The following is a 61,594-nucleotide window of genomic DNA, read 5'->3' on the forward strand; positions in this document are numbered from 1 at the left end:
ATTTTAATTGCTATTCATTGTGTCATCTTGAGAATTTCCTTCATCTGCCTGTATTCCATTTCACAAAAATGTGTATAGTTGTTCAGTGTATCTGTGCCTATGCCTTGAGCTGGTGTTCAGAAAACATATTAGGTAAAATATAGACTGGTTAAATGACATTATTTTCAAAGTAAAAATAATTGCCCATTATTGATTGATAGTTTAAAATGTAATGTATGCAGTGTTGGTATATTAAGTTGTTGCTTGCATTAATTTCTGTTGTAATATTTTCATAGATTCTATCGAATGCATCAAGTGCCCCATTGAATTCTGGTCAAATCCTGCAAGAAATGAATGTGTTCAGAAAGAAATTGATTTTTTATCCTTTGAAGACACCATGGGAATTACATTAACAACAGTGGCTTTGCTAGGAGTTTTTATTTCTCTTGGTGTATTGTTGGTTTTCTTTCACTACAGACACACCCCAGTAGTCAAAGCCAATAACTCAGAGCTCAGTTTCCTTTTGCTGGTGTCACTAACCCTGTGCTTCCTTTGTGCCTTGTGTTTCATTGGACAGCCAACAGATATAACCTGCATTCTTCGCCACATTGTGTTTGGAATCAGCTTTGTTCTATCAATATCTTGTATTCTAGTAAAAACTGTTGTTGTTATAATGGCATTTAAAGCCACTCTCCCAGGAAATAATGTAATGAAGTTTTTCGGTGTGACCCAACAGAGAAGTACAGTTTTCCTCTTTACTTTCATTCAATCTCTAGTGTGTATAATTTGGCTCAGCATTGCTCCACCTAATCCTGTTAAAAACACGATGTACCAAAATGCAAAGATTATATTTGAGTGTGATGTTGGCTCACTAATGGGATTTAGCTGCCTATTGGGGTACATTGGAATACTGACATGTATATCATTTCTGTTGGCTTTCCTTGCCAGAAACCTTCCAGATACCTTTAACGAGGCCAAATTCATCACTTTTAGCATGCTTATATTTTGTGCAGTTTGGATAACATTCATACCAGCATATATTAGTTCTCCAGGTAAATATACAGTAGCTGTAGAAATATTTGCTATTTTGGCATCAAGTTTTGGGCTTCTGTTTTCAATATTTGCTCCAAAATGTTATATTATTCTAATAAGACCAGAGTTAAATACAAAAAAAGCATTGATGGGTAGAGATTCTGAAAAGTAAATTGCTCCCCAATTCAAATACAATTTAATAAATTTAGTACTTGATCTTACTGTTGTCTTTTTCTTTCCTAAAATATTATTTTCCCTATTATTCTCCACATGTAATATTATTATGTTTTTCATAAGTAGTTGCTGTCATTTAACATTTCTTTTAAAAACTAACTTTGTAGTACTAGGGTGTTGTACCGTGTTAGCCATAATGAATGTAGTGAAAAGTCAAGCAAAATGACACCTTTTATTGGCTAACTAAAAAGATTACAATATGCAAGCTTTCGAGGCAACTCAGGACCCTTCTTCAGGCAAGATGTACTTAATTACATCTTTCCTGAAGAAGGGGCCTGAGTTGCCTCGAAAGCTTGCATATTGTAATCTTTTTAGTTAGCTAATAAAAGGTGTCATTTTGCTTGACTTTTCACTAAAAACTAACTTTACAATTTTCACAAGGTTATGTGTCTTGTAGCCCACTTGGTCCAAGTTAGAATTGCATGAATCTGTTAAATTTGTGAAAAGGATACAAGACGTAATCTTATCCTCTTAATTTAAATACATTCTTGTACCTACATTCAAAAGAATATTTGTCCAAATGTGAAGGTGCTATTTCTAAACATATAGATCATCACTATGTATTTCAGATTCTCAACAAAAACATTAAAACTTCAGTTTTGCACAGTTTACTTGTAAGCGTCATTTCTGAAATTCATAATCCTTCAGAGAACTCAGTGACAATATATCTATTGATTTTAATTTGAATTTCATTGTTTACTCATATATAATCTAGAGGATTATTTTGTTAGGTTTGCTATGACAGCTCTTACCTATGAGACCTGATTCTGAGTGGTGATGCCTTCTGTGTGGAATGTGCATATGGATTGTGTGAGTGAGTTTTTCTGTAGAGATTTAAAATTCCAGAGGGATGCTGTTAGTAATGTGCATTTTACAATGTTTAGTGTTTACTTCGTGATAGTCTGGAGCACTGCCTAAGATTTGATGTAAACTCATATTCATACACCAGGGCAATCTTGTGTCACCTACAGTATCTGCCTGATCACCTGTCCCTCAGATGAAACCTATCTGAACAGCATGCAATGCTACACAGAACTGAGTGAAAATTCCCAATCATCAAAACTGGTCTGCCGTAATCCTGGCTAAGAACAACATTAAAACTTCTAATTTAATCAAAAATTTTAATATGGTAGGTTATCTGGTGATTAAAACATCTGTCAACATATTTGCCAGAAAATATTACACTTGTAGGTCATTAAGTTGCTTGGAAAAAATAATGGTGTGGCAGTAACATAATGAAAGAACTAGAAAAGAATAGACTCATCTTTATTCTGTCAGTAAGGAAAAGGGCAAAGAGAAAAATGAAACAAAACAAAAACCTCTTTAGAATTACCAGAATGAAATGCTAGCAGTTTAGCTGGTCATAGCATAGGCAAAGCCCACCTATTTTTTAAACCCAAAGTTCTCTGCTACAAAAATAAACTGTCAAAAGGGGATCATGAGATGGACCAATACCTTAAACATAACAAAGTCAAACCAGGAGATGAAGAAAACCGAAACCAAAATGCTAGGCAAACTTGTAGTCAAAATGCTCACAGTAATTCTTGAACCGCAAATCACTATGAAGGGTCAAAAGTCACTGAAATAACCAACACAAATCTCATATCAATGAGCATGCTGCTTCTGTTTCTAAAGCATGATGTGAATTCTGGGGGGATGTGGTTTTGCAACCAAGACCCACATCCTAGCAACAGCCACTCAAAATGGTAGCACCCATTCATAACAAAACTGTCCATCCATCCATTATTCAACCCGCTATATCCCAACCACAGGGTCATGGGGGTCTGCACAAGGCAGGAAACAAACGCCGGGCAGGGCGCCAGCCCACCTCAGATAACAAAACTGTGTCACAGTAAAAATAAAATACATAATGATAATAATTCACATTGTGAGAAACGGCCGGTAGTTCAACCCAGCCGGGATGCCACTAAAATGGAAGGATGGGGTAAGGCAGACACTTGTCGACATTGCCTCCCCCAAAACGCTAGGTGGCAGCTCCCCTGGCATGTAGCGGTGCCCCGGATTCCCGCAGGGCATCCTGGGACTTGGAGTTTGGTTTCTCAGCCCTGTTGGGTGCCATGGGTCCCACCAGGAGTAGCTGTCAAAGGACCTGAGGTCTCATGCTTTCCCTATAGTATTTCGGGGCTTCCGTGCACATGACTACCTTGTATTTCCGGGCTGATAGGAGGACTTTAGTTCTCCAGCTGACTCAGAAGTGCTGGCGAGTCACGTGGGAGGAAGAGCAGAAGCACTTCCAGGTCAGGGACTATTTAAAGTATTGCTGGGAACCCAGCAAGTGAGCCGTAGTTGGGAGGAATAGGACAGAGCTTGCTGGGTGGTGTGGAGGAAAGAGAAGTGTGTGCTGTATTATGTTTACTTGTGTTTATGGTGGCTGTGGTGTTTGGAGTTACTATCATTGAGAAGAAAATAATGAAAACACTTCTTAGTACTTTATCTTTGTGTCCTGAGCATCTGTCTGTTGAGGCTAAAGGGGCAAAAGTGCCACCTAGTGTCTTACAACATATATTCCATTATGTCAGAAACCTTCCAAAGAAATAAAAATTAATGAAGCAATATCAATACAAAACAGAAAAAAAAAAATAGTTTTGCCTGAATTCTAACATTTTTAGCTCTAGCAGAGTGCTTTCTTGTCTATGTAAATGCCATTTAATAATTGTCATTAACTGGTTCAATATTAAAAGATGATATGAGATGTGTATTTTTATGTGAGACAAAGAACAAGTTAGTCAAACATGAAATATTGTTAGGACTGACCAGTGTTCAATTCTTCATAACCCTCCCCATAAGGTGTGAACACTAGACGACCAGCTGGTTTGCTGGGATAATGCAGATAGAAATTAACCAAGAAGCACAAGTCATGAACATCTTTTTCACACACCCATGAGTGACTCACAGGACTGCAACCTTGCCAATGAATCAGACTCTTAAACCCTTTTTTTATTAGAACCCAATATTCTGTGCATCTCAAACTCATGATGCCCCCGATTTCAATCAGCAATGGTGGTGCTGAAGCTACAGGCTTACATAAGGTTTAAGACAGGTTACATGAAAGGATGAGTAATATTTGAAATGAGCTGGCAATGACATACAGTATGATACAAACTAACTTAACAATAGGCATGCATTTAACAATAGAATATGAGCCAATATACAACAAACCAACTTCACGGGATGGTACGTTTTGAGACTCCTCTTGTGAGCCACACCTTCTGCCCAACTTTGAATTTAGGATTATATCTTTTCCTATCTGCATAATCTTATATATAATTTGCCAGTCTCCTCACTCACTCACTCACTCACGTCCATCCGAAGCCGAATGCGCAGTCGCCTTCTGCGCACGTTGCCTTCTGCGCATGTCCGAAGCCGAATGCGCAATCGCCTTCTGCGCAGCTGCCCGAAAAACCTTACGAGACCGACATCGCGGCAGGCGGCGGATTTACAGCCGCGAAAATTCAAAGAGAAAGGCGACTTCGACCAACATCGCAGCAGGCGGCGGATTTACAGCCGCGAAAATTCAAAGAGAAAGGCGACTTCGACCAACATCGCGGCAGGGTCCGTCCAAAGCCGAATGCGCAGTCGCCTTCTGTGCATGTCTGAAGCCGAACGCGCAGTCGCCTTCTGCGCATGTCCAAAGCCGAACGCGCAGTCACCTTCTGCGCATGTCTGAAGCCGAATGCGCAGTCGCCTTCTGTGCAGCTGCCCGAAAAACCTTACGAGACCGACATTGCGGCAGGCGGTGGATTTACGGCCGTGAAAATTCAAAAAGAAAGGTGACTTCGACCAACATCGCGGCAGGCAGTGGATTTACGGCCGCAAAAATTCAAAGAGAAAGGTGACTTTGACCAACATTGCGGCAGGCGGCGGATTTACTGTCGCAAAAATTCAAAGAGAAAGGTGACTTCGATTAAAGCTCTAGAGACCTGAAAGGCGATTTTGACTACAGCTCTCAGGCCTAATTACGCATTCATTCAATACACCTATATCAGGTTTGTGGTGCTTATACTTATTACTTACTGTTCCACTCGTGCCCGTTTCATCTTACGTTGTCTAGTATTAATAATTTTTTGCAGACCTCACAGGATTTCTAAAAATTCTTGACATCCCTGGCGATATTTGGCCACCAAAAGTATCTCCAAAAAATCATGTGTTTTACTGATCAAAGGATGTCCAAAAAAAAAGAACAATGGCCCCACTTTCCAACCACCTGGTCAGGAACAACCAAACTTCCATCAGGCATGTCAGTAGGAGGAGGGTAAGCTGACCGTGCAAATTTATGGTGAGTGACTCCCGGAGGAAGTCTAGATGTCTTCCAGGAATCTTCTTATTGGGATGCTATTTTCTGTACCTCAGGCACAATATCATTCAGCTTGAATAGTCCCAAGAGGGCATCGGTCTTCAAACTGAAAAGAAAAACATAAAAAAAATTCAAAACAAACTACACTGAAGCTGAAAAATTTATTAACATTGGATAATAAAGGCCCTGAAACTCTTAATCCTATACTTCCAAGTATGATATCTGAGGCTCCTTATAACTGCTACTTCTGCTGGTACCTAATTTGACAAGAAATTGTTGGACAGCTGTCCACTAGTTCAGGATAATTGTTCCACAGAGTGACTTCATACTCTGAATTCCTCATCTTTCTGGTATTGCCTGATTTAACAGTGCTCAAATCAAAACTTTCCTTTTTGCAAATCCATTTAATGAATGTGATGATCTTTTATAACATACCTAAAACTACCACAAAGGTCAGATGACATATACACAATGTGTCTAGCAACTGTAACAGGGTTAAATCATGTTTAATGTTACACTTGTATTTTTATATATGCATTTTTTTTTATTTATATTTCCCCAAAATGTTTGTGTCCCTTTTGTTCATTATGTGTTTAACATGGACATGAACCATTATTGGAAGAGCAAGTGTTTTGGGCTACTACCCAGGGAGCAACTGTATGGACTCATTTCCTGTCTTCAATAAGCACAAATTTGGCTTGCTAGAGGTAGGGTGAGCTCCGTTAAATTTTTTTTGTAATGTTTCTCCCCTGTTTTAGAGGAAAATTGGAAATGGGATCCCCCTCCCCATAAAGAGTGCAGGGGCCTCAGTTAATTTGTATTTCTTTTTACCCTCCCAGGTATTAAATTTGTGTACAGTAGAACATCTGGTCACGAACGTTTCCAAACACATACAAATCGGGTTACGATCAAAAAGTTTGCCAAAACTTTGCATCTGCTCACGACCACAAGCTCTGGTGGAGAACAAACACACTGGCGGCCAGTTTCCCTATGCGTATTCGTATGCGCCAATGATTTCCCATTCTTCGTTTCCCATTTTCTTTTATTTGCGTATACAGGGCTTAACAAATAATAATAATAATTCATTACATTTATATAGCGCTTTTCTCAGTACTCAAAGCGCTATCCACACAGGGAGGAACCGGGAAGTGAACCCACAATCTTCCACAGTCTCCTTACTGCAAAGCAGCAGCACTACCAAAGCAGCTGATGTTGCAAAAGGAGTTACAATGTTAACCAAGCAGAGGCCTCAAGTGCTGGAAGAGGTGGAAAAACTGTTGCTAGTGTGGTTGAACGACAAGCAACTTGCAAGGGATAGCGTAAGTGAGCTGATCATATGCGAGAAAGCCAGAAAGATTCATGGCGATTTGCTGAAAAAAAATCCTTCTTCAACTGGCGAAGGTGAGGAATTTAAAGCCAGTAGAGGATGGTTTGAAACGTTTTGCAAGAGAAGTGGCATTTAATTTTTTTTCCCTGTGCTTAAAACTCATAAAAAAAGTGTTTACATCGAGCAGTTCGTAAGAGTCTAGCACGAACTCTTACAATGTTAGTTTTCTCTGTTGTTCAAGGTTTCTCAGTGTTATTCAATGTTTTTACATTTAGTTTACTATTACACTGTGTATTCTATGGTATAATTAACTATTTTTGTGCTTAAAAAATATATATTTACATACATTACGTACGGTCTGGAACGGATTAATTGTATTTACATACAATCTTATGGGGAAATTACGTCTTGGTCGCGACCAAATTCGGTTGCGTCCAGGGTTTTGGAATGAATTACGATTGTGACCAGAGGTACCACTGTATATATGTACGACTATTTATATTGTTTGTAGAATTTGGCTTGCTGGAGAGAAAAGTTGGAAATAGGAGCACACCCCAGAAAGCATGCAGGAGCCTCAGTTACTTTGTATTTCTTTTTACTCTCCCAGACACCAACTTCTGAGATTCAAGACAACTAATGTATTGTATTTTCTTCCTTGATTTAAAGGGAAGAAAAGAGCAGTGTAAAGGAATGTTACACAACCACATAATATTTAAGCGAAAATAATTTCAAAAATGGTGGCACCTGTAAAGAAATAAACACAAAAAATTATGACAAAAATGATGTCAACAAAACAATGCATACAAATAATAAATAATTGAACATTATTTGTGTAGTCCTAGCTGCTTGTCCCTAAGAAGCCTGATTTCATGACAGGGTTGTACAAATTAACAGACATCTATGTTTGACATTACAGATTACACTGCACAACAATTTTTTTTAAAAGTCTTGCTTCCTGAAAAGTTTTTGCCGATTGTGACAGGTACCTACTGTGTATGCACAAATGTAGTTTTGGTTATACTATATCACGTAGGAACTCTGAGAAATAGACATTTATATGTTTACTGACAATAACATATTTAGTCAAGATATTAAATTCAACAGAATTAAAAGTGTTTTGCTCCTGATTTTCTTTTGTATTCAATGTCTGGTGCATCACATTGCAGTGTCCAACACTAGTCAGCAAGCATTAACAGATTCCAGTTGCCCTGGTATCGTTTCTCCATCGTAGCAATGTCCTGGTGAAACCTTTCACTGTGTTCGTCACTGACAGCACCGAGATTTGCGGGGAAGAAGTCCTAGTGTGAGTGGAGGAAATGAATCTTGAGTGACATGTTGCACTTCATTGTCTTGTATGCTTTGAGAAGTTTGTCTACCAGTTGAATGTAGTTTGGGGCTCTGTAATTGCCCAGAAAATTGTCAACAATGTCTTTAAAGGCTTTCCAGGCAATTTTTTTCTAGCCCAACTAACAGATCTTCAAACCTCTTGTCACTCATAACATGTCTGATCTGGGAGCCAACAAAAATGCCCTCTTTGATCTTGGCGTCAGTTATTCTTGGGAATATCTGTCTTAAAGATCGGTGTATGCAAGCCACCTTTATAGCATACTGAGACAGCATCAAGCTCGTTCAGAACTGCCCAGGATGTCAACTTCCACAGAACAGCTTCCAACCTGGCCTGATTCCATGCCTGGACATGCCCAGGCTGCACAAACCATTGTTGATAATTCACTTACAGGAGCAAAAATGTTTGGATACAAATATAAGAAAAAATCATGACAAAACTGAAATTGTACGTGATGGGTAAATTTTGATGTGATATTCGTGATCAGCACCCAAAAATCTAAGAAACACCCAACAGTGTTCAAGAAGCAAAAACTTTGTTTTGCAGTGTTACCAATTCAATACTTCACGAACATCGTGTGTTTAAATATTACTGAAAATCTTGCTTTTGCTTCTCATGTGATAAGAGTAGAAAACTAAATTATTGCTGTGTTCAGGATGTATATGGTAAAAATGAAATATCTGATTGCACTTTTGAAAAATATTTATTCTGCTTGGTGACTATAGCGTAAACGCTACATATTTTTCTTATTATTATTTACATTTACATGTAGCACTGCTACAAGTACTTTGTGGTCCACATCAATGACAGCCTGAACTTGTCTCATAACATAGAAGAACTATATAAGAAAGGGCAGACCAGACCCTTTTTTTACTAGGAGACTGCATTCTTTTAACGTGGAAAGTGACATCCTTCACATGTGCTACAACCCTGTCATGACCAGTGTAGTTTTTGATGCTGTGATGTGCTCACCTAGTAACGTCACTTCAAGAGTGGCCCACTAAATCAACAAACTAATTAAAAGGGCAGTGAAAAATGTTGTTTTGAAAAAAAATGTTGATTTCTGAAAATTCAGTTTGCTTTATGGCAATTTTATTATGCTCAGAATATTATTTGAAGTATATTTTGAGCTGAAAAATGCCAGGCTTCCTCATTCTTAATGTTAGTTGAGGTGGAAACAACCCAAAATCAGGTATTTTCTATACATTTTTGCTCTATGTCTGCATTTTTTTCTTTCCTCTTAATCCTTCAAAATAACCTGTCATTTATGTTTAGAAGGTTAAGATGCTTTTCTATTGTCCAGAAGGAAGAATGTTGTTGTTTAAATATTTTTCTTTAGAAATGTGCAAGGCTGGATTGGTCTATCCATTGCCTTCGCACCAGTTAACAAGTAAACAAAGATAAAAGAATACACACCTTCAATATTTTTGACAGGAGTCCAAGTTTGTGGATACTCTCAAAAAATCTTTCACTGGTGCTTGTGTTTGATTTGCCTGCTATCAATTTCTATATCTGAAGTTTAGTATTTCACCTTTCAGCCTTGTTTTAACTTAGATGCACATTTGATTGTATTTTCTGTGTTGACCTCACTTTAAAATTACACCTTCTGGTCCATTTTGTCCAATTTCTCCTTGCAGCAGAATACTACCTGTCTATGACTCGTGTCTTAGCAGCAGTAACGTTTTTTACTTGAATTGCTGACAGTAGCTACGGAATTTAAAGAAGTAGTTTTTTTTTTTTTTGTTTTGTTTTTTTGTCAGCACGTTTTTGTTTAAAGATTCTAGTTTACCATTTAGTTTGGATGCCTGGCCTGACTTCTAATTTAATCCCTCCATACACCTGATTTTATTAGTATTCGTTTTCACTTTCAAATAAGAGTTGAGTATAAACATTTCAAGGTTACAACACCTAGAAACATGACTGCACTGGCTATCAATCCAAGCAGACAAGGGTATGAATCAAAAATAAAAAAAGCTCTGTCTCAAAAGAACTGATGCACAGATGCACGTGACATCAGAGAAACTGAAGTGGCACTACTCATCAAGATGAGGTGCTATAGAGGACCACAAATATTGGCTGCAGAGCAAGAGACGTCCAACTCAACAAAATCAAAAAAGATACACAGCAACAACTTAGAAAGTACCGTATTTTGCGCACCATAAGGCGCACTGGATTGAAAGGCGCACTCTCAATTGCGGGGCTTATTTCTGTACTTAAGCCATACATAAGGCGCACCGTATTATTCGGTGCATGCAAAAACAAGGTAACAGAAGCAAAACAATGAGTTTAGTTAAACCTTATTCTACTACGTATTTAAAAATTCACTCACATTGTTTTTTGATCAGTCTGTTGTCACAAATCCATCGAAGTCCTCACCTTCTGTATCTGAATTGAACAGATGGGCAAGTTCGCCATCAAACATGCCGTGTTCCCTCTCGTCATTGTCGGAGTCAGTCTCGTTGCCGGGTGGTTGTTCAGCAATGATTCCAGCTTTCGCGTAAGTTCGGACAACAGTCGAAGCAGACACCTTAGCCCAGGCATCCACAATCCATTCACATATGGTGACATAACTCACCCGGCGCTGCCTCCCAGTCTTAGTAAAGGTGTGTTCGCCGTCTCTCATCCATCGCTCCCATGACGCTCGCAACTTCACTTTGAACGCCCTGTTTGCACCGATGTCCAGCAGTTGGAGTTCTTTTGTTAATCCTCCCGGAATGATGGCAAGCTCCGTATTCATTTGCTTCACTTGTTTTTTCACAGTATCGGTGATATGGGCACGAATGGAGTCGCAGATCAACAAAGACGGTGATGCATGGAAAAACCCGCCCGGTCTCTTCACATACACCACTCTCAGCCACTCTCTCATTTTCTCCTCGTCCATCCAGCCCTTTGGATTGGCCTTAACGATGACTCCGGCTGGAAACTTTTCTTTTGGCAGCGTCTTCCTCTTAAAAATGACCACAGGTGGTAGTTTCTGTCCATTACCGTGGCAACCAAGAACAACAGTGAAAGCCGACTTCTCATGCCCCGTGGTGCATATGGATACCGTGCTGGTCCCCTTTTTCTCCACAGTATGGTTCATGGGTATGTCAAAAGTGAGAGGGACCTCGTCCATGTTGGTGATGTGGTTGGGCTGAATTTTTTTGTCGGTAATCTTGTTGCTGCAGTAGGTGCGGAAGATGGTCAGCTTTTCTTTGTAATCCGCTGGCAGTTGCTGCGCCACGGTAGTTCATGCGCGGATGGCGAGATGGCGCCTTTTCATAAAACGAAAGCACCAAGACGGACCTCCTTGAAAGTGTTCGAGCTTCATGTCTTGTGCTATCGTTATTGCCTTCAGTCGAATGGTGACTGTAGAGACGCTTCTCCCGGCTGCTCTTTGTTCAAGAATCCATTGTTCAAGTTGGTCTTCCAACTCTGGCCACCTCGCCTTGTTCCCGCGGAAACTCTGTTTTGTCTTTTTAACTTGGCGCAATTCATTCTCCTGCTTCCTCCACTTCCGAACCATAGATTCATTGATTTTGAATTCTCTCGCTGCTGCTCTATTCCCATTTACAACCGCGTAACTGATAGCCTGTAGTTTGAATTGTGCATCGTAAGCATGTCTCTTCTCTGATGCCATTTTTAGGGTCCTTAGCCAAACAAATGTTGTTTCGCAGCGCACCAGTAGTACAATATACCTACCTGCCGTAGGCGTGGCGGAGGTAAGCGTACGTCTGTACGTGGCTTTACGTAATGTTCTGCAATTTGTTTATCGCTGCCAGCGTACATAGTGTACGTATTACTACGTCCCTATGTCGGCAGGAAATGGTCCGACAGTCAATCAAGCGGAGCGCTTACTAAAATGCACAACAACATTTTTACAGATTTTGGAACTCCGTGCACACATAAGGCGCACCGAATTTAAAGGCACACAGTGGATTTTGGAGAAAAGGCTTTTAAGTGCGCCTTATAGTGCGCAAAACACGGTAGGTGGAAATTATTAGAATGTGTTAAACTATACTTGTCTTTCTTCAAAAAGCAAAAACACAAATCTTACTTAATAAATAAATCTCCAGCAAATGTCCTGTGTATGTGGTCCTGCTTTTATAAGATTGCTTTGTAACATACGTACTCATGGGTGAAAATGCAAGTGTGTGTGTGTGGCAATGACACTTTTAGGGTGGCACCTCATACCTGCACTGTGAACTGATTAAGTCACTCATGATCAGCACCACAAGTGCCCAGACACAACCAAGGAAGAAAAGTCAAAAAATCTAAAGAAAAGCACAAAGGACAGAAAAAAAACACAAAAAAGGTGGAGATGGAACTTTAAACATGTGCCTGGTTCAAATTCTGTTTTTCCACTGATGTCTTTTGAAAGTGGGCAATTGAGCAAAATGATTAATGCTTACTCTTCATGCTGAGCAGTGCTACATGTGACCAATTAACTGACATTTTAAGCATTTAGATCGTGCATTTTTGATGGACCTGTACATAAAAGTCAGGGTTAGTCACAAATAAAACCACTGGCTTTCCATCAGATATAAAATTTTGTAGCCATAAAGCTGTTCTCACATAAATGGCACAAATAGTGCTAGATTCAATATCAGAATAAGTACAGTATATTGGTGATGGTGGTGGTGGGGAGGTGGGTGCCCATATTTCCCGCAATAATGGCAGCACACTTCAAAATGCATTTTCTTGTGTGCAGCATTTAACACATAAATATTCTTTTGCATCACATTTATCAATATTGTAGCCACGCTGATATTCACTGGAAAAATGCAATATTCCTTATCTCTTCTTTATAAAAGAAAATACATATGTGATCAATTCATGCAGAATAATGATGAAATGATACACAAATTATAATAAAAAAACAATAATTTACAAGAACAATTGCCCTGTCTTGTTTATTTTGCATAAATTCCTCTAGGGGTTTCACTAGATACTCTATAAAGTGGAGCACAAATTAGTTCTGTTCTAGCAATGGCATTCATCCTGCACATTTCTATGTCCTTATTGTTGACTGCTAGCACTGTTGCGCTGGAGCAGTTCACATGCAGAGCCATGGAAACATTTCAACTCAGCAGTTTGCATAAAAGTGGAGACATAATGATTGGAGGGATCTTTGAAGTTTCCTTCAGAACAGTAATTCAGGAATTATCATTTACTTCTAAACCAGGTCAATGGGTATGTGAAGAGTAAGTAAACAGATAAAAATAAATTGAAATCCATGTTGTGTGACAACATTTAAAATAAAATAAAATATGCAAACAGTTAAGATAAAAGCTATATTAATATGTGTAAATTAAAATGTCAAAAACAAATGATTAATTTATTAGGGCATTAAATGTTATAATACTGATGCAACATGTATAAGTAATGCAACTCTTACAACTAAAGCTTGAACACACGTGACACTTTTCTCTTCTTACAGTTTTGATATAACATTATTTCAGACGGCACAAGCTCTGGTTTTTGCAGTTGAAGAAATAAACAATGACACTCAACTCCTTCCGAATGTAACATTGGGCTACACTCTATATGACAACTGTATGAGGCTGCCAGTGGCTCTCAGAGGAGCATCAGCTCTTACTCTTGGAATGAAGGAAGATATAACAGAAAACTGCAAAGGGCCTCCCCCAGTTCTGGCCATTGTCGGTGATCCCACCTCAACACATTCAATTGCCATATCTAGGATTCTAAGCCTTTTCCGCATACCAATGGTAGGCAGCATTTTGTTCATTCACTATCTGAAAACTAGCAATGTTTTTGAAATAATGTTTAGGCAGCAGTTTTTGATAAAGCATAATTCATATGGCTGGCATTGTGGGGCAGTGGGTAGTGCAGATACATCATAAACGTAGCATACATGTTTCAAATCTCATGCCCAGCTGTTGCGCATTTGCACATTCTTCCCATATCTATATTGTATTCCCCCGGTACTATATCTTTCTTCCCACATGCCTAAATATGCTTAGGTCAGGTTAATTCAGAATTCTAAATATGCCCCGACTGTGAGTTTGGGTGTGGAGGTTGGCATCAATAGGTCCTGTCATGGACATCAGTAGGTCCCTGCTATGTGATTTTTTTCTGGCTCCAGCCCTCAGCAGTCTTAAACTGGATTAAGTGGGTTTGAATGAAATGAGATGAGATCATCATTTAACCTCTATCACTCCATACAACATATAGGATTAGAATTTTATTTTTCAAATTAATTACTTAACAGGTATACAGAGTTTTATTAATAACAATTAGGAATATGATTGATCCAGGCTAATTGTAAAGATAAATAACATATGAAAAAATGTGTAATTTAGGTTTATGAGGAGTTTGTATTTTTGTATTTTATTTTCTACTTAATATCTTTTGATTGAAAAAATGCATATTTTGTTTGTTTTTCTGGTTTCATTTATTTATTTTATTTTTTCTCATTCTGCTTCCTGTAGGTGAGCTATTTTGCTACTTGTCCATGCCTGAGTGACAAATGGGAATACCCGTCTTTCTTTCGAACAATACCCAGTGACACATTTCAAATCAAAGTAATCAGTGCTATCTTCAAACATTATGGCTGGACCTGGGTTGGCATCATAGCAGCAGATGATGACTATGGACAGTCTGCAATAAAAGCTCTTAGTGAAGAGATAAAAGATTTTGCTTGTATTGCTTTCTCTATAACAATTCCTAAAATCAATGATATTGATAAAGTCCGTCATGTAACCAAAATTATAAAAGAATCAAGTGCAAAAGTTATAGTGGTGTTTTCACCTGCACCAGACTTCAGCACATTGGCAGATGAAATAAATCAGCAGAACATTATTGGTCGGCAGTGGATTGCTTCTGAATCTTGGAGCAATTCATATGATTTGTTTGACAAATACAACTTTAGTACATTTGGTGGGACATTAGGTATTACAATTCACAATGGGGAAATGCCAGGATTTCAAAGCTTTTTGTATGAGGTTCAGCCTACTTCAGATCCTAAAAATAATTTAATTCTACAATTTTGGGAAACAATGTTTGATTGTAAATTTAAAGAAAATACGAATGAGCAGAATTTTACTAGTTTGTTGGAGGGAAAAGAATGCACGGGAAAAGAAGACATAAAAGGAACAAAAACGGCTTACACAGACGTGTCTAAATTAAGAGCCTGTTACAATATTTATAAAGCAGTGTATGCCATTGCACATGCTCTTCATAATTTGTTAACTTGTGAAAATGGAAATGGACCATTTGTGAACAAATCATGTGCAGACATCACAAATATGCAACCATGGCAGGTAATTACAATAACAGTATAAACATGTTTTATGAATTGTAAAATAAATGTTACAGCAGAAAATGACAGTAGGAATGTGTGATTAAGTCCAAGGGTAAATAAAAAAATTTCTACAAAGTGCCCATGTAGATTTTTTTGAGAAAGGTCCAGCTGTAAAATATTTGCAGACATGTATAATCAGAAGCCCCACAGTATTTTAGTGGCATTCGTGTATCTTTAAGCAGTAATGTTTGCATAGCTACACTGCCACACTGCTCATCACACATAAGAAAGAAGGCCAATCAGTTCTGACAGTTTTTTGAATTGGCACATATTCCTTCTTGACCATTATAGATCTATGTAAAATTGCATATTACAGTGAAATGCTATGTGCCACACTTTAGTGAAGAAATCACACTGTATACAAATGGCATAAGAATGTCTGTTATTGAATGACAATACCTGTCCATAGGCAGTTTCCCAGTGTTCAAAAACTGCTGCTGCTGTGAACATATTATGACCTTAATACAACCATGAGTGGAAAGCCACAGTGTGTATCTGCCTTGCCAGCCAAGCCTAAATTTTATTTTTCTGAAGTTGTTCTTTGAAGGTGCAGAAAAGTTTGTGTAACACAAAAAGTGTTAAACAGAACAGATATAGTATGCTTATCCTTCCTTTGGGGAAAGTTTTTGCCATGCCATTTTTTGACCGATACTTACTAGAAATTGGAACTAAGACTGGATTAAACTAATCAAACCTGAAAATGTACAGTTAGTCTAGTGTTTAGCGCAAAAGTGGAAAGAGAGGTATGGTGTACTCAATCATATTTGACATTGAAAGATACATAGAAATAACAAAAAAAACTTAACCTATGACTTATTATAATAATATAAAAAATACAAACTGTGAAAAGTAAGCACTATAATGATAGCAACAATATGATAATATAAAGTATTCAAATAAACTGAAATGAATAAACATTAATAGTTTATTCAACAGAATTTGCTATTTGATAGTCACATTCATTAAAGACAAAGTGCAACTTTACACTGGGAATTAAAAATCTGTTCTTAAACATGTTATTATTATTTCTTTAAAAAAGCTTCTTCATTATTTGAAGAAAGTCAATTTCACTACTCGTATAGGAGAACGAGTGGCTTTTGATGAAAATGGAGATGCCCTTGCAATTTATGACATTGTTAACTGGCAACAAAGTGACCATGGGACTCTAAAGACAGTAACGGTGGGTTTCTATGATGAATCTGCTCCAGCTGGTCATGAACTGTCTCTTAAAGATGATGATATTATTTGGAATATTAATACAGGAAAGGTTAGAAAATTATTTTATAATGTTATAATTTGAATACAAAATGGTTTGGGCAGATCTCCAGCGTGGATATTGTGGAGTCTGCACATTCACCCAGTGTTCACAAGGTTTTTTGGAAGTCTCTGGCTTTCTTCCAAGTTCCAGATGTGCATGTTATATTAAAATGGTCTGGTATGAATGGGTACGGGTGTTTAAGTGTTGATTCATGCTTTATTGTTGACACTTCCTGAATAAGTGTAAGCTCTTTGTTATCACTGATGAAAAAGGCCAACTCTGAAATCTAAATTATAAAATACATTAGTGATATATGGGTAGCCACGGTGGCGCAGTGGGTAGCGCTGCTGCCTCACAATTAGGAGACCCGGGTTCACTTCCCAGGTCCTCCATGCATTGAGTTTGCTTGTTCTCACCATGTCTGCGTGGGTTTCCTCCCACAGTCCAAAGACATGCAGGTTAGGTGTATTTGCATTCCTAAATTGTCTCTGGTGTGTGTGTGCGTGGGCTGGTGCCTTGCTCAGGGTTTGTTTCCTGCCTTGCGCCCTGGGATTGGCTCCAGCAGACCCCTGTCACCCTGTAGTTAGGATATAGCGAGTTGGATAATGGATGGATGGATTATTGATATATATTCTTTGCATATTTTTTAATGGCACAGAAATTCTGTAGAATTACATAAATACATATTTTTTTCATCCTTAGATTCCTGAGTCTGTCTGCAGTAAAAGCTGTCAGCCTGGCACAAGAAAAGCCACTAGGGAAAGAGAACCAGTCTGTTGCTTTGACTGTGTACAATGTGCAGCTGGAGAAATCAGCACTCAAGTTGGTAAGTTTCTTTATATACTGTAATGGACATGTTTGTTTAACAAAAATGAATATAATCCTTTTAGCATGGCATTTAAAGTACAATGAAAGTACCGTATATTCTCGAGTATAAGCCAACCCGAATATAAGACGAGGTACCTAATTTTACCTACAAAAACTGGAAAAACTTATTGACTCGAGTATAAGCCTAGGGTGGGAAATGCAGCAGCTACTGGTAAGTTTCAATAATCAAAATAAATAGAAGTACCAATAAAATTACCGTACATTAATTAAGGCATCAGTAGGTTAAATGTTTTTGAGTATTTATTTCAAAGAAAAACAGTAAACTAGCTCTGTAAGTGGAGAAGAGGGTCAACAAAAACAATATGGTATCACTCTCTCTTGCTCTCTCTCTCGTGCGTGAATGTGTGTGTGTCTCTCTCTCACACTCTCTCTCTCGCTCACTGCACAGGGAATGCACAAGGAGAGACTGAACACGTGCAGAAATCATCGGCGCGCACAAACCAAAAGGGAAACTGGCTTGTTCGTATACCTGGGGCAGCGGGACCTGACTCGAATATAAGCCGAGGGTGACGTTTTTGAGCACATTTTGGGTGCTGAAAAACTCGGCTTATATTCGAGTATATACAGTATACAGACTACAAAAAGGAAAAAGTAAATGGTCACTTTTTTGAAGACGTCTTGAAATACGGTATACACATTCCACAAAGCTATTGATAGGGCTGGTAATCTAACCCAGTGTCCCAGAACCAAGAGGCAGTTATCCAATGTATGATTGTGCTATCCTCTTAATCAGCAAAATGTACAGTATATGCAGTAAAAAAAAGTTTAGTTTTTTAAAGACATACTTCTTTGGTTGTATAAAATTACTAATAACCCCATTGTAAAGAAATCTTTTTGTACACCTGAGAAAAGATAAAGCCACACTTATTACAATCATCAGTTAGGCAGTATTCCAAAGTAGAAGAAAGCAATCTGCTGCTTTAAAAATACACACAATCAAACACTGGCAGCCAGTTGTTATTTATGAGTAGTGATGTGCAAACCCAGCTGAATTCTCCTCACCTCAGGTTTAGCGAAATTGTGGAAATGTCCAGAAGCTTTGCCAAACACAGCAAAGTCAATTAAGAGAAATACATTTCAGAACAGTAAAATTTCTTATAGACAGGAAGAAAGAATTCCCAAAGGCTTGACCACAAATTTGATAGCAGGTACTCACTTCTCTCGAACTGAAAAGTACAGTTTGTTTTTGTTTTTCACCTGACACTTTTGTTTTTTCACTGCCACTACTACCAAATGTTTGTAACACTAAAGCACATGGATTCTTCAGTACTTCCTGCTTGCATCAACTACAGAACACTCTGGGTAATATTACTAAATAAAGGCTTATTTATTACATAAAGGTCACGTGCAAGTCCATAAAAAAAGACGCTACCTTTAAGACACAAATACACAAACATTTTCAGTTTCCTTCTGTGTATGTGTTTTGTGTTTAAATATATTTACAAATTTTCGCTAATTTGTAGCCCACTACTAGGATCTGGCTTATGTTTTTTTGTCCTTTTCATTTCATTTTTCAGTTTAAATTAATTAGTATGGTTATTCCTTTAATATTGTTCTGTCCACTTATCATTTAGTCAATATGTTTTATGTATTATTATTTTTTATGTTTAAATGTATTTCTGTACTGTTTCTTTAAATGTGTTTAAATTCCTTATATTTTGTGGGTGGTTCCCCAAGAGTCTGGGCCTCATGTTCATCACAGTTGACATACTGCTCCCAACCCTGTAAAGGCTGATGGGTAATGCAGTGCCTCGCCTTTCCTTGAATGTTCTTTGGTGGATTGTGGTGTATCTGTAAGTAGTGCTATTGGATTTTGTGTTTTTTTTATTCCTTTTTTGCTTCCATCATAGGATCTTCATTTATTATTTTGTATTGGGACTTGTTTGCTTTCAGAAAAGGATCTGCATTATGTACTTGGAGGGTAGGTGGGGGTGGGGGTTTGGTTTAGGGTATTGCATCCAACATTGGCTACACCTCTGCAATGTTACAAATTCGTTGCAAATTCTTTGAAAAAAAAATTTGTCTAAGCTGGCCACTCAGTGACTTTCCAGAAAAATATTCACAGAACAAGGTCACAGATAATTTATTGAGTCAGCATTCATGCCCAAGCATCCTCACTTTGGATTGTGTTAACGGTAGTTAAAGTATGAAACTCCATATAGTATTACGATTCTTTGGTAACAAACTTTTTATTAGTGGACAACATGTATGGTTACGTGATTTGTTTGGTTTCCCAAACTCTTCCTGTTAGTGTTTGTGGTGCTTTTCGCCTGATTTCTGAATACAAATTTTTACAATTTCTTAGATTTTTTAATTTCCTGAATAACCTGTTACACATCTCTTCTCTTTGCCCTTGCCTCTGGGCATTTACCACCTTATAGTGTTCTCACTGGTGTACAGCAGTAATAGAAGAGATTGGGATCTGAACTTGAAAAAAAAAAACTATTATTTGGTTGCGGTTCTGACAAAGTTAGAAACTATTCAAATAAATGGCTAGTCAATTTGTTACAATTCAGGGGAGAACCCCTATGATTATTGACATAATAATAATAATAATAATAATAATAATAATAATAATAATAATAATAATAATAATAATAAACATTTTGAGACTCCAGTGTTTTTATTCACTGATTTTTGTTTAACACTAGAATCCACACCAAAATTTTGTTTCCCTTGATCACCCTATTTTTCCCGACACACGCAAGGAAACTCAGATGGCCTTATCAGCGCAGCAATCAATTTCGTGAACGCTGCAACAGTCTATTAGCCAGTGACAGCAATGTGAAGAAGTTTTCTTGTTGTTACGTTTCTGCCCTTGTTCAGAAATGGATTCATAAGCCTCATAACCTCATTCTAGGAAAGTCCTTAACCCCCGTGGGATGACATACATGAGGGTTTTATATGCATAAGTGCTCTGTGGTGTTTCAGGAGAATGCAGACCCTTTTCAAAAATAAAGACAAGAAGACACTCAAAAGGTTCACATTCAATGCAAATCCTTACTTAGGAAATACAACAGACAACTTCTTCATATCACGGCCGCTGGTTAATTGACTGCTGCAAAGTTCATGAAATATGTTCATGCTCCCCCCATCTGATACTGTATTATTTTGTTCTTCGTTTTGTGACACAATTATAATGAATATATCAAGCTTATGTCATGCTTTAACCCTAATTCACAGCAACATGTCATTTGAACAATTTCTTTTTATTTGGTTTTATCCTTGGGCAACAGCACACTTGTCTCGTTACTGTGAATGTGAAATTCAAATAGCGTTTCCAAATAAAGATGTTTGTATGTGTGTGTGTGTGTGTTTCTCATTCAAACAGTCATACTAGATAAAATGCATATATTTTCAGCAACATTCTGTGTAGGTTTGTTTGTTGCAAATGTTAATGTTCAACGACATTTATGTCGGTGTGATGGTTCACATCACTGAAGCGCGACTGTCAAAAAGATATCAACTCACTTTCAAGAGGTTATATTTGATATAAAAAACACATATATTTGCTGTGTTCTACAAGACCTAACATTTCTTGTTTCGTTGTACATTTACATGGATCGTTGTAGACATGGAACAGACATGAAATGCATGTATTTCAAATAACAATATATCATTGTTTATATATCTCCTTACAAGACTTTACCATATAACATCTTCAATGCAGACTTGAGCTGTGAGAGGATTCGAGCTGGCAGTGCTACAAAGAGGGTGTAAGTTTCAAGAGGGGCAAATGGCTGGCTGAATAAGGGATGGGTGAGTGCAGGTTCAGCAGTGCTAATTGACACATTTGCAAAACAAATGTGGTTATCAGCAGCACTGATAAGAAAATACAATTTTCCTCACATGTGTTTGGGGAAAGTAGGCTTTTCAGGAGAACAAAAATTTTTACAGGCTTTGAGAATTCTAGTGCTACATATTGCATATTGTTTTTCTGGGCTGACAGGAACACTGAAATCTTACTCTTGTACAATGAAATATGCAGTAAATTAGATATGGAGAAAATCATCAGTTAGGAAATACGAGGGGGGACCCAAAAATAACCGGAAATAAATAAATAACCTAACAACCACAAAATTCCGGTTATTTTTGGGTCCCCCCTCGTACACATCTTAGGCATATGAATTGTGTTATACACAAATTTGCAGCCTGCAAACACAATTCACTCCAGCATCACAAAGAAAAGCCACTTTTTGTGATATACATACACTTAATTGATATCTGTCAAAGACTGCAGCATTGCTTTGTTTCTCTTCCCGCTAAATTCCAAATGGCAATCGACACGTGGTTGATTTAAAGTTGCCAGATAATCTGAACTGCTTGTCTTTAAGATGAGTCAGAAAGTACACACAAAATAAAAAATATAACAAACTGCAGCATTCAGGCTTGCACATAAACAATCACTAGGAAGGGTTGGTGGAGCTATGAAACAGAAATGTTAACTATTGTGCCACAAACTTTTTATTTTATCAATATATCAATTTTTTAAATTACAATCAAATAATAATAAACAAATATAAATTAAAGAATGATTGTATATTTACTGGTTATAAAAAGCATATGCCTGGCTGATAAAACTAATATGTATTATTCATTTTGTTTCCATGTTTATTAGATGCTGTTGAGTGCATCAAATGTCCAATTGAATTCTGGTCAAATGTTGGAAGAAATGAATGTGTTCCAAAAGAAATTGAATTTCTGTCATTTGAAGACTCCATGGGCATTACTTTAACGGCAACAGCGGCATCAGGCGTTTGCTTGTCTGTAATTGTTTTATCTGTTTTCATTCACTACAGACACACTCCAGTGGTGAAAGCCAACAACTCAGAGCTGAGTTTTCTTTTGCTAGTTTCATTAACTCTGTGCTTTCTTTGCTCTTTGTGTTTTATTGGCCACCCAACAGAGTTAACCTGTAAACTGAGGCACATATTGTTTGGAATCAGCTTTGTTCTCTGTATTTCTTGCATTCTAGTAAAAACAATTGTTGTAATAATGGCATTTAAAGCCACTCTCCCTGGCAATAATATTATGAAATGGTTTGGAGTCATTCAGCAGAGAAGCACTGTTTTCTTCTTCACATTTATTCAGGGCCTAATATGCATAATATGGCTTACTGCATCTCCGCCGCTTCCAGCTAAAAACATCCAGTATCAAAACTCAAAAATCATATTTGAATGTGATGTTGGATCAGTAACTGGATTCAGCTGTTTGTTGGGATATATTGGTTTACTAACCTGCATCTCATTTTTGTTGGCTTTTCTTGCAAGAAACCTGCCAGACACGTTTAATGAAGCTAAATTCATCACATTCAGCATGCTGATCTTCTGTGCAGTCTGGATAACATTCATACCTGCCTATATTAGCTCACCTGGAAAGTACACGGTGGCTGTCGAAATATTTGCTATTTTGGCCTCAAGTTTTGGTCTCCTTTTTGCAATATTTGCTCCTAAGTGTTTCATTATTCTTATCAGACCAGAACTTAACACAAAAAAAGCCCTAATGGGCAGAGATTCTGAAAAGCAAATTTAATCCAATAATAATAATTACATGAATTTATTGTATATAGTTGGCGTTCCACCCAGAATTTGTTTTTGCCTTGCACCAGATGCATAGACGCCAGCCTCCCAAGCCCTGCAAGTTAATGAAGTCAATTCCAGAATGGATGAATATTTACATACATATACATACAGATTTATTGGACTATGATGAAGAAATACTGGAACAACAATAAAACATTTTGTAAAACAATCAGTATGTGATCATTTATATCCATCGTTTCAGGAACAGTTTAAGCAACTGTTACATATACACTGTATATTAATTTAAACCAATTTCTTTTTTTCTGAGTTGATTTTTGTACTGTGGTATTTACTTCTTTTGTATTAGTATGTTTTAGGTATTTTCTGAATACATTCTTCTATTATTTTGAAATGTACGTATTACAAGTATTGGAAAAAATATGTATACCATGTAATTTTCCATGAAAACAATATGCCATTTTCAACTTGTTTTTATAAACAATGTTTTTCACAAACCTATATTGCATCCTGATCTCTCGAGATTAAAAGTCTGACTATAAAAGAAGGTCACAATAAAGTCATTAGGGTGATTTCCTCTTTTGAGTAAATGGCGTCAGTAGTCTATTTGTGTGCATTTCTGAGTTTTATTCTTAAAATCAGTTTATGTGATATACCAAAATGCAAAATCCAGCAAACATTCCCACTCAGTGGATTATATAGAAGTGGAGACATTATGATAGGAGGCATTTTTGAAGTAAGCACCAAAGCAGTTTTGCAGGAGTCACTGATCCAATCCAAACCTGGACAGTGGAAGTGTGAAGGGTAAGTGTCTGATCGTGCTTACTGTACATTCATTACAATATTTACATTTTTTCATCTAATTTAATAGTAAAATGTTTATTGTTTAATTTGAACCAGACAAAGATATTTTATTCCTTTCAAAAAAGCCAACAGCCAATTAAAATTTTGCTTGACTTCTCATTGCAAAAAAACATGAGCAAATTCTCCTGCTTCCAACTTTTTGTCTACTGTTAAATATGTCTTTTTTCATTTGTTTTAATGGTTGTGAAGGTTTACTGTTTTTTGTGTACTATATTCATTGTTTTTATTTCATTTTAATTGCTTTTTAAAAAGTCAATAGCATTGCTCAGAATGAACATGCTGTGAGTCGTTTTTGATTATGAAAAAGTGCAGAATACAAATAGATTGTAGAAACTTGTGGCAATAAATTAAGTAAATTTGCTTGGAAACAGATGAAAAGTTTTACAGTAATACTCTTAAGCTCCCCATTAGTCCATACTGGGTTTCTCTAGCAAAAACCTGAGTAATATAGGAATAATTGTAAAATTGCAAAATGTTACAAATATTTTATTTGATTTAAAAGAGACAGTATTTTGGCAGTAAATATATACAGTAAATATATTTTAAAATTAGAAAAGAAAATGTATTGATTAAAAGATCATAAGTGTTTTAATTAAATAATTAAATGCATAAATAATTACAATAAAATTATAAGCTGCATACTCATGCAGTTACCCACAGAATTTTGCTTAACTAATTTGCAGAAATCAGTGAAATCAGTTTACAGAAAAACAATGATTATATCAGAAATAATAATAATCATCTTGAAAGTCACCATACTGATAGTATACATGCAAATAATTTACTGTACATTTTTAAACTCATAAACTGTTCTTTTGTCTTCTGACAGTTTTGATATTTCATTATTTCAGACAGTGCAGGCTATGGTGTTTGCTATTGAAGAAATAAATAAAGATGACAGTCTTCTTCCAAATATAACGATGGGTTACAGCCTATATGATAATTGTATGAAACTGCCTGTCGCACTGAGTGCAGCAGCAGCCTTAATAGGCGGTCTAGATGAAAATATCTTGGATTATTACTGTACTGGTCTGCCTCCAGTTCTGGCCATCATTGGTGATCCTGCATCAACGCATTCAATAGCCATATCAAGAATACTCAGCCTTTTTGGCATTCCACTGGTAAAGAAAACTGATAAGTTTAATATAATTATCACTCATTCTGTGTTTTAGTAATAAATTTAAAGTTGATACTATTTGATTTTTTACATTATTTATTGTTATATAAGCAAACAGATTAATCTTTACCTAAATACCTAGCACATTCTATATTTCATTGTTTTGTTGTCAAAAAACATATTTTCACTAAACATTCTTAATTAAAACACTTAACCTGTAACAAAGGTATATAACTACAAATCATATATTTAATTGAACATCCAGTTTAATGTGAATATGTCAGAAATAATAAATTTAAAGTATTGAAAATGTGTGGCAAGTTATTACTTCTTACAAAGTACAAAATCAATTTAAAGGACCTCACATACTCAGAAAATACAGTTCTGCAAGCATGGATGAATTACAACCTGACTTTTGTAAGTGTTAATCTTACTAAAACACAATAATATCTGACACATTTCAATATATGTTGTATTTTTGTTGCAATTTGTCATTTCTAGATTAGTTATTATGCTACATGTCCTTGCTTAAGCAATAAACAAGAATACCCATCATTTTTTAGAACAATCCCAAGTGATGCTTTCCAAGTGATGGCAATTCGTGACATTCTTAGACATTATGGATGGACCTGGGTTGGTGTGGTAGCAAGTGACGATGACTACGGGCAGTATGCAGTGAAGACCTTTAGTGAAGAAATAAAGAATTTTGCTTGCATTGCTTTTTCAGAAACTATCCCTAAAATTAATGAAAATCTAAAAGTTTCTAAAATTGCAAATACTATACGAGAGTCAAGTGCAAAAGTCATTGTGGTATTTTCATCTGGTTCTGATTTAATCAGCTTAGTTAAAGAAATTATTCACCAAAACATAACTGGCAAGCAATGGATTGCAAGTGAAGCATGGAGCACATCTCATGTATTAATCACCATGGACATCTTCAAAGTGTTTGGAGGTACACTGGGCATCTCCATTCATAAAGGTGAAATCTCAGGATTTCTGGAGTTTCTGTACAAAGTACATCCCAATTTTAACCCTACCAACAAATTAGTACAGCAGTTCTGGGAAACAATATTCAAATGTAAGTTTAAGGACATTGTCAATGGTACAGATTGGTCAGACAGTAAGCTATGCACAGGAACTGAGGATATAAAAGCAACAGCAACTGCCTACACAGATGTCACAGAATTAAGAGCTTCTTATAATATTTATAAAGCTGTGTACGCCATAGCGTATGCCCTGCATAATTTCATTTCTTGTGATGCAGAAAACAACTCATTTATGAATAAAACATGTCGTATCACAAATGTACAACCCTGGCAGGTAAGGTTATTTTTCAGATTATGAAACAATGTCACAGGCATCTACACAATAATAATTTAAATATATTCAAATATTAATTTGATATAATTTGAGTATAAACATATTCAAATATTAATCTGAATATACTCTGTATTTTGGTGGAAACTAATTTTTAAAAATAATATATCATAAGGGATTGTCAAATGCAGATCATTAAAATACATTTTATAAAAAATTACATTTTATGTATTTTTATTTTATTTATTTTTAATTATTTATTTTATATATAATTATATATCTATGTATCATATATATATGGATATGGATACGTATGTATATGTGTATATCTATTTTTCAAATATATATGGATATGTATGTATATGTGTACATATGTATATTATAAATATTTGTCTTTCTATCTGTTAATAAATATTTTTATTTATTTACAATACAGCTAATTTATTTTAAATAATGTATTTCTCTGTAACAGCATGGTAATACAGTGGTTAGCACTGCTTGCTTCCTCAGTGCTTTCCAGGAGTCACTGTCTGTGTGGAGTTTTTATGTCTGCTTATGTTTTTCCCGGGCTGTTCTGGTTTTCTTCTCACATCCTAAGATCTGTTTTAAATGGCAGGTTTAGATTGCCCCAGTGAGTATGTTTGTGTTAGAATGCCATTCAACAGACTGGTGCAATTTTGTTGCTCAGATTGACTCTGGATCCCCGTGATTTTAAAGATTAAGCTGGTTTCATTAATGGATGCAAGGATGATACCCTGTCTTAAGCACATTGCTTGCTTCTCTGAATTGTAGAAAAAGGGACTGTATTTTTATTCCAGTAATGTTTTTTTCTTTCTTTCTGAAACTAAGGTTCTTTATTATTTGAAGAAAGTCAATTTCACCACTCATATGGGAGACAGAGTGGCTTTTGATGAAAATGGAGATGCCCTTGCAATTTATGACATAGTGAACTGGCAAGAAAGTATTAATGGAACAGTAAAAATAAAAACTGTTGGTTTATATGATAGATCTCTGCCAACTGGCCAAGAAATAAATCTTAAAGAAAATGAAATTTTTTGGAATTTTAATAATCAAAAGGTAAGAATAAGTATTTATCCTATTTTTTTTTTTTTTAAATGGGCCTTATTCTTGCAGTTGCATACTGCCTGCAAATAAATCAGTTGTAGCTATAGTGATTTTCTCTGTAGTCATTTCAATACTCAAGCACTCTGCTTGCTGTTCTGCTATCTGACAGAGTCCTGAATCAGTATGCAGCAGAAGCTGTCCACCTGGAATGAGAAAAGCCACACGGAAAGGACAGCCTGTTTGCTGTTTTGACTGCATACCGTGTGCTGCAGGAGAAATCAGTTTTGAAATTGGTATGTAAAGCGTATTGTTTGTTCAGCACAACAGAGATTTTGTTGTAGGACATAATAACTGTCCTACAACAAAAATAAATTTTTCTTCAGCCAGGCATTGTGGAGTAGTGGTTCAAGCTATGGAGTTGGGACCTCAAACTCTGAGGTTCTGGGTGCAAATCCCATTACTGACACTACATAACCATGAAAAAGTCATATCACCTACTTGTGCTCCATTTCCACTTTTCTTATTGCCATTTTAACTTTTTCCCTAAATAAGATAATGGGTGTTTTTTTAATAATTGCACTTGTGACATGGGATTTACACCATACAAAGAAGTTTGCCAGAGTCTCACTGGCTTTCTATAAATGAAATGATTTTATATAGCACGGAACCGACCTCTCTGTACTATTCTGTCCTCAGCATCTTTTGGAGTTTGTTTGTTATACCACTTCTTTATCAGCTGTAAATATATGGTATTTCTAAAAGTTAGCTTTTTTTCAGTTTTATTCTCTCAGTCACGTTCACGCTCTAACCCCCCTTCTGATCTGACTCTAATTAACAGCGCCAGTATAAATTCACACCTGATCTGACACTGTTTGTTTTCAAATAATATTGCATTAGTGCGACGATCTTTCCTGATTGGTACTATTCAGGTCATAAAATAATTTCTTCAAAATGTCACATATATTTGTCTCTGCATTTACATTGTGCACCAGAAGGTGTGAGTTTATTCAATGCGAGCAGGAACACGTGGGTGGCCGGTTGCTTGTGCTATAACACGATTGACTTGACGGCGATGAACGCACATGTACTGTACAAGGCATGCATGGGGGCCACTAAGAAAAGAAGAGTGTTCATGGCTCACCTTGCAATGAAGCTTCGTAGTCACTTCTTACAAGAAAAGGCAGTGGATAAAGCAAAAGAGGATGCAACATCAACAAGCTTCTGTTCCAAGAATGCCACTTCCCCAGCCCCTTCAGTGTAATAGTAACACAGCACAGAGAGAAGTGTGTACATTGCAACAGGTACACACATCGTAAATGTAGAAAGGGTGGTCCTTGGGTGTGTGGGAACTGTTAACATTTGAATTTGATGATTGTATATAGCATGAAACTGATCTGTCTGTACTATTCTTTCCTCTGCAAGTCCTGGAGTACAAAAGAAACCCCATCATACAGCAACATGTGCGATGTTGTATCGTGATTGTGACTGAGAGAATAAAAGTGAAAAAAAAACACTAACTTTTAAGTTCTATAAATTTACACTGGCTGTTACAAACACAAATCAAATGTATGTTTTTATTGTACAGTATAATATTAACAATAAGAGCAGCTCACTACTCAAAATGGTAAATTTGCTGGGGAGGTAGTTTCGAACTCACGACCTCCGGATTATAAGTCGTTAGAGCTAACCAAAGCACCATGGAAGCTGTCATATTGTACTTGCACCTTTCGTGAAAGTGTTTATTTGATATTTGGCAATCAGCCTTCACACATTATACAGTTCATGTCTACATTTTGTCATTTATTACTATAAACATGAAAAACGTGTCTGTTTTAACAATGTATTTACATAGATTGTTGTAGACACAAAACACACATCAAATTATTTCCCTTTACAATTCTGGGTATCTCACACCCAGATAATCAATCAAGGCAGGAACTGGGAGAACCTCTTGCCTGTTCTGAGGCAGTGGGGGGGATGGTATAGCAGGCTGCTTGCTGCTTGGGCTTATTGACACATTTAGAAGGCAAAAGATGCTGACGGAGAGGTGCGAAGGGATTTAAGGTGGGCCGGATTTACAAGTTTTTTCGTTGGCTCTGGTAATTCTAGTGTTAAGTGAATGTGAATGTTTGCAAGGGTTTGCTCTAAAATGTTTTGGATCCTACCAATGGAACTCTTACAACATTTAGACATATATCACTTTCATCTTGTATATACAAAATCCTAATATTCTATATATTTTCTAATAGTTACATGGAGATGGGGCTGTTGAAACTACATTACATTTTACCTAGTAAATAGCATCATGGTGGCTAATTCACAGCCTTCTCCTCAAACTGCCTGGTTTCCCAAATCTATGTATTGTATAGCTACACATTTCAACTATACAGAGCCAGCTTTAACACTAAAGACACGTTTTTAAAGTGTTAACAGAAACATTATTTTCTAATGACCACCTACTGTACCTAGAAATGAGGGGACTGAATGTTGTCTGACTTCTACTGTTATTATTTGAGACTTTAATTAACATTCATATGTACTGCACTACCATTTGAGACTTGGTGAAGAGTGAACCACGGTCAAGTATTCTAACATTTGTACTATCAAAAACACATCTGGCAGATATTGTATAGACTTCTTATTGCATCTTGTGAATTGCAGATAGCAAGCCCATCAATAGTTAAATCGAAACTAACTCAAATAAGTAAGTAATAACAAAATGTTACAAAGCATGTTTTCATGTGGGAATATTGCTTATTTTTATTTAACAGATTCTCTTGAATGCATCAAGTGCACATCTGAATTCTGGCCAAATTCTGGAAGAAATGAATGTGTTCTTAAAGAAATTGAGTTTCTGTCATATGAAGACTCGATGGGAATCACATTAACAACAACAGCCTTGTCAGGAGCCTGCTTATCGATTGGCGTCTTGGCAGTTTTTATTCATTACAGGAACACTCCGGTTGTTAAGGCCAACAATTCTGAACTGAGCTTCCTCTTGCTGGTGTCACTGATCCTTTGTTTCCTTTGTGCACTGTGTTTCATAGGCCAACCTTCACACTTAACATGTATGATAAGACATGTATTGTTTGGAATAAGTTTTGTTCTTTCTGTTTCTTGCATACTTGTAAAAACAATTGTTGTGATAATGGCATTTAAAAGTACACTTCCTGGTCATAACATAATGAAATGGTTTGGTACCTCACAGCAAAGAGGCACTGTTTTCTTCTTTACTTTTATACAGTCTTTGATTTGCATCATTTGGCTAACTATAGCACCCCCTATTCCTGCTAAAAACAGTAAATACCAAAATTCAAAGATTATATTTGAATGTGACATTGGATCAATAGCTGGCTTTGCCTGCTTGATGGGCTACATTGGTCTGCTGACATGCATTTCATTTTTATTGGCTTTTCTTGCACGGAATCTGCCAGACACTTTCAATGAAGCCAAGTTTATCACATTTAGTATGCTTATTTTTTGTGCAGTCTGGATAACATTTATTCCTGCTTATCTTAGCACTCCTGGGAAATATACAGTTGCTGTTGAAATTTTTGCAATTTTAGCTTCAAGTTTTGGCCTGTTATTTTCAATATTTGCCCCAAAATGCTATATTATTTTAATTAGGCCAGAGTTAAATACAAAGAAAGCCCTAATGGGCAGAGGGGAGTCTAAGAAATAAATTCTAAGTTTTATGCTGTTTAAATGAGTTGTTCCTCATGTTTGACAGGATTTCATTCTTCAGTGTAATAGATATTTTGTCTCTGTATCTATCTCTCTATCTACTTATCATTTTAATTTTAGACAAGGATCTATCAATCTGTTTGTTTAACAGAATACACAACAAAATGAGAATGATATACTGAATGTATTATTTTTGGATTTACTGAAATAAAAACAGTAGTGCTAATAAGGACTGCTCACCATGCCACACCAGCTCCTGCAGTGGGTTTGTCTTTTTATAGCCTTCAGCTGGCACTGAAGCTTGTCTATGGATTAATAGCCGGCCAGCTCAGGCTGTTATTATTTCTTGCTTCCCTCCATTACTGTTAGAGGCAACACTATTACACAGCTCTCCTTCCAAGTGGTCAGCTGTCCTGCCGGCCACTTCCATGTCCTTGCAACAGCGCATAGACATCTCTACCACTAGCAGTTATGTGCCTAGTGACACAGCTGTAATTTCTGGCAGCGATGCAGCAGGAATATTTCATGCTGCATGTGATGCTCCATGTCCTCGGCTCTAGCACATTCACTCTTTGGGTATCTAGTTGTTTATTGCTAAATAATCAGTTGGTGAGAGATAATGAGACACAGACCCAAAAGATAAAGATAAATATTAAACTATCTATTCAATCCAGTACCAAATGACAAAAAAACAGTGTTGTGTCCAGTGAATAAATATCATTCAAAACATTTCTGGTGCAATCACATAAATATAAAAAATATTTAATGCAAAAAGAAGCAAAATAGAAAAAATATAAAGGAATAAATGAAGAAAACAATCCATTCCTCAACCCTCTTTTCTTTATAAAAGTAAATATAAATGTGATCTCAGATAAAAATTATGCAGAAATTTGAAAAAATCTACTTGTTCATCTTATCACATTTTCACAGATTCTGCCTCCATTTAAAAGTTCTTAGGAGATCTTCATTTCAGGCTCTACACTACCTTCTCTCCTATAGAGCAGTCAGAACATTACCAGATTGCAAACACATGTAATCGAAAAAAAGAATGACCTCTAGTAACTGCAGTGTCATTATATATACCCATGGGAATTATACCACCAATCCATGCAAACACTTTTCTGTTCCACAATAGGAATTTATGCTGCCATACTTGTGACACCACATGCTTCAACCAAGCAGGAAGTCCTATTTTAAGGGGGTACAGACTTGTGGTGCACATGTGTATGCCAACACCCAAACAATTTCACTGATCAGGTAACTCTCTTGACAGGTCACTGTCCCTGCACTCTCTTTTGGTCCACAATTTACTCTCCACTCTCTTCCTTGGTGGCAACTAACCTGGTGCCCTTTCAGATAGTGGGGAAGCCTCGGCAAGATGTCCTTTGCACCTGTGTGTGACTTAATAGGCCTAAAAGGCTGCATGACCGCCTTAGTGTGCCTGCTCCCAGAGTGAGCCTTTGTACCACTAACCAGCCGTTTCTTGTGGGTGCCTTTCTCTGCACTGCACCACCTCATATCAATCAGGTAAAAACATAAAACTATTTAAATACAAGCAAATAATTAAATCTACAGATAATTTTATGTCAGCACCAACATAACCCTGTGACACACACTGTCACATTGCACTGCTGGGCAGCAAAACAAATCTCCCTTGTGGTGTTAAGAGGCCAGCCAATCACAGTGCACCACTATGGCCCAGTGTTCTACTTTTCCCCACTGCACTTCCTCAGACAGCTGGGCTAGGAAGGTACATGGACTTTGCCAGCAGTTGGCCAAGAGGTACACAGCCCATTTTCACTGAGGGCTGAATAACAACACCAGGTTGCTAAAATGAAGAGGGCTTCCTTGGTATCAACTGTTACATGCCTTTCTCTGCTGATTGCTCCCATCCTTCTAATGGTTCTGAGCCAGCATGTAAGTGATACTCCATATCATCATTACAAACTGCCAGAAGAAGGGACATGAGTTGCTTTGAAAGCTTGCATATTGTAATCTGTTCAGATCGCCAATAAAAGGTGTCATTTTACTAGACTTCTCATTGCATCTGTAATGGCTAACAAGGTACAACACCCTACTACTACACACTGGCTCTTTGAAATTCAGAAACCAGATGATTGTGGCATTGTCCATACATGGGGCTAACTGGTGTTTGTAGAAGTCAGACCAGAAGTGCTGCAAACTGTAGATCATTGATAGGAGTTCCCTGCATGCTACACAGAAGTTCCCATCTTGGGGTTCAGATAGGCTGACACAGGTGCTGTGATTCAGGGAGTTCTTCATTTGGAGCATCACCATCTCAGATTCTGGTGTCCAATAGTACTTGCTGACTTGGTTGGTCAGTGTTTCTAGTGTCACTACTATGTCTGCTAATTCTGCAAACAACTGCTGATAGTAAGATACTAAACCCAAGAAACTGCAGAACTGCTATAGGTTAATTGGCCAAGGTTAAGTCTCACATCAGTCTTCACAAGGTCAGTGGCTACTACATGACCCAAAATCTTGGCTGCTTCTCTTCATAACAGGTAGCTGTGAACACTTACAGTACTTCAGATGATCAAGGACTCTTTCAAAGTCAGCAACAGAAGGTCTTCAAAGTAGACTACACAGTAGCTGAGTTTAAGCTGACTGTGCTGATGGGAGTCTTTTCTATCAGCACAGATGTGGTCAAAGCATGGATGCTGATGGTGCAAAGACTGTGGTTTTTGCATGATCCTTAAAACAGGCACTTCTTTCTTACACAGGTCCAGGATTCCTTCTTCAAAGTTCAGGACCACACATGGTGAAAGAAATCTTCTTGTAGGATGTAGTGAGAAGTCAAGCAAAATGACACCTTTTATTGGCTAACTAAAAAGATTACAATATGCAAGCTATAAATCTTACACAGGGACCAACCAGAAATCATGTTTAAACTGGAAGTGTAACACCAAGCATATTTTGCACAACATCTATAGTTCCTCTTCCATGATCATCTTCAGTATGCCCAGTGAAGCACTCCAGCCCTCCTGTGCTCTGTGGTCTGTCCTCCCCCTCCAAGGATATGGTGAAACCAATGACTAGTAGTTCTTAATTAAGACAAACTAAAACTTACAGTGGACCCAGATACCCAAGAACAAAAATGGCCAACTATAGAAATGGGAGAAATGGGAGAAAACCTCCAGCAGTGGAGAGGTGGTTGGGTTCACTGGGCAGACAAAACATGGATTCACCCATATCTGTTTCCACAAGTACTTTATTGAGCCTTCTAGGCCTTGCTAGGTGGCTGTGGTGATGGGCATTTTGTATTGCTAGTGCTCTAAAGAAGGTCCTCAGGAAATGTCAGGTAAAGATGACAGCTGCCAGTGCTCCACGGTTCTTGTGGACCCTACTTTGTCCAAGGGACAGGACACTCTGAATATCTTCTGGCAACAACTTTACTGTGAAGCTCCTCTCAAAGTGCTGTCACCTGCACAGTCAAGACTCCCTTGTGTTCAAGGCTTAAGCCTAACAATGCACTTGTCATTTAAAACCATGCAGAAGTGTTGGGCTATTGTCTCCCTCATCACATCGATTGGAACAGGAAGTTCTAGGCAGCTTTATGTGTGGAATCTCTTACAACAGCTGGCCATTGTATATGGGGAAGTGAATCTCTATGTGTGGCATTGTAAGTGTAGCAATCTCTTAGCTGTCTTCCCTCCTGTAATGACAGTGCAACTGCAATTCCAGTTCCCAGACCTTAGCCTTGAGACTCTCCAGCAATTCTTCAACATGTCCACCTTGTGTTTCTGAGGTGCTCAGCACTTCGCTGAGTTAGAGTTTAGATATTCTGCTTGTTCTTCTTCTGCATGGTGCCTGCCAGTGCCAACTCAATGGAATTTTTTTTTTTTTATTTTCTCTTGTATGAGTTCACTCCCTGAAAAACACTGTTCCCCATGCCACACTACAATGTCGATACTGTTCCTGGAGTGGTATTGTAATGGCAATGCCACTATATAGTTTACATATGAAAGACATTCCATTCTCTGCGGTGGGTTGGCACCCTGCCCAGGATTGGTTCCTGCCTTGTGCCCTGTGTTGGCTGGGATTGGCTCCAGCAGACCCCCGTGACCCTGTGTTCGAATTCAGTGGGTTGGAAAATGGATGGATGGATGGACATTCCATTCTAAGTTATTGATACACAGAAAAATACTCTAAAATATAAGTGCTAAAATCCCATATTTGAATATATCTCTGTGCAAGAGCACATTGTTAAAGTTAGCTTGTCATGGGAATAGTTTTACAATTTCTAAAATAGAATTTATGATCTGACCAGAGAGCTGTGCTATGGCAAAATTTGTAGGTTCTGGGAAGGCAAAATTATAGGACACAATGTAGGTAATAATCCAACAATAACAACAATAATAATTGTACTATGTAACATAGGAGACTCAACTTGGTCCAGTTAGGGTATTTCATTACAAACTTAATTGAAAAGATAATAAACAATAGTTTTAGTGCCTGACAGGTGTACCAGTAATAAGTGGGTTACATATTCTTCCTTGGTTTCAGAGAGTATCCCCTTACGACACCAGTTACTTCCCATAGTTCAAAATCATGTGACAATGGCAGCTTTTGACACTACATTGATTTGATGATACATCGGGCATAGTATTTTTTTTAGCTCACTGTTAAAATATCGTCTTATTTTTCACTGAAAAGAATATGTTTCACTTGGTCACTGGCAGCATTAAGTATGTGAAATATTCTGATATGCCTCTCTTTGTTAAACTGATGTTATAGCTGTTAAATTACTAAAGCCTGGCACGTTTTATCAGTGGGCTGATTACGGACCAGGACTGACATTGACTGGTGGCTTTTTAGGTGTTTGGCAGTTTTCAATACACTCACAACTGTTGTACATGAAAACTCAGTCTGGCTTGCTGTTCCTGAAGCCTTCATGCTAGCCTATCTGTGCAACCACCTTCAAACCTCATTAACAGCTCTTAAAATCTTTAGTCTTGCCCATTCTTCATCTGAACTGCATATAAATACATTCCACAGGTACTGGCCTACCTGTTTGATAGTACATAGCATTGCACATGTAATTCTTCCATTAATTTAATTATGTGGGAAACGTCAGTTCATTACTATATATACAAAAGTGGACATTCAGTTTAAATGGTTCTAGTGAGCAAAAGTCCCATCCCATTCGGGAATGTTTTGCCTTCTTTATCCAGTGCTACATCTACATCATAGGCTCCAATCTGAGCTTGATAAAGCAGGTAGGAATATGGACAAAAAATAAGCAGTTACTGGATGAAACCTTAGAAACTTTCAAAGGGAAACAAAAACTGTAATAACTGAGATTTTCCTGTATGTTAAATGAATTAAACTAGTTGGTGAAATTTAATGACAATTTTCCCAGGTGAATTATTAAAGGAATTATTAATGCAATTTAATTACACTTAATTTTTGAAAATACACTTTACTAACAAAATAGTAAAGTCAGGTAATGACAAAACTGCAAATGAAACACTTATTATTTACTCTTTTGTATAAAGACCAAGGTCAAATCAACCTTTTTTATAAGTTAAGAAGTGTAACCTATTCCTGTGTGACCTGATATTTCACCAAGGGATTTTAAGGCTAACACAATAACTGCTTTCACCATATCTCCAGAGAAAGATTATTATTATATAAAGAACGATTTCTGCAAGAAGACTTGCCATTGTTTGTGTTGCGCAAGAATGAAATATTCTCTTTGCCTTTCTTTCTTTCTCAGTTTTGTTTTTACATTTGATAAACTGAATAATCCAGTATGCAAAATCAGAGACACATTTCAACTGAATGGATTATATAAAAATGGAGATATAATGTTAGGTGGAATATTTGAGATTAGTTCTACAACAATTCTACCTGATCTTTCTTTCAGATCCAAACCAGACCAATGGCGATGTGAAGGGTAAGTTATTAATGCTTATACACTGTGAAGCACTGGAATCCTGACAGCTATTAACTTTTCTTTTCAGTACTAGTTTTAGTCTAATACATGGACTCAGCTGTTTTTCTCTTTCTTTGCAGTTTTGATGTTTCAGTATTTCAAACGGCACAAACAATGGCTTTCGCCATTGAAGAGATAAACAAAGATTCGACTCTTCTCCCAAATCTAACACTGGGTTACAGGCTTTATGACAACTGTGTGAAGCTGCCATTAGCTTTACGAGCTGCCACCACTTTGATTGGGGGCATGGAAGATGTCATTATTAATTACGATTGTGAAGGACTTCCTCCTGTGGTGGCCATTGTAGGAGACCCAGTATCAACACATTCAATAGCTATATCAAGGATGTTAGGGCTTTTTGGAATGCCATTGGTAAAATACAAACTTTTTTTAATCTATTAATAAATTTAAGGGTGCAATGTATATGACATTAGTCATTGCATTACACTCAGCATTTATTTATTTACTTTCTATATTCCCAAAGTTATTGGTTTAATGTGTAATTAATTACCTGCATTATATTATTTCTTATAACCATTTGCTTTTTATAACCAAAAATGTAATGCTATTTAAAAGAGCTTATGACATAAAACTATAAGCTGGAATCTATAGTAGAATTTTAGAGCAAGAAATGCACGATTAGGTAATTATTATGCCACTGTTGGCAGAAAAGTACCACATTAAAGGATATATGTGAGCATGAGAAAGTAGCCATTTGGTAAATAAGGACAATTTATAAAACATAAGCATTTTAAAAATGGGTAAATTCTAAAACTTCATGATATTTAATACATATTTTATCAAATGTTAGAAAATATTTCAGAAAGAAATGTACATTTATATAATGCACATTTTGGTGATAACAAATTACACATTGTTTCATTAAGTATAACCAAATAAGTGCGGAATAAAGCATACCACTGTTCTATTAAACTTCAGTGTAATATAAATTAATTTGATAGATAGATAGATAGATAGATAGATAGATAGATAGATAGATAGATAGATAGATAGATAGATAGATAGATAGATAGATAGATACTTTATTAATCCCAATGGGAAATTCACAATTTATATTTATTTATTTTAATTTAATTTATATCTATGAAAAACTAGATCACTTCTCATTGTTTCATTTTTGTTATTTTATGTAAATATTTGTAGATTAATAAAAGCTAACATATTTCTTATATTAACTGTTTGCAAATTAATTTATTCGCAGGAGAGTTGCAAATGGATTTACTTGTCATCTTGGATTATTTTGTGTCTTGTTGCTATTGCTAAATGTCTATAGCTCCATACAGCCTTATCTATATCAGCAGATTAAGCTTGTAAAATGGATGGGTGTATTTTTCGTTATCTGGTTATTAATAAAAAAACTGAAATTTTTGACTTCTTACATGTAATTGTTTCAAGTTTCATATCCTTTGTTTTGGTGATATCTTTATTTGCTTTTATTGTTAGGTCAGTTTTTATGCTACATGCTCCTGTTTAAGCAATAAACAAGAATTCCCATCATTCTTTAGAACAATCCCAAGTGATGCATTCCAGGTCAAAGTTATTGTTGAAATCATTAAACATTATGGATGGACCTGGGTTGGCATTATTGCCAGTGAGGATGACTATGGGCAGTATGCAGTAAGAACTTTTCATGAGGAGGTTACAAAATATGCTTGTGTTGCATTTTCTGAGACTCTTCCTAAAGTAAAACAGAAGAATAAAGTTTCCCAAATAATCAATACTATAAAACAATCCACTGCAAAAGTTATTGTTGTATTTTCATCGGGTGTTGATTTAAATGCTTTATTTGATGAAGTTGTTTCACAGAACATTACAGGCAGACAGTGGATTGGAAGTGAAGCATGGAGTACTGGCAGTATATTGATAAACAAGGAAAAAATTGGTTCTTTTGCTGGTACTCTAGGTATAGCTATAAGGAGAGGAGCAATTCCGGAATTACAAAACTATTTGCTAAAGGTACGTCCAGATTTTGACCCCAAGAACAGTTTATCTGTACAATTCTGGGAATCAATGTTTGACTGTAAATTCCAAGATAATATGCAAGAACAAAACTCTTCTACTTGGTCTGGTGTCAAGGCATGCACAGGGTTTGAAGATCTGCCAAGCAAAAGCACAGGATATAGCGATGTTTCTCAACTCAGAGACTCCTACAATGTGTACAAAGCTGTTTATGCTTTAGCACATGCACTGCACAGTCTGGTGTCCTGTGAAACAGGAAAAGGACCCTTTAAAAACCATAACTGTGCAAATGTCAGGAATACTCAGCCCTGGCAGGTAGGGATAATTTAAATTCAATCAATATATTCATTAGTTTCTTCAGATTAGAATAACTTAAGAAAAATCAAAATGAAATTATCCCCCTGAATATACAACACTGACCAAGGAACTGATTACATTTTGCAAAGAGTTTTAAAAATAATGTATTTACAGGTATTGACTTTGGTTATGATTATACAATGAATGCATTCCCTTCCCAAAGGGTTAGATAGAAACTAGCTGCAAAATAAGTCTAAAGATGTGCTTTTATTGAGGCAGGTTATTAGTCAATTTTCCAGCAGGTAGGTGCAGTAATTTAAAGTTCTTTTGTAGCCCTTACACTTCCTTTGTGACTACTGAGGCTTGGCTGTGAAAAAATGCTGAATTTCTGTTATTTCCTCAAATTACTTATTTATGTAATACTTTGAAATATTAATCAAAAGGATATCTAACCCATTTAAAATATTTTGCTTGTTTTTGCTTATTTCTTTTATAAGTTGTTACATTATCTGAAGAAAGTGAATTTCACAAATCACTTAGGTGAAAGAATAGCCTTTGATGAAAATGGAGATGTACTGGGAATATATGACATTATTAATTGGCAGCAAGGTGATGATGGCATTGTAACAATTAAAAATGTAGGAGTTTTTGATAAATCTGCATTGGCAAGTCAGGAGCTTTATTTGGATGAAAATGAAATATTCTGGAATTTTGATCAAAGAAAGGTATTTTCTGTTTACAGTTATTTCAGCTCTAAACCTAAGCTCTCACTTTTAAAATCAGTTTTAGTATCCATTTTATGTACATGGGGCTCAGTGTTTCATACCTTACAGCTCCAGAGTCTGAGATCTGAATGTACTGCCTGTGTGAAGCTTGTATATTCTTCCCTCCTTTGCATCATCTCTGAGTACATTGAACTCCATTATCCAAATGTTAAAGTATAAATTGGTGCCGGTGTGCATTTTTGTCTGTGTGTCTTGCTATGTTTCAAGCTAGACTGAAAGTCTATGTATAGATAGTTTGAAGTCTGGATATAAGGTGTCTCCTGCAAATGAGATAAATTGACTTTTTCTGCCAGAACTGACTTATTATGGAAGAAGAACCTTAAATAAAACCAAAGAAATGCATTATATTATATTTTTTTAGGTTCCTGAATCAGTTTGTAGCAAAAGCTGTGAGCCCGGCACTAGAAAAGCCACCAGGAAAGGACAGCCGGTGTGCTGCTTTGACTGTATACCTTGTGCTGATGGAGAGATAAGTACTGACATTGGTAAGAATCAAACAGAGTTTCTGGAAATGAAAGTTTCTGAGAAAATTATTTTTAAAAATGAAAAAAAAAAAACACACACACATAAAAACACCACTTGTTTGACTTTGCATTTTGAAACAGTTACAATTCCTCCAGTAATGACTACTAATTGACCTTGTATTCCAGTAGTAAGAATTTTGTTATTCAAATCAAGCAAACATTTTAATAACATAGTGTGAAAAAGGCATAGAATGTGAAGCAAAAAGTGGGGGATGAGAAAGCAGAACAAATTATTAGGAGGTAAAAACGTGTAGTATCTATAGACATTTAAAACAGATATAGTGTAATGAATGCAACATTTCTTACTGAATGCAACATTTCATACTGCATTACGATGAATGCAATCAAATACAACAGTTTTAATACATTACCCTTTATGATGCCCAATCAATGGTATGAAGTACCAAATAAATTTGAAGAAAAATTTGTTTGCATTCAATGACTAATTTAGTGTAGCTTTAAATTCTTAAAGATACTTAGAGAAAAGCCAAGCAAAATGACACCTTTTATTGGCTAACTAGAAAGATTACACTATGCAAGCTTTCGAGGCAACTCAGGCCCCTTCTTCAGGCAAGATGTAATAAGAAATATAATAATATAATAAATATAATAATTAAGAAATATATATTTCTTAATAAGAAAATAAATGTGTGTTTTATAATATGGCCTGGTTCAGTAATGACAGCTCCACAAAAAGAAAAATATGGGGGAGCCTAATGAATGAACATCCAAAAAAATTAAACACCCTTGAATATAGAACCCCTCCAAATATCTTGGCAAAATAAACTAAATAAATCTGCTACATAGCCACTGATTTCTCAGAAGCACCGGCCGGTGGGTAGCTCTTGCCAAACATGATGCCTTCTTCTAGAAAGCCTGAGCTTTTCTGGAGATTGAACGGGAAGGGGTGGGGTCAGTTGCCCTTATTGGGAGATTTCACTGCACTGTGGAGAGAGAAGGAGATGACAATGTTAACAATAGCACCCCCTCTCATCTCAGAGTGTTATCACATACCTTGATGGAGCCTGTAAGGAGATCCTCTGACACACATGCATGATGATAACTGATACAAAACTACCAGTCTATTTATATTTTCATGGCTTGTTTTTTAAATAGAAACAATGTCTCTTTGCTCAATGAATGTGGAGCTCATATGGCATAATAAGTATATTTGAACATTAAAGTAATTATGTTTAGGGTCAGTATATACCGTAGCATGGCATATGGCTTATTTAGCATTGGCTCTGCTTCATAAGAGTCACCAAACATGTTGCATTTTCCGAACATGTATGTGATACCTTTTTTATTTTTACTAATACAAAGTATAGACCCAAAGTTATTTTTTCTAACTGAGGTAAAATAATAATTTACAATAGATGACATTGTATTCTAAAGATTTAAGTTCTGTTCAACCTGTAGAACTGGGAAGCATGGTAGCACAGCTGCCTTACAGTAAGGAGACTACGGTTCACGTCCCGTGTCCTTCCTGCTTGGAGTTTGTATGCTCTCCCCGTGTCTATATGGGTTTACTCCTGCAATTCAAAGACATGCAGGTTAGGTGCATTGGCAGTTCTATATTAGCCCTAGTGTGTGTCAGAGGTGTGTGTGTGTAGCATGTGTTTACCCTGTCCAGGGTTTGTTCCTGCCTTGCACTCTATGCTAGCTGGGATAGGCTCAAGCAGAACCCCCCATGACCCTGTTCGGGACTAAGTGCGTTAGAAAATGACTGACTAACTGACCGGTAGAACTGACACAACTCAAGCATACTAAATAATATATATTTTTATTCTAATTGCATTTAATAATTGTTACAAGAGTGAGTGTGGCAATATTATTTTGCACTTTCACATTTATTTAATATTTAACCTGCAGATATGTGATGATTTTCCTTTTTGTGATATAAAAATTAAGGTGTACAGGATATTTTATGAAGATACACCAATAAAGTAATAAATGTTTCTGAGTAACACTTTCTGATTTTATTTTTTAATCACATACATTTCTTTATTTTGATGGCACATTGGTTATCACTGCTGTCATGGACTTGAAACACCATAGTTATCTTTTAGTTAATTTTTCCTTTGTCTATGTGGCTTTGTCCCTCGATTCTCCAGTCTTCTTCTCATGTTCCAAAGACATGCATGTTATATTGACTAGTGATTGCAATCTGTCCCTGTATTGCCTGGCACCGTATCCAAGGTTGGTTCCCTCATTGTATTCAGTGCTGCTGGATTATATTCTGGCCTTCCACAACCTGGAACTGAATTAAATTGATTTCAGAATGTTACGGAGTAGTATTGCACACTATTTCTGTGAAGTTTGTTCATTTTATTTCTAGAAATAGTTTTGCAGTTTCCATGATTGCAATTCTCAGACAACATCCTCTGAATTATACTATCTATTGTAAATCCATCCATCCATCCATTTTCCAACCCGCTGAATCCGAACACAGGGTCACAGGGGTCTGCTGGAGCCAATCCCAGCCAACACAGGGCAGGAGCCAATCCTGGGCAGGGTGCCAACCCACCGCAGATCTATTGTAAATGCTTCTGACAATTAAATCTTGTGCAGAATTTGGTGGATGTCTTCCCCAAGGCAAGTACTATAAATTTGTATACATACAGTATAATATTTTTGAGTGCTTGTCAATATAAATAGACATTTGATGCATATTCACCATTTTTTCAACTAATTTGAAATCATTTATGAAAACACAAAAGTATTGTAAAAAATAAAATAAAAAAATTAAATTACCACTCTTTTGGTAGCAAGTCTTTGGAAAAAATCATCTTTGAAAAATCAAAGTATCATAATCCATCCATCCATTTTCCAACCCGCTGAATCCGAACACAGGGTCACGGGGGTCTGCTGGAGCCAATCCCAGCCAACACAGGGCACAAGGCAGGGAACCAATCCAGGGCAGGGTGCCAACCCACCGCAGGACACACACAAACACACCCACACACCAAGCACACACTAGGGCCAATTTAGAATCGCCAATCCACCTAACCTGCATGTCTTTGGAATGTGGGAGGAAACCGGAGCGCCCGGAGGAAACCCACGCAGACACGGGGAGAACATGCAAACTCCACGCAGGGAGGACCCGGGAAGCGAACCCGGGTCCCCAGGTCTCCCAACTGCGAGGCAGCAGCGCTACCCACTGCGCCACCGTGCCGCCCAAGTATCATAATAAATTAAAATATTAATTACTGCAGTTTTGAGAGCAAGTCTCTTGAAAAACAAGAAAATGTATGGTATTTAAATTTGTAAATAAACCATCGTATGTCTTAATGCAGGAAAAGTGTAATATTATGCTATTGGTATACAATATATAATGTATAAGGCAGTCTGAAATGCCTGCTTAGTTAAAAGTGCAAAGCTATAGAACTTTAGCAACAGTAAAATTCTTATTTTTGTGATTAAAATTTTTATTAAATTAAATCTAAAAAAGGAACAATTAAGGCATTTTCAAAATTGTAATATGCTATAAGATTAAAGAAATGATAAAAGAATAAACTTGAATTGTCTCCCTCTCTCATTTTAAATAAAATTTCATCAAGAGTTACACTTTGAAAACTTTGCATTATTTTTCTAGTCATATTTGATTATTGAAACATGTGAATATAACATACTGTATATATAGTTGCCATTTTGAGAATTCTTTTTCCTTTTCTTGTAGACTCTATTGAATGTCTACCATGTCAACCAGAATTTTGGTCAAATCATGGAAGAAATCAATGCATTATGAAAGAAATTGAGTTTCTCTCATATGAAGATTCAATGGGACTTACACTAACTACAACTGCCTTAACTGGAGTTTGTCTTTCCCTTGGCATTTTGTCCATTTTTATTCATTATCGACACACTCCAGTGGTGAAAGCAAACAATTCTGAGCTAAGTTTTCTTTTGCTGGCATCACTGACATTATGCTTTTTTTGTGCTTTATGTTTCATCGGACAACCTACAAATTTAAGTTGTATGTTAAGACACGTGATGTTTGGAATTAGCTTTGTTTTGTGCATTTCTTGCATTCTTGTAAAAACCATTGTTGTCATAATGGCCTTTAAAGCTGCACTGCCAGGTAATAACCTAATGAAGTGGTTTGGGGTTCCCCAGCAGAGAGGTACAGTATTTTTCTTTACATTAATACAGTCTGTAATATGCATTGTATGGCTGTCAACAGCGCCTCCTGTTCCAAATAAAAACACCAAAATTCAAAGTGTGAAAATTATCTTTGAATGTGATGTTGGATCGCTCACGGGATTTAGCTGCCTACTGGGATATATTGGCTTTTTAGCTGGCATTTCATTTATTTTAGCATTTCTTGCTAGAAACCTTCCAGACAGCTTTAATGAAGCAAAATTCATCACATTTAGCATGCTGATCTTCTGTGCAGTTTGGATAACATTTATTCCTGCTTATATCAGCTCTCCTGGAAAATACACAGTGGCTGTGGAGATATTTGCAATTTTAGCTTCAAGCTTTGGGGTCCTCTTTGCAATATTCCTTCCCAAATGTTATATTATTTTAATTAAACCTGAGAAAAATAACAAAAAAGCTCTCATGGGTAAACCAGCTACTAAAAAATAGTGTCTTTCAAAAATATTTAATAATTATTTGTGCCATATCACTTTTTGCATTTGACTTTGAGTCTGTAAGAATAAATCCTTCATTGTGTTCCCAATCATTTTCTATGAAAATTATGTTCAGTTTGACTGCTTTTTTTTTGAAATACTCAAAATAATTAAAAAGATGTACGAAAGCAAAATTTCTTCAGTAGTTTGTGATTGTTTTACAGAGACATACATGTTTAAATTAAAAGACCATTTCTCTTTTCATGATCAATGTCATCCTAAGCTTTCATTTTTCTTCAGATAAACAAAAATAGCAATTATTAAATATATATGATTGCTGTTTTAAAATTACCATATTGTTGACCTTTTTACACAACAGCAATTAACAGTGGGAATTCTGAAATTCCAATTAAAATACTGGCTCGAATTACTAATAGATCTCCAAGGATTGTTAATTTAAGGTATAAAATACATTGCTACAGTGAGCATTATTAGTTAGGCATTCTCCAACAATGATACACATTCTGTATGCTGCTCTCTACCTGAGGATGCTGAATGCTGCTTTATATGCTTCAGAACCCTCCTGCAAAGTTCAAGGAACATTTCAGCTAAACAGTTTATATAAAAAAGGGGATATTATGCTGGGAGGCATTTTTGAAATAAGCACCAAAACAATTGTGCCAGATTTATCCTTTCAGATGAAACCAGGACAATGGAGATGTGACGGGTGAGATATTATTTTACTGTTGTATAGTTAATGATGGTGTATTTAGTAAATAAATGTTTGTTGTAAGCAGTCATGGTTAAACTTGGTATGTTTTTTTAATCATTTGTCAAAGTTACTGTTTCTACAGTGAACATATATTCACTGTAACTATGCTGTATTTTTGTAAATGAAACAGTCTACACAGAAATGTAATCTTTATAAGGTCCTGGTTAACTGTAATAGTTTTTCATATTTGCTGTGAACAATCATGTTCTGGGACATAAATACATCTATTACCATATTTTCATTTTTTAATTTACGGTGTATTATTTTACAAGTAAATAAAATAAAACTGAAAACATTTTGGTATATTTTTGTTATCTTAAGAAAATTAATTTTGTTGTGAAGAAAGTCCACTATTGTTTTTGGTTTTGATAGGGTAGATATATCGATCTTTCAAAGGGCACAAACAATGATCTTTGCAATTGAAGAAATCAACAGGAATCCAAGCTTTCTTCCTAACATTACACTGGGATACAGAATAATCGATAACTGTGAGAAACTGCCAATAGCCCTCAGAGCAGCCGCTGCTTTAGTTGGTGGTTTGGATGACATTAGCATGGATTTCAACTGTAAAGGTTCCCCTCCTGTTCTTGCTATTGTAGGGGATCCAACATCAACCAACTCAATAGCTCTGTCAAGAATATTAAGTCTTTTCCGGATGCCTCTGGTAAAGTACATAATCAATTAAATGCATTTATGCAATGTGCAAAGAAAATAATGAAATGATTTATTATGCATCTGATTTAAACGTACTGATTCACAATCACTGTGTTTATAATAAAGCTTAGCCATCTAAATATAACCTACGAAATAACTGTAAAGTAAAAACATATGGTATCTTTTCAATTACAAATATATCAACATAAAAAGCATTGGCAAAAGCATATAAAATCTGGCTTACAGGGGCATGTTAAGAAGACAAAAACTATGCAGTACCCATAACACATCGATGATAGTAACCATTATTTTTTTATATTACAAACTTAACAAATTATTTATATTTCAGGCATAAGTATCTATTATTAAATCATAATACATATGTTGCATTATATAATGTATACATGTTTTAAGCAAATGCTACATTTTTATGGCATACACATTTAAATTCAATTTTACAAACCAAAAAAAATGAATGTACTGTATGGGTAACAGGCATTGAAACAAATTTGCAAATGTTTAATAGGTTGGCATTTGACTTTGGATTATGTATTTCATATTTATGTGCTACATAACTGTACTTTTAACAAAAACTATAGTATCTTATTCTGTCTTGTCTGCTTTAGATTAGCTATTATGCAACCTGCGCCTGCTTGAGCAATAAACAAGAGCACCCTTCCTTCTTTAGGACAATTCCAAGTGACACTTTTCAGGTGAAAGCAATGATTGAGATTCTGAAACATTTTGGCTGGACTTGGGTTGGTGCTATAGCAAGTGAAGATGACTATGGTCAAAATGCTATGGCCGAACTTAGTGAACAAATCAAAAGCATTGGCTGCCTTTCCTTCGTTGAAACCATCCCAAAAGTCAATCAAAAAATGAAAATTATCAAAATACTGGAGACAATTAAAATATCAACTGTAAACGTCATTATTGTATTTGCATCTGGAGTGGATATAAGTGCGTTGGTAAAGGAAGTTGTTTCCAACAATATCATAGGAAAGCAGTGGATTGCAAGTGATGCATGGAGTACTACTCATTCATTGGCTACCAAAGAAAACTTTGCTTCCTTTGGGGGGACAATTGGCATTACTGTACGCAGAGGTGAAATTCCAGGTCTAGAAAGCTTTCTGGTTCAACTTCATCCGAATACATACCCAAATAACACATTGATTATTCAGTTCTGGGAAGCAATGTTTGGATGCACATTCCAGCAAAATATAAATAACCAAACATCCTCTTCTTTGGGACAGAATAAGATCTGTACAGGTGATGAGGATATACAAAGTAAAAAAACTCCATATTCTGATGTATCACAATTAAGAGGGTCTTATAATGTGTATAAGGCTGTGTATGCCTTGGGATATGCTCTTCATAATGCAATGAACTGCGAATATGGAAAAGGACCATTTATGAAAAATTCTTGTGTGGATGTCACAAGTATGCAGCCTTGGCAAGTAAGTGAACAGTTTCAAATGAAATGTAAAAAGGAGAATGTGCAATATTTATACATATATAAGACTACAAAGCTATAAGTTCTTTCTCAGATTATTCTACAGTCTCATGCCTATCTGCAAAAGACTGAAGCCATTTAGATCATTTTGTATTCAAACAGCAATTTTTTATGATTATGGATATTCCAAAAGTCAGCGAAACATAGCATATCTTCTGTAAGGTTGCATGCTTTTGTGTTTTTGCACACCATAAACATTATAATATAAATCAACCAGAGAGTTATGTGTTGTGCTCTTAAAAATAACACTCCCTTTTTTGGTTTATTTATTCCCTTTAAGCTTTTTCACTACCTGAAATATGTTAACTTTACAAATCATTTAGGAGAAAGAGTGGCCTTTGATAAAAACGGAGATGTCCTTGCTGTCTACGACATCCTGAACTGGCAATGGGATGAAGATGGCAGTGTAAAAATCAAAACTGTTGGTCTTTTTGACATGACTGCGCCATCAGGGAAAGAACTCCTTATGAATGAAAGCAGCATCTTTTGGAATTTTGATTCTGGAAAAGTGAGTAAACAGCAAAAAATCCAACTCTATTTTAGGGGTCTTTCTAGAGAGTATATGCCAAGCTATACAACTGAATGTCAGAAATAAGTGCAATTGCTAATCATAACTGTGCAAAAGATTAAATTAAAGATAATAAAAGATTAATTATTCACAGCCATCACTTCTAAAGCTCTTATTGTATTTTTTTATGCAACAGGTTCCAGAGTCTATCTGCAGTAAAAGTTGCCTTCCAGGCACAAGAAAAGCAACCAAGAAAGGGAAACCCATTTGCTGCTTTGACTGTGTACCTTGTGCAGATGGAGCAGTTAGCCATCAAACTGGTAAGTAGTTTCCTTCAGGTTGCCTGCTATACATTTCATGTAATCACACAAACCTACACATTTAAGGTTAAAATTGTACTTGTATTTTTATACATATAATTGCATAGTGATAAGTATGGATGACTGAGGGTTTCAGGGTGTGATTGTACACACAGTTGTTCAAAAAAGCAAAGAATAAAACAAAAATTGAATGTATAGCAAAACTGAGTGTGCCACAGATATCTACATTTCAGCACACATATGGCACTGTTATTAAACTGTGTGAAATCAGACTCGACACAAACAGATGCAGGAGACACAAGTGCAACCACACGCTTTTTTAAATTTTTTCTTCCCGTGGGAAACGCCTTCACCCGTTTCCCACTGGTACAACACAGTCCAAGCAAGCACAACACAACCCAATTTCTTCCTTTTCTCTTTTTCTTTTTCTTTTCCTTCCTCCACTCCTCCAGGTAAGCTTTGTCTCCCTCCTCCTGACTGGTTCTCAAAGTGGTGTCTGCTGGCTCCTTTTATAAGGCACCTGGAAGTGCTCCAAGTGCTTGATGATCTACTTCCGGCAGCACTTCCAGGTGTGGAGGAAGAACTGCCCACACGGGCTCAGCAGCAGCTGCAGCACTCCCACCTAGCATTCCGGGGGAAGTAATGCTCTGGCCACGCTTCCTTCCCCGGTCCTTCCATCGTGAAAGCGTCTCGGCCCTTGCAGTCCGCCACAACTGCTTATACCTACAAACCAGATTAGTGTGCTGCAGTATGTAAAGGGAATTTGTAATTTCCATTACTTAACTCAACAGATTTTATTACTGAACATATTTAAAAATGTTTTTTATACTCTATGTACTTTATAATTAATATCTTAATCATTTATGTCTATAAAAAAATAATAATAATAAAACCAAAATTGGGTTGTATTTTTGTGCTCCAAATAAAACGGCAGTTTGGCACAGAATTATGTTACAGTGCCAGTTGAACCACAAAAAATTTGGTACACTGCAAAACTTTTTAAACAGCGGTACTAAGCACTGATGATTTGTAAGTCACTTAGAAACAATCATTAGCTCAATAGTCTGTTTGATTTTTTGCCGCTTCTACCTGCCATTTTCTCTGTCAATTTATTAAAACTGCACATTTATATCTGGCACTTTAGCAGCCAAACATTCATAGAATTAGAATGAAATTTAAAGATATTAATTATTTTATTTAACCCTTTTTTTGTCCTGATATTAGAAAGGCATTTTGTCGAGATCAATTGCTGTATGCTTTTTACTAAAGAAAAGGGGCAAAGAACCATCTTAAATAATATAAATTAAATTTGATTTACTGGAATTTGATATTTTTCTTTTGTGATTTATAGTCTTAAAATATAATCACTGGGGATGGGAATTCCAAAGGACTCCACAGTTCAATATGAAAATAAAATTTTACTAATAACCTACAAAGCCTTAAATGACTTTGCGCCTAACTACATCAGTGTCCTTCTCCATCACTATGTGCCTGTCTGCCCACTAAGATCCTCTGATTCTGGCAATCTGGTTGTGCCGCACACTAATCTACACTCAATAGGTGACAGGGCCTGCAGCTGTTTAGAGCCCAGACTCTGGAATGACCTACCGAAATTAATTAGATCAGCAGACTCCATGAATTCTTTTAAAAAACAACTCAAGACCCATCTGTTCAGGAAGGCTTTTAGCTCTACCTGACTTTATTACCCTTCTTTCAGTTTACCTTTATGTCAAGATGCTCATGTAACCTGTGTGTGTGTGCTAGACCATCAATTATGTTATCTGTTAGGCTTTCTCTGAATTACTATCTTACTCTTCTTTATTTATTTATTTGGTTTAGTACAATGCTATATACTGTATACCCTGCCATTCTTTCCTAAACTCTGTGAAGTGCCTTGAGCATGGGAAAGGCACTATATAAATAAAATGTATCATTATTATTATTTTTAATATTATCACTTTGCGATTTTTATGTTTTAAAATATTCTTTATTGCTATTCAGTTCCACAATATGTTTCAGTTAATTTTTTTCATTTGCAAAATGAGTACTTGTCTTGTGTCTTGGACCATTACAAATAACCTTGTACTAAATACAAACAAAAACAGTAGAAATGGTAATTGACTCTCACAATCAGCAGTGACAACCCCTTTCCCTAGAAATTAGTGATTCCACAGTTGATTTACTGGAATCCTTTACCTTTTTTTTCAGCACACAAACACTCAACTGGGACCTTAGCACCACTTCCATCACTAAGAAGGCTCAGCAGTGGATTTATTTTTTATGAAAATTAAAGGAATGTAATGTACAATTCTACAAAGCCCTCCTCAAACTGCCACCTTATTGTGGTGGAGGGGTTTGCGTGTCCCAATGATCCTAGGAGCTCTGTTGTCCGGGGCTTTATGCCCCTGGTAGGGCCACGCAAGGCAAAATGGTCCTAGGTGAGGGATGAGACAAAGTGCGGTTCAACATAACCTCCTATGATGAATAAAAAATTTGGACGGCGTTTTCCCTTGCCCAGACGCGGGTCACCAGGGCCTCCCTCTGGAGCCAGGCCTGGAGGTGGGGCTCGATGGCGAGCGCCTGGTGGCCGGGCTTGCACCCATGGGGCTCGGCTGGGCACAGCCCGAAGAGGCAACGTGGGTCCCCCTTCCCATGGACTCACCACCTATGGGAGGGGCCAAGGAGGTCGGGTGCAGTGTGAGTTGGGTGGTGGCCAAAGGCGGGGACCTTGGTGGTCCGATCCTCGGCTACAGAAGCTGGCTCTTGGGACGTGGAATGTCACCTATCTGAAGGGGAAGGAGCCTGAGCTAATGCATGAGGTTGAGAGGTTCCGGCTTGATATAGTCGGGCTCACCTCAACGCACAGCTTGGACTCTGGAACCAATCTCCTTGAGAGGGGCTGGACTCTCTACCACTCTGGAGTTGCCCCCGGTGAGAGGCGCCGAGCGGGTGTGGGCATACTTATTGCCCCCCAACTTGGAGCCTGTACATTGGGGTTTACCCCAGTGGATGAGAGGGTAGCCTCCCTCCGCCTTCAGGTGGGGGGATGGGTCCTAACTGTTGTTTGTGCGTATGCACCGAACAGCAGTTTGGACTACCCACCCTTTTTGGAGTCCCTGGAGGGGGTGCTAGAGGGCATACCTTCTGGGGACTCCCTCGTACTGCTGGGAGACTTCAATGCTCACATGGGCAATGACAGTGAGACCTGGAAGGGCGTGATTGGGAGGAATGCCCCCCCCCCCGATCTGAACCCGAGTGGTGTTTTGTTATTGGACTTCTGTGCTCGTCACGGATTATCCATCACAAACACCATGTTCAAGCATAGGGGTGTTCATATGTGCACCAGGACACCCTAGATCTCAGTTCGATGATCGACTTTGTGGTCGTATCGTCGGACTTGCGGCCACATGTCTTGGACACTCGGGTGAAGAGAGGGGCGGAGCTGTCAACTGATCACCACCTGGTGGTGAGTTGGCTTCGATGGTGGGGGAGGATGCTGGTCAGGCCTGGTAGGCCCAAACGTGTTGTGAGGGTCTGCTGGGAACGTCTGGCAGAGCCCCCTGTCAGAAGTAGCTTCAACTCCCACCTCCGGCAGAACTTCGACCACGTCCCGAGGGAGGTGGGGGACATTGAGTCTGAATGGGCCATGTTCCATGCCTCTATTGTTGAGGCGGCTAACCGGAGCTGTGGCCGTAAGGTGGTCGGTGCCTGTCGTGGCGGCAATCCCCGAACCCGTTGGTGGACACCAGCGGTGAGGGATGCCGTCAAGCTGAAGAAGGAGTCCTACCAGACCCTTTTGTCCTGTGGGACTCTGGAGGCAGCTAATAGGTACCGGCAGGCCAAGCGGAATGCGGATTCGGTGGTTGCTGAGGCAAAAACTCGGGCATGGGAGGAGTTTGGGGAGGCCATGGAGAACGACTTTCGGACAGCTTCGAGGAGATTCTGGTCCACCATCCGGCGTCTCAGAAGGGGGAAGCAGTGCAGTATCAACACTGTATATGGTGGGGATGGTGCGCTGCTGACCTCGACTTGGGACATTGTGGGTCGGTGGGGGGAGTACTTCGAAGACCTCCTCAATCCCACTAACATGCCTTCCAATGAGGAAGCAGAGCCTGGGGACTCGGAGGGGGGCTCTCCCATCTCTGGGACTGAGGTCACAGAGGTGATCAAAAAACTGAGATACGCCTGGAGTTCCTCAAGGCTCTGGATGTTGTAGGGCTGTCTTGGTTGACACGTCTCTGCAACATCGCATGGACATCAGGGACAGTGCCTCTGGATTGGCAGACCGGGGTGGTGGTCCTCCTCTTTAAGAAGGGGGACCGGAGGGTGTGTTCCAACTACAGTGGGATCACACTCCTCAGCCTCCCTGGAAAAGTCTATTCGGGGGTTCTGGAGAGGATGGTCCATTGGATAGTCGAACCTCGGATTCAGGAGGAACAGTGTGGTTTTCATCCTGGTCGCGGAACAGTGGACCAGCTCTACACCCTTAGCAGAGTCCTGGAGGGTGCATGGGAGTTCTCCCAACCAGTCTACATGTGTTTTGTGGACTTGGAAAAGGCGTTCGACTGTGTCCCTCTGAGAATCCTGTGGGGGGTGTTCCGGGAGTATGGGGTCCCAGACCCCCTGATAAGGGCTGTTTCGGTCCCTGTACAACTGGTGTCAGAGCTTGGTCCACATTGCCGGCAGTAAGTCAAACCCGTTTCCAGTGAGAGTTGGACTCCGCCAGGGCTGCCCTTTGTCACCGATTCTGTTAATAACTTTTATGGACAGAATTTCTAGGCGCAGCCAGGGTGTTGAGGGGGACCAGTTTGGTGGACTCAGGATTGGGTCACTGCTTTTTGCAGATGATGTTGTCCTGTTTGCTTCATCAGGCCGTGATCTTCAGCTCTCTCTGGATCGTTTCGCAGCTGAGTGTGAAGCGGCTGGGATGGGAATCAGCACCTCCAAATCCGAGACCATGGTCCTCAGCTGGAAAAGGGTGGAGTGCCTTCTCAGGGTTGGGAGCGAAATCCTGCCTCAAGTGCAGGAGTTTAAGTATCTCGGGGTCTTGTTCATGAGTGAGGGCAGAATGGAGCGTGAGATTGACAGGCGGATCGGTGCGGCGTCCGCAGTGATGAGGGCTCTGCATCGGTCTGCCATGGTGAAAAAGGAGCTGAGCTGTAAGGCAAAGCTCTCAATTTACCAGTCGATCTATGTTCCTACCCTCACCTATGGTCATGAGCTATGGGTAGTGACCGAAAGAACGAGATCGCGAATACAAGTGGCTGAAATGAGTTTCCTCCGCAGGGTGTCTGGGCTCTCCCTTAAAGATAGAGTGAGAAGCTCAGTCATCCGGGAGGGGCTCAGAGTAGAGCCGCTGCTCCTCCGCATTGAGAGGAGTCAGATGAGGTGGCTCAGGCATCTGATCAGGATGCCTCCTGGAAGCCTCCCTGGTGAGGTGTTCCAGGCACGTCCAACCGGGAGGAGGCCCCGGGGAAGATCCAGGACACGCTGGAGGGACTATGTCTCCCGGCTGGCCTGGGAACGCCTCGGGATTCTCCCGGAAGAGCTAGAAGAAGTGGCTGAGGACAGAGAAGTCTGGGTATCTCTGCTCAAGCTGCTGCCCCCGTGACCCAACCTCGGATAAGCGGAAGAGGATGGATGGATGGATGGAATTCTACAAAGTCATAATTGAAAGTGTGATAACGTTCTCTATTGTTGTCTAGTTTGGTCTACTCCAATAATGAATTAGAGCAGGGGCGTCGAACTCCAGTCCTGGAGGGCCGCAGTGGCTGCAGGTTTTCATTCTAACCATCTTCTTAATTAGTGACCCGTTTTTTCTGCTAATTACTTCTTTTAATTAGCTTGACTCGGGCCCCTTAGTTGTTTCTTTTTCCTTAATTAGTGGCCAAACAATAGTGAGACGTGAAACAAGTGGCCACATGACCAGCTCACCTGTGCCCATCACACAGAATCTGAAAATAGAGAAAGGTGGAGGTCTCAGTAAGGCTGATGTCTCAGGTCATCAAAACAACTTGATGGTGTTCTTAGAAAAAAACATAAAATCATCAGTTTTGGAAATGTCTGCTGTGGCAGAATGAATAATTAAATAACGGGTTTAATTAACAGCAACCATAGGCTTCTCCTTAAGAAACTAGTTGAAGTTTGAAGCCCCAGATTAAGCTGGTCATCTGTTGGCTCGTTTCACATCTCATTTCTGTTTGGCCGTCATGTTATGAGGAAACGAATCACTTCAGAAGACTAAATCCTTCTAACAGGGATATTAAAGGGAAAAAAATGAATTAACAGTGAAAACTGGTCACTGATTAGGAAAAGGGTTAGAATGAAAACCTGTAGCCACTGCGGCCCTCCAGGCCTGGAGTTCAACACCCGTGAATTAGAATGTATTGTGAGGTCTGGCTGTGTTCTCCCATCTGTTGTACGCCTGTATGCATCTAGTTTCATAAACCATGTCAAAAGGATCTCCACTGACCCTACTCACTCAGGTAATCACTTGTTCTGGTAAACACTTTAGGTCAATTAAAATTAAAACTAATAAACACCTAAACAGTTACTTTTCCAGAGTCATAGCCCTTGCAAACCAGTAATTTAGCCCGTTTTCCCTGTTTATTTGTGTGTTCTCTCATATACTTTATGAAGGTGTGTGTTGTGTATGTACGGTATGCGTAAACACTATACACACAAACATTTTTATTTGCACATCATTTGCTCATCTCCTTTAATATAATTGCACTATTCCACAGCTGTTTATGTTGTTTAACTTAAGTTATTTATGTTATTTGCATGTGATGTTGTGTTCTGTTATAAGTAGTTCCAAAGCTGCCAAGCAAAATTTCTGTACATAAAGTACTGGCAAAAAAGTACTATTCTCATGGTTTCTAATATGCAAATGTGCATTTGTTAAATCTGTCATTTGTTTGCTTTTCTACTAGATGGAAATATTTATATTATCTTAATACATAATTCGCCAGCCTCCTCACTCACTCACTCACTCACTCACTCACTCACTCACTCACTCACTCACTCACTCACTCACATCTGTCCGAAGCCGAATGCGCAGTTGCCTTCTGCGCAGCTGCCCGAAAAACCTTACGAGACCGACATTGCGGCAGGCGGCGGATTTACGACCGCGAAAATTCAAATAGAAAGGCGACTTCGACCGACATCCAACCCCAACATCGCGGCAGGCGGCGGATTTACAGCCGCAAAAATTCAAAGAGAAAGGCGACTTCGATTAAAGCTCTAGAGGCCTGAAAGGCGATTTCGACTACAGCTCGAGGCCTAATTACGCATTCTGATTCAATTACGCATACACCTATATCAGGTTTGTGGTGCTTATACTTATTACTATTCCACTCATGCCCGTTTCATCTTATATTGTCGAAACAGGCTCTTTGTCTAGTATTCTATAATAGTCATTTGTGCTAATTGTGAAAAATGCTATGAAAACCTTGTTGTTTGAGGTTGAGTATGTAACAAGTCCTGCTTCTCTTTAAAACCAAACACTCTTGTATTTTTAGATGCTATCGAATGCATTCAATGCCCAGAAGAATTTTGGTCCAACCCTGGAAGGAATCTTTGTGTCTTGAGAGAAGTGGAGTTCCTTTCTTATAGCGATGCTATGGGAATTACCTTATCAACAACGGCTTTATCTGGAGCTTCCTTTTCAGTGGCCGTATTAGTGATTTTCATGCAATATCGTTACACGCCAGTTGTTAAAGCCAACAATTCTGAGTTGAGTTTTCTTCTACTGACATCATTAACCCTGTGTTTTCTTTGTGCTCTGTGTTTCATTGGGCAACCTTCATATTTGACATGTATGTTGAGGCATGTAGTATTCGGAATCAGTTTTGTTCTTTGTATTTCTTGTATTCTTGTTAAAACAATTGTTGTAATCATGGCATTTAGAGCAACAATGCCTGGCAATAATGTGATGAAATGGTTTGGTACTGCCCAGCAGAGAGGCACAGTCTTTTTATTTACTTTTATTCAATCTCTAATATGCATAATATGGCTGATGGTAGCTCCTCCCATTCCTGCCAGAAACACCAAGTATCAAAATGCCAAGGTAATACTTGAGTGTGATGTTGGATCCTTAACTGGATTTAGCTGCCTTCTGGGATACATTGGGTTGCTGGCTTGCATTTGCTTTATTTTAGCTTTCCTGGCCAGAAACCTTCCAGACACTTTTAATGAAACTAAGTTTATTACTTTCAGCATGCTGATTTTTTGTGCAGTTTGGATAACTTTCATTCCTGCTTACATCAGTTCCCCTGGAAAATACACTGTAGCTGTAGAAATATTTGCTATCTTAGCCTCAAGTTTTGGCCTGCTATTTGCAATATTTGCACCAAAATGTTACATAATTATTTTAAAACCAGAAAGAAATAGCAAAAGGGCACTTATGAGTAAGTCAGCCTTGACCAAATGATTCCACTTATCTTACAAACAGAATGTTTGCAAACAGTCAATCTCTTATATATATTTCTCTTCTGGTTCATCCTGCTTCCACTTCAAAACTGGTCCCGCCCACACGCAGCCGACATGGCATTTCTCGATTCCTATTCGTCCTCTTCCAAACCCTTCCCCAAACTGGCCCAATACAATGCCCCGACATGTCACACCGATGTTGCAGTGATTTTTGTCGAAGAAGATGGCGAACCGCCTGCCGAAAGGGACGTTTGCATCTATCCCATAGGCAACTCCTGTAAACAGATTTCCACGCCCAATATGAATTGCGATCCTATGATTTACCCACTTTTATTACCTTATGGAGACATTGGCTGGCACAAAGATTTACAACATATTCCCGATAAAAGAACTACCAAGCGAATAAGGCTTACTCAATGCCAATTTTACGCGTACAGATTAGCAATGAGGAATACATTTAGTATTTTGCACTCCAGCGGCAAACTATTCCAAAAGTTCGTCATAGATGCGTATGTTAAAACAGAGAGTGCGTGTCTCAACTATCTCAGATTACATCAACAAGATCTGCGCGTGGAACAATATAAACGACTATCAGACGCACTGCAAGCAAACGCTTAAAATAACAACGTATGTGTAGGCAAAATTATCATATTACCGTCCACATTTCCAGGAAGTCCAAGATACATGCAACAAAATTATCAGGATGCCATGGCCATAGTAAGTAAATTCGGAAAAACCTGATTTATTTATCACTTTCACATGTAATTCTACATGCACTGTCGGATACCCAAAGACCAGAGCACAGACCTGATACCAGTCTTCAGCAACGGTCAATTGTACGTGGCTTTTTCTACGGTTAGATCTTTCAACTCATTATCTGTCTTCTCCACCAAAACACCTGTGCACAACTGCGTCTTTCAAGAGGTATTTATTTCTTCTTAATTTCTGAATTCCTTTCTTACTGTTTTCCATTCCTGTTCTTACACCGCCTTATGCTACGGCGGGCGTCGGCTAGTAAAAATATATCCCAATAAGGTTAAAGATGTAGGAGCTAAAAATGCTTATTTTTCAGGAAAGTCTAACTTTTTTAAATTAAAAGAACTGTACTAATATAATAATCAATTGTATTCCTGCATAAAAAAAATATAATAAAAAACGATTGAAAGAAGGCCAGTTTTGCTGTTTTGTGCAACTTATGACACTATTAATAATGTTCTGATTTAACTGAATAGCTTCTTAGCATAACAGTTAGCCATAATGTGATAATCTGTTTAAACTTATTATCTTAAAAGTTAATGCATTTTTTTGTTATACGTTTTATTTTTAGTGTGGTGGAATACGTGTAATTATGGTGTTTATTTCATGAATTGTACTCAGATGGTTTTCTTTATATATAATTATGACAATAAACAAGATAAAAAAGTTTTCTCATTTGAATCTTTTTCAAGTAATTGATACTTTCAGGTTTATTTCCTTAGTTTTCAAATTTGGCAGTTAGAAGAGAATTATTTACACACAAGAATATGTGCCACTCACTATTCACTATGATGCCATTTTAATAAAAAGTATCATTCTAGCATTCTGTTTTTCAGTGCATTAAACAGTAGCAGATATGTAACTAAAACTATGTACTCTCTTATGTTAGAACATTGCACCTTCTTTAGGCCAGTTTTTTGTTTGGCATTTGTAAATTTGGTATCACTTATGTGGTTGCATTTTGATGTTGACAAGCACAGTGTCATGAAAAGGTATTTTCTCCCTTCCAGGTTTCCACTTTTATTGAAAACTTTTGACACTGAATATTTTCAGGTCTTCAACCAAAATCTAATGTTCGATTTAGATATAAGACACTGGAATGCATAAATATTTGCTTTTTTTAAACTTAGTTCATTCGTTTGTTGAACAAAGGTATCCAGTACCTATTAGCAGTGTGTGAACAAGATTGTCTCTCCATGATAAACTCAACAAAATTAAAAGACAAAGTACCATGGCCAGGCTGAGTTATTTGTTCTATCTGCTGCAATTAGAGCCAAGCTCCAGCTCAAAGATTCCACAGGCAACCCACATAATGTCACAATCAAAAGAAAGTTCTGAAGAGTTCAGGAAAAGAAATGTTGATATATGTCAGTCTTAAAAGGGCCTATAAGGTCTTTTCTGAAGCTCTGAAATCCCACTGAATCACACTAAGAACTACTTTGAAAGCAATAGTGAATATTACCAGGAGTAGCCAGCCTGCAACAATTACTCTAAGAACACAGCATCAGTCAATCAGAAAGCCAAAAAGCACCCTAAAAAATATCAGAGAAAAAAAGTTGTAAATGTAAAAGTCTGTGTCAGAATAGCTGAAAAGAGGCAAAATTACAGTTTGCACTGGCCTGGTCAAAGTCAAATCTAACCCTAACTGACACAGTGTGGCTAAAGTGAGCAATTCATGCTTGAAAACCTACCGATATTTACAAATTAAAGCAGTTATTCAAAGAACTGTGACCTACAATTTCTCCACATTAACTAAAAAACTGATATGGAATTATAGGAAGTGCTTGGTGGCAGTCGTTGTAGCTAAAGATGGCACAACAAGTTAATAAATGGAGGAAATTATTTTTTCACATAGTCTTTTAGGAGTAGTAGCTATAATTTATTTTCTTTAAAAGATATATCTGGCAAGCACCACAGACAATTTGGATCACTTCATAAAAAGAAATAAATATTATATAAATGAGTTATGTCACTATACCAGATTTCCTAAATGTTACCAAAAAAAAAGACAGAAACATCTTCAGTTATCAGCAGTATATATTCCATCTAAGATTAATCAATTAATTAAATATTCAATCTTATTGAGAACATAGCATATTTCAAATAAAACATCTTTACAGAGAACTTTACAAAACAATATGCCTAGATTAATTAATGGTGTTACCATGCACACTGAAAGAAACTGTGATAAAACCTGAATGATATACAAATAAATGTAAAGATCTAATTAAAGCAGAACTATCTGACCTATTCCAAAACTAAACAATAAATGATAACCATGGTAAGGAAATGTTCATTTCTTTCCAGATACTTATCCCTGAGGTAATGCCCTATTTGTAGTTCAAGTCTGCAGTCAAATTATCTTTGTCCTAATTATCATTGAAACCAGGTTAGAAAGAAAATTAACCTTCACTGATATAATAACAAAATTGTTAACCATATCTTCCTTGAAAACTAGAACATACAAGTAAGACATCGGCTTCTGCATATTTGATTAAACATCAACATAGTGCCTTAATCAATAGTATACTCCTCCTATCCTATGCCTATCCTCTCCTGGCACCTACTGTGTGACCTGTACCATAGTGTTTGGGAAAATGATTTTGCTTTTCTCCATTTAGGACATACTAAAATTTCTCTCTCTAGGCTGTTCCAGGAGGATTCTCTTTTGGGATTGATCCTATGTCTATCGGGGTGATCCAAGTCTATTGACACAGACATGTACAGTAAAGGCATTCCCTCCTTCACTTTAATGGGGTTTGTTTTGGGTCTACCATATGACTTCCAGTATTTTCATATTACTTTCATGTTATTTTCACATTTAACTTAGAATCCCGATATATTGAATAAATTCACATCAATCAATATTATTATTCTGGTGATGCCATTATGTGTCTTGTTTTTTGGATGGTTGCTTTTATTTTGGGACAACTTTACAATGACTATGAGATGATGGTGCACTGCTTCTAGCATCCATCTCTAGGATCAAATTACAAATCACTACAATCTGTTTTTTCTAGAGTTAGCAGAAAGCTGAAGGGTGCATCCAGGAAGGTTTACTGTTAGGTCCTTTTCTTTGTTTTCTTGACATTGATTCTTGGCATTTGTAATATATTATGTGTTTTAGGCAGCAATTATAATGAGCCACCATGAAGCCGTTTTTGGTTGAACTTCTTTGTTTAATGTGAACTTGCATAAAACATACACTACAGGTGCCCAGCAGGAATAATACAGAACAAACACGCATGTCACAA

At 37.5% G+C, this 61,594-nt stretch overlaps 5 protein-coding genes across 6 annotated transcripts in view; all 5 read left to right on the forward strand.

Annotated features, from left to right (window-relative positions):
- LOC114643146 (extracellular calcium-sensing receptor-like) overlaps positions 1–1,201 on the forward strand; it is a 9,031-nt gene extending 7,830 nt beyond the window's left edge. Inside the window, exon 6 of the mRNA XM_028791829.2 lies at positions 276–1,201. Within this exon, the coding sequence (XP_028647662.1) occupies positions 276–1,183 (908 nt within the window). The 3' untranslated portion in view covers positions 1,184–1,201. The remainder of the gene's footprint in view (positions 1–275) is intronic.
- Positions 1,202–13,217: 12,016 nt separating this feature from the next.
- On the forward strand, positions 13,218–23,363 carry LOC114645375 (extracellular calcium-sensing receptor-like). 2 transcript variants are annotated; one of them, XM_028793234.2, is made up of 6 exons: positions 13,218–13,415; positions 13,652–13,940; positions 14,664–15,494; positions 16,575–16,802; positions 17,496–17,619; positions 22,300–23,363. In XM_028793234.2, the coding sequence occupies exons 1-6, from the start codon at positions 13,225–13,227 to the stop codon at positions 23,211–23,213; spliced, it is 2,577 nt and encodes an 858-aa protein (XP_028649067.2). In that variant the 5' UTR covers positions 13,218–13,224; the 3' UTR covers positions 23,214–23,363. The 2 variants fall into 2 exon arrangements, with proteins under 2 accessions (XP_028649067.2, XP_051778230.1); XM_051922270.1 differs by lacking the exon at positions 16,575–16,802.
- Positions 23,364–23,650: 287 nt separating this feature from the next.
- On the forward strand, positions 23,651–31,615 carry LOC114645376 (extracellular calcium-sensing receptor-like). The gene is made up of 6 exons (XM_051922266.1): positions 23,651–24,025; positions 24,915–25,206; positions 25,704–26,522; positions 27,369–27,596; positions 27,754–27,877; positions 30,356–31,615. Exons 1-6 carry the CDS (start codon positions 23,811–23,813, stop codon positions 31,264–31,266), a joined length of 2,589 nt encoding a protein of 862 aa, XP_051778226.1. The 5' UTR covers positions 23,651–23,810; the 3' UTR covers positions 31,267–31,615.
- A 5,401-nt stretch (positions 31,616–37,016) lies between these two features.
- LOC127526551 (extracellular calcium-sensing receptor-like) lies at positions 37,017–45,488 on the forward strand. Its single transcript, XM_051922271.1, has 6 exons — positions 37,017–37,188; positions 37,308–37,599; positions 38,692–39,522; positions 40,002–40,229; positions 40,651–40,774; positions 44,493–45,488. Exons 1-6 carry the CDS (start codon positions 37,100–37,102, stop codon positions 45,401–45,403), a joined length of 2,475 nt encoding a protein of 824 aa, XP_051778231.1. The 5' UTR covers positions 37,017–37,099; the 3' UTR covers positions 45,404–45,488.
- Positions 45,489–45,774: 286 nt separating this feature from the next.
- Positions 45,775–57,626, forward strand: LOC114645377 (extracellular calcium-sensing receptor-like). Its single transcript, XM_028793236.2, has 6 exons — positions 45,775–46,114; positions 46,532–46,823; positions 47,440–48,270; positions 48,607–48,834; positions 49,031–49,154; positions 56,675–57,626. Exons 1-6 carry the CDS (start codon positions 45,900–45,902, stop codon positions 57,583–57,585), a joined length of 2,601 nt encoding a protein of 866 aa, XP_028649069.1. The 5' UTR covers positions 45,775–45,899; the 3' UTR covers positions 57,586–57,626.
- The last annotated feature ends 3,968 nt before the right edge of the window (positions 57,627–61,594 follow it).

The sequence above is a fragment of the Erpetoichthys calabaricus genome, chromosome 2, assembly GCF_900747795.2.
Source record: "Erpetoichthys calabaricus chromosome 2, fErpCal1.3, whole genome shotgun sequence".
Lineage (NCBI taxonomy): Eukaryota > Metazoa > Chordata > Cladistia > Polypteriformes > Polypteridae > Erpetoichthys > Erpetoichthys calabaricus.

Excerpts from the sequence above, each read along its gene's own strand:
- LOC127526551 (XM_051922271.1), top strand. The coding sequence starts at position 37,100 with ATGTTAGGTGGAATATTTGAGATTAGTTCTACAACAATTCTACCTGAT. Across the intron at positions 37,189-37,307 it reads GACCAATGGCGATGTGAAGG|TTTTGATGTTTCAGTATTTC; the intron begins GTAAGTTATTAA and ends CTTTCTTTGCAG. Across the intron at positions 39,523-40,001 it reads GGAATACTCAGCCCTGGCAG|TTGTTACATTATCTGAAGAA; the intron begins GTAGGGATAATT and ends TTCTTTTATAAG.
- LOC114645375 (XM_028793234.2), top strand. The coding sequence starts at position 13,225 with ATGTCCTTATTGTTGACTGCTAGCACTGTTGCGCTGGAGCAGTTCACA. Across the intron at positions 13,941-14,663 it reads GCCTTTTCCGCATACCAATG|GTGAGCTATTTTGCTACTTG; the intron begins GTAGGCAGCATT and ends TGCTTCCTGTAG. Across the intron at positions 17,620-22,299 it reads AGAAATCAGCACTCAAGTTG|ATGCTGTTGAGTGCATCAAA; the intron begins GTAAGTTTCTTT and ends CATGTTTATTAG.
- LOC114645376 (XM_051922266.1), top strand. The coding sequence starts at position 23,811 with ATGGCGTCAGTAGTCTATTTGTGTGCATTTCTGAGTTTTATTCTTAAA. Across the intron at positions 24,026-24,914 it reads GGACAGTGGAAGTGTGAAGG|TTTTGATATTTCATTATTTC; the intron begins GTAAGTGTCTGA and ends GTCTTCTGACAG. Across the intron at positions 27,878-30,355 it reads AGAAATCAGTTTTGAAATTG|ATTCTCTTGAATGCATCAAG; the intron begins GTATGTAAAGCG and ends TTTATTTAACAG.
- LOC114645377 (XM_028793236.2), top strand. The coding sequence starts at position 45,900 with ATGATACACATTCTGTATGCTGCTCTCTACCTGAGGATGCTGAATGCT. Across the intron at positions 46,824-47,439 it reads GTCTTTTCCGGATGCCTCTG|ATTAGCTATTATGCAACCTG; the intron begins GTAAAGTACATA and ends TGTCTGCTTTAG. Across the intron at positions 49,155-56,674 it reads AGCAGTTAGCCATCAAACTG|ATGCTATCGAATGCATTCAA; the intron begins GTAAGTAGTTTC and ends TTGTATTTTTAG.